The sequence below is a fragment of the Natrix helvetica genome, assembly GCF_964273705.1.
Source record: "Natrix helvetica genome assembly, contig: HAP1_SCAFFOLD_168, whole genome shotgun sequence".
Classification (NCBI taxonomy): domain Eukaryota; kingdom Metazoa; phylum Chordata; class Lepidosauria; order Squamata; family Natricidae; genus Natrix; species Natrix helvetica.
Window position 1 is genome coordinate 1 of NW_028113604.1, and position 72,089 is coordinate 72,089.

Consider the following 72,089-nt stretch of genomic DNA (forward strand, 5'->3'; position numbering starts at 1 on the left):
CAGAATAGCTCCCTGTAGCTTCCTGCCCATCCCGCTTTGTCAATGAGCCATTAAAGCCTAAGATAGTCCACTTTACATAATAAAGAGTTCTCCCCTTCAGCTCCAGAGTGATGGGATTAAAGCATGATAATATTGGCCCTTTATCCAACTCATGGCATCTGAGAACTCAACCAAACCTGGATTCAAAACGCAGCCTAGAGAGTTGCCTCTGCATGGCTCCATGGGACTCTGACAACCAATCAGAACAGAAGATCAAGATCAAAGGCCAGAGAGGGCATAAAACCAGGGACTCAGCTTCTCTTCCTTTCTTCTCTTCTTCTTCCCCCAACATTGAAGCATGTGATCACCTTTTCTGTTCAGGACTCAAGCCATGTGGTCCTGTCCACCATTAAACCATCTTTCCAAGCAGCCTCCATCTCTCCACTTTCTTTTTCCCCACTTGGAGCCGAACCCAGAAGGATATTTCTTTCAACATAGGAATAAATGAATATAAAAACAAAAAAAAAGGAGAGTGCAACTCCATCACCCTGAATGACTTACAAATCTTGGAAAACCAACTGAATAGAAGGAGCCACGTTGAAATGCAACTTTGTATGCAATATTTCCCCTCCAGTGATGACTATACCAATGAGATGGTCTCCTGGGCTGTAAAAGCTATGTGGTTGTTTTCCATCCTGGTGCTTCAAACTCTGTGGGCATTTCATTCTCAGCTTCCCAGAGACTGAATGGGACACCAGCAGCATCAGAAGCAGAAGCAGGAGGTCCATCATTCATGGGGTGAATCAATCAATCCCCTTCCTTTTTCTAAAGAAGAATTAGAAGAATTCAAAGGACTCTCACAAGGTGGAATATGATCCAGTGTCTTTCCTGATTGAAACACAGAGAAACAATCAGCTTCACCTGGAAAGGAGAGAGACAGACATTCAAGAGCACAGACCCTGCCTGTCCCAAAACTCCATATTTCTCTGCCCAAAGTCTCCCTTGGAGGATTCGGCCAAAGAGCAGAGCTGAAACTTTTATCACAATTCTCCCTCTCAGGAGGGATCCCTGGATAATTCAACTTGTTCTTGGACTCAAAGGTTGTTGGGAAATTCTCTGGAGGGAAATGAAATGAAAATAATCCCCATGTGATTCATAATAATAGAGGAAGAGTTGGAATTAAATTCATCATCTAGAATTGAGAGTTTGGGGGTCTCCATGCTGGAAACTGGCCCCAGAGGGAATACACGGCACTTGTGGCTGAAAATAAAAAGAAATGTGACTTTTGTTGGCATTGTGGTTAAAGAGAAAAATCCCAGAGGCCAGTTAATGCCAGAGTATGTCACAGATCTGAAAAATAGCTGCTGGCTGAGTTGAAACCAAAGTTTACTTTATTTTGAAAGTTATGCTCAAGGGCATCACACAAAAGGGCTGATGAAATAGTGCAGTCAGTTTCTAAAAACAAAATGAACTTTAGTGAAAAATTAGTTACCAGAAGTTTGCAGAGTTAAACAAAAATCAGAGAGAGGGGGGGAGGGGTTTAGAAAAAAACCAAGTGAAAAGAGATGGAGAAATCAAGGCTGCAAAGGCTAGGAAGGAAGGAAGGAAGGAAGGAAGGAAGGAAGGAAGGAAGGAGGGAGGGAGGGAGGGAGGGAGGGAGGGAGGGAGGGAAGGAGGGAGGGAGGGAGGGAGGAATGGGGAAAGGGGAAAGGGGAGCTCAGGATCCTTGTGTTGCAGATGAAAAGGCTGATCTGCAAAATCCAACTTCCATCTTCAGAGACCCAGGAATGCAGAAGCCCAAATCCCATATTCCCCTGCCACCCTTTCCCATGCAGAGGCCAGGCAAGGGGGCTCTTGCAGGGATGCCAGACAGGACTCTGCCCAGCTGAATGGGGAGCCCCTCTTGGGAGGAGGAAGCTGGGGAGCCTCATATTGGGGAAGGGAAGCAGATCTGCAAAATCCCCCTCCAGGTTCCATCTTCCGAGTCCTGGGAAGGGTTGAGATCATATCTCATGTTGCACTGCCACCTCTTTCCATACATGGGGCATCCAGGGGAAAGCAAAGCCCAGACCCACAGAGAAGGCCCAGGAAGGCCAGGAAGGAGGAGGGGATCTGGGGCAATCCTGGGAAGAGACTATCCTGGTTTATGGGTCCCAGGGTTGAGTGTTGGGGGGACGCAGCCCCTGCGGTTTCTCCAGCCTCGCTTGGGCTCCGTGACTTTCCAGGAGAGGCTCCTGTGGGGGAGAAGCCATGCAGGACTGGGTCTTCCAAGGGGGATCGAGCATTGCCTGGGAGGAAAAGGTGGACGGCCTCACCCTGGAGGGGAGCCTCCATGACTCTGAGGAAGATGGGGGTCCCCCACGGACCCTCCAGAATGGTCTGAAGATGGTAACTTCATTCTGAGAACAAGAAACGGACTTGAGGAGATCATTGGTTATTGACTGATTTTGTGTAATGCACAAACCATGATTTCTTAGGGCCATCAGAAGTGAAATATCCCATGCTTAATTGGACTGACATATAACCCCAAAGACACTGATCCTGGTTTGGAAGCCATCCTGGTTGGTTCTCATTACTCTCTAAGTGTTGTGGCCCACCAGCGGTCAGCAGAGCTGGCAGCAGATTCGGACAGTGAGGAGGTTGGGGAGGAACATGGGCCACTCCTGGAGTCTGGGGAAGGCTTGGACGAGGGCTGTGTATCAGAGGCAGAGAGGGGGCCAAGGCCATCTGGTAGTTATTTGCTGCCTCCGAAGCCTCCAGAGTCTGACATCAGCAAGGCAGAAGAACAACGGGAGCCTGTTCCCATTGTGTGCATGTGCAGAGCTGCTGATGCTGCACACTACTGGCTCATATTTAACTGGTTGCCCACCAAGATTCCCCCTCACAGTCACTGCTATGAAGCCTGGTTTCACCCAGTTTATATGTGTACTTTTGGTTTTTCTTACCTAAGTGTAGGACTTTACTTTTCTCTACATTGAATTTCATTTTGTCAGATAGGACCCCGTCTTCAAGTCTGTCAAGACCCATCTGGATCTTGAGCCTATCTTCTAGGGTGTTGGCTATTCCTGCCAGCTTAGTATCATCTCCACATTTGGTAAGTTCCCCTTGTATTCCCTCATCCAAGTCATTTATGAAGACATTGAAGAGCCTAAGACAGAACCTCGTGGTGCCCCACTGCTTACATCCCTCCATGTAGATGTAGACCCATTATTGGTCTACAGTTGGAAACAAATAACTTGTTGGACTGTCGTTCAAGTGTGCAAAGGTAGACCAAAGTTTGAGAAAGCACAACTGTTTATTTCTTCTCTCAGAAAGTGTTTTCACAGACCCCTGGGGTGGTTGTGGTCGTTGAACCTTCTCCATTTCTACGGAAAGAAAAAACTGGGAATTCTGGAGTGAGTCGCCTCTTCTCCTAGATGTTGTCATGTTGGAAGGGTTGAGGGAGTTTGCGATACTCCCAATCTCCTGCTTGCCACTATTCACATGGTGCAGCCACAGGCAGTCCATTCTGGTCAAGATGTAGTGTGACTCATTCCCCAGGTTTTCTCCACCCACGTCTCCTGGACTCCAGGCTCATGCCAGCCCAATGTGTTGGGCAAAGAACCGGTTGCAAAATAACCAATAAGGGGATGGAGAGAAGATAGCGGATCTCATAGAAAATCCCATTTTACAGGACAGGAGCAACTGGTTCTGACCGAGGCTTCCTTAGAAAGCAAGAAGCAAAGTCTTGGTCCCTGCAAAACCTCTTTTCTTTACACGACTGTGAATTCCTGTGAAAAGGCGTTTTTGGAAAGAGAAGCGCGGAACTAATGCTTGCGAAACTGGCGCTCAACAAAGAAACTACCCTCAAATGCATGATCTTTTGGGCTTTTTTTCAACTCTTGAAGAAAGCTCCAAATACTATGGAAATGTAGGTAAATAATGTGCTTTTCCATTTCACATATTCCCAGGAGTGACATTCCTGACTTTAGGGGGCGGTGCTCATCTCCGTTTCAAAGCCAAAGAGCCAGTGCTGTCCGAAGACGTCTCCATGGTCATGTGGCCGGCATGACTCAATGCCGAAGGCGCACGGGACTCTGTTCCCTTCCCACAAAAGGTGGTTCCTATTTTTCTACTGCATGTTTTACGTGCTTTCAAACTGCTAGGTGGGCAGAAGCTGGGACAAGTCACGGGAGCTCACTCTGTTATGTGGCGCTAGGGATTTGAACCGCCGAACTGCCAAACTTTCTGATCGACAAACTCAGTATCTTAGCCACTGAGCCACTGTGTCCTGTACAGATGTAGAACATGCAACATCTAGATGGAGGGTTTAAATTATTCGAAAGAAATGTATCTGTTAGGGATGTAACCCTAGGCTTGGCTTGGCAATGTATATAAGCTATGATTACTTTACTGTTACTTTAAATGCTTAAGAGATGTAATTGGTTTGTTACCTCAATGCAGCCATAAGAGGGAGCCAGAATGGCTGTTAGCTCTCTGTTTGTTAGACGCTGGTCGGTGTATACTGAGGTATTGTGGTTTGCTACTGTTAGCTACTTTGAGTGTTAGACTGATTATTTTGATAACTGAATTACTCAACCGTGTATGACTTGGACTGTTAACCGGACTCTGAATACCTCTATATTTCTACATAGTAAACTACTATAATTTTATACTATTCAGTGTCTCTGTATGCTGGTTTGTGCGTGTTATTCCATATCACTCTCATTACGTTTCTCTGCATACTCGCTCTCCTAACGGGGAGCTCAATCATTTAACAGTATGTAATCAAAGAGGTGGCAGATTTGCGTTTTATAGAAGAAGTAGCTACACTTCATTAGAAATGCAGGAAAACAGGGATGAAGGCTTCCTTGAATCCCTTTGGGTTAATATAAAAGGGGAAAGGAATGACATTGCCATAGGTGTATTCTACAGACCCTCCTCTCCAAACAGAGGAAACATCAATGCTGATTTGGATTCTATCCCTGCCTGCAATTTTCCTCGCAGCTTGACAACAGAATCGGAAGGGAGGGGGTGGAAGCCCAGGGGGGAAGGACTCAAGGGAGCCAGCCACACCCTGTGGAAGTTCATTCACTTCAAGGTTCTGTTACGGGTCCTCTTTAAACGGCACAGGCTGTTTTCCAAAACACAAAGATTGTGTTGGATTGGCAAACAATGGACAGCGGGAAAAGGAGAACTTCACCTACGCAGCTGCCTGCGGCAACCTTCAGAATTGGCTTCACTTCATCTGTACCAGGGGTGGGTTCCGGCAGGCTCAACTGCTGGGTCGCTCGTGCACGTCTCATGCACGCCTCTCTCGCGTATGCTTTATGCATGCTGCACAGGCATGTGCAATGCAAGAAAAATGCTTCTGCGCATGTGCAAAAGTGGAAAAAAAAGATGGTGGAGCCTATGGCACCACCAGGAGAACCAGTTCAAGGGCGTGGCAGGCCTGAGTCGCTGCTGGTTCCAGCGACCCAGGCCGCCAAACCGCTACCTCTATGGCCGAACCAGTCTGAACCAGAAGGAATCCACCACTGGTCTGTAACTATATGGATCTAAGTAAAATTATACAGTACTTTTGGTAAAATTATGTCACAGGAGGTCCCCCCCCCCCTCCACATATGCTACTTGCTAGTGGGATGGTTGACGGGATATAAATGACTGTTTTGCTAATTGGTTAATTAAGATATACAGCAGAAAGCACACTCTAATAGTAATGGGGGACTTTAACTATCTTGACAAGAACTGGGACAGACACATTTGTCTCCTAGATGTAGCGGAGGGAAGTAGAGCATCAGCTACACAGGACTAAATTCTCATTCACGTTTTCATTTAATTTGAGGTCTATTTCACCCTGTTTTTGCCTCTAAAGAGATGGGGGCTCACATTAAGATCCTACGTCGGATTTCGCCCGATTTGCACCCTTATTTTATTTATATTAACTTTTGGAATTACACCTTGCCATCTGCAATATGCAAAATGGCCACGAGATGGCAGGCTATTATTGCCAATGCAATTTCCCATAGACTTTACAAACTGATTTTTCATTTAATTTGAGGTCTATTTCTCCCCGTTTTAACCTCAAGAGAGATTGGGGACTCAGAGTAGGAACCCATGTCGGATTTTGCCCGATCCCCACCCTGATTATTTTTATTTTTATTACCTTTTGCGATTTCTTGTCTCCACCTGCCATACGCAAAATGGCCATGAGATGGCAGGCTATTATAGCTAATGCAGTTTCCCGTAGACTTTAAAAACCAATGTTTTGATTTAATTTGAGCTCTATTTCACACCGTTTTCACCTCAAGAGAGATTGGGGACTCAAACTAAGATCCCTCGTAGGATTTAGCCCGATCCCCACCCTGATTATTTTTATTTATATTACCTTTTGCGATTTCTTGTCTCCACCTGCCATATGCAAAATGGCCACGAGATGGCAGGCTATTATTGCTAATGCAATTTCCCATAGACTTTGAAAACCGCTGTTTTCATTTAATTTGAGGTCTATTTCTCCCCGCTCTTCTGCAGAGGCCCCTTGGAGCAAGGACAGGAAGGCTGAAGGAGGCCGAAGGGCAGGCAGCCCTCCATGGAAAACCAGACCTTTGTCGACTCTTCACAATTACAGGGGCACTGAAAAAGGTCCTCACAGTTACGGCCTTCGCAACGTTCTCACAGTCCCATGATCAACCTTTGGCAGCCAGCAAATGTGGAGATGATACTAAGCTGGCCACTTTCCCAGCCGGCTCCCAACAAACGGAGTCGATGGGAGAAGCCGGTTTCCCTTAAGGATCTCGGGGTTCCTTCCGCAACTGCAGTGGTTTCTTTACCATCTGGGGCACAAGAGGTCGAGAAATTGGCTGTGACTCACTGAAGGACAGTCCTTTGGATGGAATCGTCTGGGGTCTCCTGCTTGAGAAGGGGGTTGGACTAGATGACCTTCAAGGTCCCTTCCAGCTCTATTCTGATTGAATCTTAAGGGCAGGAGCCTCGTTATCAAAAACTGCCCTAAGGACAACAGGTCGTCCTCGACTTACAGTGATTTATTTAGTGACGGAAGTTACAACAACACTGAGAAAAATGACTCAGGACCAATTTTCACACCTACGACCGCTGCAGCACCCCCTGGTCACATGATCAAAACTCACTTGGGAACTGGCGTGTATTTATGACACTTGTCGTACCTTAGGGTCATGGGATCATTATAAGATTTGCTTAACGACCGCTTGATTTACTTAATGACTGCACTAATTTGCTTAGCAACAGTGGCAGAAAGGTTGTAAAATGAGACAGAACTTACTTAGCAACAGAAATTGTGGTCATAAGTGGAGGACTATCTTATTGCCTCATAGTCCATTCTAATTTATATTTACAGACGTTCAGGATCCCATAATTAGAACTTCCCTTTTTTCTCCCCTTCTGCTCGCTTCCTGGGAGCCGGGAGCAAAGTCCTTCTGAAGCGCTTAATTCTGGGGCTTCTGGGGCTGGAAGCAGTCTGAGATGACTGAAGGGAACCACAAGATCAGGCCTCCAAGAGTTGCACTGCTGGGCTTCCCACATTGGAGAGAGAGAGAGAGAGAGAGAGAGAGAGAGAGACCCTCTTTCTTTCCTCTGATGGAGTTTGAGACACAGCCGACCGCCTGCTTGCAACTATTCACCTGGTGCAGCTACAAGGAGCCCAATTTCCTCAGGATGCAGTCTGACTCTCCTGTGGGGTTTCTCCACCCACATCTTCTGGACTCCAGTCTCAACCTGGCCCATGCATTGGGGGGGGAAATTGGCTGTTTGTGATGTCCTTATAACCCAAAAAACAGGATGGAGACAGGATGGTGGATCTCATAGAAAAGCCTCTTTCACAGGGCAGGAGCAGCTATGGAAAAGGTGAACTAAGTAGGTCTCCTTGGATGAGAACATCTAAGCAAGAGGACCTGGAGGCCCTCACCTTCTCTGGCTTGGTGGGATGGCCAATGGTTCTCATGGAGATTATCAAATAACATGGTAGTTGGAGCTTGGCTCCCATAGAATCTATCTTACCACTTTTCCTATTCATTCTCTCACACATACACTTTTAGTGCTGTCCATAGGAACCATTTTTTAAAAAAACATTTTTTAAAAGGTGTCAAATTCATTGGCAGTTGGTGAACAACAAATTCCTCTCAATGACTTGACAGAGTTCTCTTTAGCAAGATTTATTGAGGTGAAAAGGAAGGCAGTTATAAGAATTAAAATCCTTCAACAATTTCCCATTTGGAAACATGTAGATATGTCCTTTGATTCCTGCATACTATCTAAGTGGAAATCAGGTATTCATTCAAATAAATGGACATTATACCATTCTTAAATATCATGGTGTTTTTTCTCATGTTTTTACATTTGTTCTGGCTGTGAGATGCTCCTTTGTGTTCAGGTCTGGTCTCAGAAGGATAATGTAGCACTTGGGGATGAAGATGCAGACCAGCAGACCAGCACTGGAGGCCAGGATGGAGAAGACCTGAACAGCCACCATGTATTTCCCTTTGGTGCTCAGGTAGGTGGGCACAAAAGTCACCCAGACACTGCAGAAGACCAGCATGCTGAAGGTGATCAGCTTGGCTTCGTTGAAGGCCCCAGGCAGATTCCTGGCCAGGAAAGCCACCGTGAAGCAGATGGCAGCCAGGAAGCCCATGTAGCTGAGGGTGACGTAGAACATGACACCAGCCCCTTCGTTGCATTGTAGGATGATCTCTCCATGCTGGGAGTTGAGGTCAGAGTCAGGGAAGGGGGGAGAAACTCCCAGCCAGATGGAGCAGATGATAACTTGGATAGCAGAAGAAGAAAGGATGATGGAGTTGGCCAAGCTCTTCCCCAACCATCTCTTCACTTGGTTTCCTGGTTTTGTGGCCAGGAAAGCCAGCACCACCGTGATGGTTTTGGCCAAGAGAGAAGAAATAGCAACTGAGAAGATGATGCTGAAGACCGTTTGTCGGAGAAGGCAGGTGGCTTTCCTTGGTTGACCAATGAAGAGAAGAGGAGACAAGAAGCAAAGCAGGAGGGAGACCAGGAGGATGTAGGAGAGGTCCCGGTTGTTGGCTTTGACAAGGGGAGTTTCTCTGTATTTAGTGAAGATGATTAAAACAAGGCCTGTAGTTAGGAACAAGAGTAGGGCAAAAGAGACCAGGATGATGCCCAGATGTTCTTCATAAGACAGGAAGGCTATAACTTTGGGGATACATTGGATTCTGTCCTCATTTGGATATTTGTCATCCGGACACTTGGTGCATTTCCCTGCATCTAAGAAAAAAAACCATATTCCCTTACTATTCTCTCCTTTTACCTTTCAGGAAATACCTTATTTGGACAACAAGTGATACCAGGAGATATTGTCTACAACACATTTATTAGTACCTCTAGTGAGAGACGGTAAGAAGTATAAGACTTTTTTTAAAAATCAATTTTTGTTTAATCGTCTATGACAGTGAGAGAAGAATTGGGACCCAAATAATTTCCTGTGTGATGTTCAGTACCAAACTTTATTATTTCATGTATGTAATGAATCAGTTCCACTTCCTTTCCTCCAGTCTCACCCACCTTCCTGAGTGGAGAAGGTCCCCTCCGGACAAGGAATGCAGTCGTAGCAGCAAATTGGCTCTCCTTCTCGAGCCCTCATGACAAATCCAGGATGACAACTTTCCATACATTTGGACTGAGGCAGGGACTGAGCAGAAAATCAAGGAATGCCAAAGAAAAGATGTTAAGACTCTCCGTCCATGGAAAATGGAGGTAGAAATGGATGGAGACAAGTAGCCTCTGGTCTTCACTGAGGTAAATATGAAATCTCTGACTACTTCTAAACAGATGCAGGAGGTAGAACAACTGGCAGATTCTTCATTAATTCCTCCCTTTTGCTTTTGGAATTTAACATTGCAATAAGGTACTTTTCTACTTAATAATCTAGAGGGATGATATTGGAAAAAAGATTTAAGTATGATGATATATTCATCTTAAAACTGAGAATAAAGTTTACTATAAAAAATTTAGGAAACTTTTATTCCATTAGATTTTTTAAAGATAGAATAAAATTGTGATGAAGAAAGAAACCTCTGACCAGTACGATCTTGAAAGGTTTCCATAAAACATGGCAAAGACCCTTCACTTAGGTCCTATCTGTTGAAAAACTTCCATTAGATGACACCAACTAGCATGGAAGGTCAACCACTCTGGAGACTATAAGCTTTGCCCACTTGAAATGGGACCTCAGGCTTTGGAAAATAGACAAAACACAGCAAAATGTCTCCTACCTTATTGAGCAACTCTAGCCCTGAAAGAGCATCTTGATTGATAGAAAGTCTCTGTCTTCTAAAATACGCCAGAATTTCTCTCCTTGGACTCTCCTTGGGGAGAACCAAGAAGCTGTCAATGGTCAGATCTGCTGTTATCTCTCCATTTTGGTCCAAGTACAGTTTAAACTCAGAAATATTCCAAAATTCATTCTTCTCCAGAAAGGGATGAAACTAGAATGGGAACATCCAGGAATATGAAAAACAGAAAACTTTGTTTCTTATCCCACATTGAATCTTTCTTCTGCAATTGTCTCATCTCCAAATATGGTTAAATAGGATACAAATACTGCCATAATCTTCATAAGTGAAGGAGAAAGTCTGAGAAAAATTTATCAAACTACAGAGAAAATATAATAGACATAGTTGGTCAATTATATGGAACATTTTAGAGCAGATAACAAATTAAATTAACAGAGAAAAAAAGATTATTCATAAACTCTTTGAAAACAACAGATTGATTCCCAGAAATCATGGGTTGATCAAGAAGAAATCTGTCAGGCTAATCTTCTCCCTTGTAATCCTGATGGAAAACACCTCCAGATCAGAGGTGGGTTCCTACCTGTTTGGACCAGTTCGGCTGAAACGGTAGTAACCTGGTGGCCTGGGTGGCTGGAACCAGCAGCAACCCAGCCTGGCCACGCCACTGAACCGGTTCTCTCGGCCATATTGTTTTTGGCTTCTGTGCATGCGTAGAGCAACCGGCAGTAGCGGTATCCAGAACCGACCCCTGGCTCAATCCCACTTAGGAACCTCAGTTTACTCGTTTGCCCCATTGGCCTTTCCCCCTGCCTCTCCTGGCCAATGTTGCTCACGAGTAAACTGCAGCTAGGATCTCCCGCGTGTTGCACACCCAAAAACGGCATGGAGGCATGGGCGAAAGCTGGGAGGGGGATGCAACACACGGGGTGGGACCTGGCCAGCCCTGCTGTTGCAGTAGCTGCCTGGGTGAGCCACTCCCCACCTCCCCAGACCAGGCCCTCAGCTCGTGTCAGACTGAGGCCGCAGTCGCCACCTGCTCCTTTGTCCACCCAGCCAGCGGGAGCCACAGCAGTGCCGGTCATGGCTGAGAGCTTTCTTTGCCAGCTGGCAGCTGAAAAGTTCTCCCTCTTAAAAGCCTCCAGTGATGGAGCTTTCGGATCCAAGCGCACTTTAACCAACCAACCAACCAACCAACCAAACAATCAACCAACCAACCAACCAACCGGGGCTTAGTTTGGAAACAAAAGAAAAAAGAACGGCTGAGTGGCTGTGCCCAGGCGTGGGGGATGTTGGGGGGAGGCTGGGGGGGAGGCTGGGGGGGAGTCAGAGGATAGGGGCTCTCTGAGCAAGTGCTGGACAAGAAGGCGGTGGATGACCTCGCTTTCCAGTCGCCGGTGAGTGGCTGCGTCCAACCGGGGGATCAGAGGGGGCAGCTGAGTGAGCGCTGGGCAAGCAGGCAGGAGGGAGACCTCGGAGGCTCATTGTCAACCCAGCTTTGCGCCCAGTTGGCTCCGGTTGCATAACCATCGGTTGGTTTAACGGTCGGGCATGGGGAGTTGGGGGAAGCCGCTTGGCAGGAGCGGTTTGGCTCAGTTGTTCACCGGGCGGCAAAGCGGAGCGACTCAAAAAGGATGAAGGAGATCTTCGGTGGAGCCGGTCGAGGGAGCAACCCCTGGCTTATTGAGTCTTATTGAGTTGATGGGCCTTGCCTTGGGGTGGGGGGTGGGCCCAAATTGCACCCCACTGCAGGTGTCTCTCAGCCGTTGTGTGCAGGGAAAAACCTTGCACAGTAAAGAAAACCTTCTCGTGAGGGTGAGGTAATTAACAATTTCTCGAACTCTTGGGAAGTTTTTCTTTACTGTGCAAGGTTTTTCCCTGCACACAATGGCTGAGAGATGCTCACAATGAGGTGCAATTTGGATGTGGCGGGTGGGGCAGGGGATGGGCTGGGCCAGGCCACAAGATGCACATCTTACTGGAGACTGGCAGCTCCGGATCTTGTGGCTTTTGGGGGTTTTTTGTTTAAAAAAATGCCTCTGCAGAGGAGCTGAAAACCTCTGAGGTTGCTTTGGGAGAGGGAAGATGGACAGGATCCCCAACCCCCCCTCCCTGGGTGCCTGCAGCCTTGGAGGAACTCTGGGCCCTTCCACAGTAAAGAAAGTCTTCTGGCGAGTGAGAAGTTGTTCATTGCCTTTGTTGTGCAAGGGCCGGGAGTTGCTGCAGGCTCCGAGGCTGCAGGCACCCAGGGAGGGGGGAATGCTGCCCATCTGCCTGCCCCCTCCAGAAGCAACCTGCGGTTTTTTGGGACGGGGATCCCCAGAGCACCCTGGGAAAGGACTTTGGCAATCGGCCTGCCACTAAAAGCAAACAATGAGGCGAGGCGCAGAGCTGGTTGGAAGAGGGAGGGAGGGAGAGAGAGAGAGAGAGAGAGAGAAAGAGAGAGAGAGAGAATGTAATGGCCAGTTTCATCCAAATGAATTTTTGTTTCAGGTGGATCTTCTAGCTTTGGAAGAACGAAAGGAAGAGATACAAAGAGAAAGAAAGAAAGAAAGAAAGAGGGTGAAAGGGAGAGAAAGAAAAAGAAGGGAGAAACAAGAAAGAAAAGAAAAAAGAAATAAAAGGGAAAGAAAGAAATAAAGAAAGAAAGAAAGAAAGAAGGAAAGAAAGAAAGAAAGAAAGAAAGAAAGAAAGAAAGAAAGAAAGAAAGAAAGAAAGAAAGAAAGAAAGCGGGCGGGAGGGAAAAGAAAGTGAATAAGATATAGATGGGTGGATGGATGTACATATACATACACGGAGGGAAGGAGGGGAGAAAAAAGAAGAGAGTAAGGAAGGTTCCAGAAGACTCTTTGAAACAGCACAGCAATCTAGGATTGGAAGGGATCTCGGAGGTCATCTAGTGAAACCTCCTGCTCCAGCTGGAGGCCTGATATCCTCTGGATTATTTTGGTGCCTCTAAGAGAGAGGAAAATTGCCAGAAAAGGGAAGGAGTTTACTAGGACAAGGCTGCCATGCAGAGGAAGGCAGAGATAGACTTTGACTTATGACAATTGAGCCCAACATTTTTGTTGCTAAGCAAGAGCATTGTTAAGTGAATTTTGCCAGTGTAATGTTCTAATGTGCAGAAGTTAAAGTTAAATGTGTGGCAGAAAGTGGACTCTGGGGGTGTTTAAACGCAGTAAGTGAGGTTGAAGGTTTACAGTTTTAGAAGAGCTGTGTGTGTGTGTGTGTGTGTTTGTGTGTGTACATACACATACAGTATATATAGCAGATTATGTATCTTTTTGTGTGCCTATACACACACTAAACTATGTAATGTGTATGTACACATATGGCATATATACATAGGATTAAATTGTGTATTTTGGATATTCATTAGTAGTAAATAAATAGACAGGGAAATTGTATCTTGTTGATGCAAGGAGAGGCCAGGCAAGGTACCCCTTGTCATGAGTGATGTCACGTTGGCCATGCCCACCCAATCACATGACCACTAAGCCACACCCACCCAGTCACATGACCACCAAGCCATGCCCACAGAACCGGTAGTAAAACTTTTTTAATGCCACCACTGGATAGAACCCTCTTCCAATAACTGAGTCATGTTACACACGAGTGTAAGATCAGCTCACTCTTATTCCAGAGTGTCAGACATGGAAAAAGTGAATTCAGTTACAAGAGAGGAGATTTTAGCTGAATGAGAGAGAAAAATATCATAAAAGAATGAGTTGTTTTTTAGAGCTGAGCCAGTAAAGCAGAGAAGTTCAGTCTCCTCTTCATGGATCGTCTGAGAGCAAAGACTGAGCAGCCATCAGTCAGAGAAGCTTGAACTGGGATTCCTGCAGAGAGGAGGGGGTTGGGCTAGATGGTCTCAGGGTCTCCTCCTAATTTATAAAGGTTGTCATGCCACAACATGTACCATATTTTTCGGAGTATAAGATGCACCAGAGTATAAGACGCACCAAGGTTTTGAACAGGCAATTTTTTTAAAAAAAGTAGATAGGTAGATAGAGGGAGAGAAAGAGAGAAATACAGTAGGTAAGTAGGGAGGTATTGAGGTAGATAAAGGTTTAAAGAGAGAGAGAAATGGAGAGAGATATAGAGATAGAGAAATACAGTAGGTAGGTAGGTATATATATAGAGAGAGGGTAGGTATTTATTATTTATTTATTTATTTTATTCAATTTATAAGTCGCTCCCTCTCCACGAAGGACTCGGGGCGGCGTACAATTAAATATATAAACATATGGCATGGAGGAGGTATATACATAAAACATTTTTACAATTCATAAATAAAATAGCCATAAAGTTAAAAAAACAGTACAATAAAATTAAAACAATTAAAATACCCGAAATTTACCATTTAAAATTGCCAGGGGGATTAGAGAATATAGTTCTAATTTAAGCCAGGCCGGCTAGTTGGAACAGGTGGGTCTTGAGTTTCTTGCGGAAGGAGCGGAGATCGGTAGTTGTCCTAATGTCGGGGGGGAGGTCATTCCAGAGGGCTGGGCCCATCACAGAGAAGGCCCTTCCCCTAGGCGTCGTCCGCTGGCACTGCTTAGTGGACGGCACCCAGAGGAGTCCCTCTCTGTGAGAGCGAATTGGTCGCAGGGATGTATGGGGCTGGATGCGATCCCGCAGGTAACTAGGTCAGAGGGATAGAGAGAGAGAAATAAAAAGAGAGACAGAGAAATACAGTAGGTAGGTAGGGGGGGAGAGAGTAGTTAGGTAGGGAGGTAGGGAGATAGATAAAGAGATAGAGAGAGAAATAGAGAAAGATAGAGAGATAGAGAAATACAGTAGGTAGGGAGGGATAGAGAGAGAGAAATAAAAAGAGAGAAAAGAGAGAAATACAGTAGGTAGATAGGGATAGAGAGAGGGGGGGGAAGGTTTTTTTTTTTAAAAAGAGAGAGAGAGAAATACAGTAGGGAGGGAGGGAGGGAGAAAGAGAGAGTAGGTAGATAGGTAGATGATTTCAGGTGTATTTATACATGTGCTGGAGAAGGAAATCGCTGACAATCTGCAGCACCTAAGACTTTGTTTCTGCTGGCAAAGCACTTGATCAATGAAATTCTCATCAACCAGTTAAAGAGCTTTCCAAGAGGGAAAAAAAGTTTTTATACTCTGCAAACCTCCACAAAACAGCCTGTTTTCGTGAAAATGCCCCCCCCCCTTTTAAAAAAAGTCATGAATAGCCTTGGTGGGACTTGCAGAGTGCTCCTTGGTGTGGGGGGCAAAAATGAGCAAAAAATGGCCCGTTTTTTGTCAAAAAATTGCATGCATAGCCTTATGGAGGCTTATAGAGTGCTGCTGGGAGTTGGGGGGGCACAAATGGTCCATTTTCTGCTCATTACAGCCCTCCCCAGCCCCCAGGAGCACTCTGAAAGCCTCCATAAGGCTATACACGGCCATTTTGGTGAAGGGGGCACGGCTTCAGGAGGCAAAAAATGCTGTATTCGATGTATAAGATGCACCCAGAATTTCAGCCTCTTTTTTGAGGTGCGTCTAATATTCCGAAAAATCCGGTAACTGTTGTGCTGTTGTTGCTCTAGCCCCCACACCTAGTGGCCGGGGGCAGATAAGCCTCACTATAAGGTCTGAAGCCAGACTCCATTTTCTGTCAGTCTTTGGAGAAGACGGAAGCAGCCGTTGTGACCGAGACCCCTGGTCATCCGGAGACACCTCCGTCTCTCACACGGAGCATCGCTGGAGAGGTTCCAGCTGCTTCTTTGCTGGCTGTTAGTTACTGCTGCCTATCTCGTCTTTCTATTTGATTTCCACCATTTGCATCTCCTCAGTTTCACCTGCTCTCTTCTCCCAATAAAGCATCCAGATCCACGCCAGGCTCCCTTTCATTGGAGGAGAATAGGGGGGCTTAGCTGCCTCTCCAGCTGCACACAGACCCACCTGCAATGGGGATGGAAGGAAGGTGGAATTCCACCAGGCTAATCACAAACCCACAAATACAGGTATTTATTGTAAAAAGAATACAGCATTTTCCAATTAGCAGTGCTAAATATAAAAATGCCATGGTATCTACTCTTTGGAACCATTAATTCCCTGAATAATGAAATTGGCCAGATCTGTTGAGATGGTTCCCTTCCTTCTCCTCTGGATTTCTCCTCCAAAGGATCTAAGATTAAGGGATCCATATTGGAACCTCCATACCTGCCATGGCTGCAGCCTTGGAGACCCCAAGATCTTTTCTCCCTCCTTCCTTCCCTTCCTCGATCTTGAGGAATATGCAGCATTAAGGGCCTGGGCCAGAGTCTTCATGAGACTATAATAGTGGTAGTAATTTGGGGCCCTTTTTCTGTCCCTTTTCTCCTGGGACTCCAGTGGGGCTTTCTGGGTGCATCTTCTGCGGCCTTTGACAGAAAAGACATTCTTTGAAAGAGAACAATGAAAATAATGATCTTGAAACTTTCCTTCCACAAAGAAATAGGGTTCAAAGGCATCATCCATTGGCCTTACTTTTGGCAGAAAACCAAAGTGCCAAAGACTATGGATGTATTTGAGAAGTCTGCGCTTGTTTATTGGATGCCCTCCAAAACTTGTGAGGATCCAGACTTTCCCCTCAATGGGTCCTGGGAGACGCATAAGTGTTTCATGGAAAGGAAGAACTCTGGCAGAAAGGGAATCATATTCCATGAAGTGAACAAAGACATTGACTTGTCTCCACTTAGAGAGGGAATCCCTAAGAGCTGCTGTATGTCCATTCTTTGAGAACAGTTGTGATATAACCACACAAATTCCATTCCTGACAAGCAAAGGAGGGAAAATCCTCATGAAATTCTCTCCCTTTTCTGTGTCTGAAGCAAAGAGGCCAATCAGGGTCCATCTGAAGTGGAGGAGCAGCTGGAAAATTGCTGGGTAGTGGAATCCTTCTTTGGGGACCATCTGGTGGAAAAAGGGGAATCGACTTTTATCACTCAGAGACTCTGAAGCTGTTACATAATTGATCTGGAAAAGGAATTGAAAGGATTAGAGCCGTGATGGGGAACCTGTGGCATGCAGAGCGTCCTCTCCCGGCACGCCAGCCACCCCAGCCCAGCTCCACTAGCATCCACATGCAGGCGCCCCTCCTGCCGGCCAGCTGGTTTTCGGGCCTTTGTGGAGGGCCAGGGCGGGGGACGCGTGAGTATGCATGGGGAGGGGGCGCTCACATTGCGCAGGAAACTCTCGCGGGCTGGAAGTGAGTGTGAATGGCCCTCCCCCCCCAGTGCTTCCTGGCTCAGTTGGAGGCTTCCTTCAGCCTTCAAACAGTTGCAGAGTTTTGGGTTTTTTTTTGTTTTTGCTTCCAGGTTGGTGCAGGAATAATAATAATAATAATAATAATAATAATAATAATAATAATAATAATAATAATAATAATAATAATAATAATAATAATAATAATAATAATAATAATAATTTATTTCTTAGCCGCACCCTCTCCCGAAGGACTCGGGGCGGCGTACAATAAAACACATAAAAACAATAAGGACAATACACACACAGAATAAATGAACACGTGTACATGGAGGAGGTATGAAGATAAGAAAAGACAATTAAAACATAGTTTAAAATCCCCTTATAAAAGTCTAAAAGTCACAAAAATTAAAAAACCCGTCAGGAGCAGTGTGAACGAACTATGGTTGAGCCAGGCCAGCTACTTGAAATAGGTGCGTCTTGAGCTTTATCCGGAAGGCGCGGAGGTCAGAGGTAGTCCTAATATCCGGGGGAAGGTCATTCCACAGGGCTGGGCCCGCAACAGAGAAGGCTCTACTCCTAGACGCCGCCCCCCGACATTGTCTGGTGGACAGCACCTGGAGGAGTCCCTCTCTGTGCGAGCGAATTGGTCGCAGGGATGTATGGGGCAGGATACGATCCCGCAAGTAGCTAGGTCCTGAGCCATGGAGCGCTTTAAAGATCGTTATCAAGACCTTGAAACGCACCCGGTAGGAGGCTTTCCAGGGACAAAATGGGGTGCAGAAAGCACAGGGTTTTTTTTTTCTCCTTCTCCATTTTGGCCCTGGAAAGCCTCCTGCACCAACCTGGAAGCAAAACCCCCAAAAAAAGCCCTGCAACTGTTTGAAGGCTGAAGGAAGCCTCCAACTGAGCCAGGAAGCACTGGAGAGCCAGGCCATTCACACTCACTTCCAGCCCACCAGAGTTTTCTGCCCCAGGGCAGAAATGAGAACCTGTCCTGTGGAGCCCACTGCTCTTGGGCGGAGGAGGAGGACGACGACACAAAGAAGAAGAGGAGGAGAATGGCGAGGCTTTGCAGGAACCGGCAGGGAGCAGGTCAGGTGGGGCTGGCTGGCTGGCTGGGGAGGGGGCAATCCTGGTACTTAGGTGGCAGCAGCCTTCATGCCCCAACTGTGCTGGGGAGGAAATAAGAGGCCCTGCTTGAATGGGGATGGAAGTACACACACACCCTGCCTCCCTGCTCAGGTGTTGGTCACACCAGGTTGGGTGCCCTGGCTGAAGCACGCTTTCTCTGACATACACAAACAGACACACACACAGACAGACAGACAGACACACACAGACACTTAGATTACTCTCTTACCCTCCCTGTCTCTGTCTGGCCCCATTTGCATGCTCAGCTGTCGCCCACACCATTGGCAGCAGTTTGGGTGCCTTGGCTGAAGTATGCTTTCTCTGCCAAACACACTTGGATTGCCTGTCTCTGACTGGCAATCCATTTGCTGCTCCTTGAGACAAAGAAGCCTCATTAAGTAGCTAAGTGGAAAGTAGTTGGGGGCAGGGGAGGAGCAGGAGACCTGCAGGTAACCATTTTCCCTACCTACCCACCCACCCACCCCCGAGAACCACCCACCCACCCCCGAGAACCACCCACCCACCCCCGAGATTGAAAGTTTCTGGATCCCTAACTCTGCAAAAGAAGATGGATGCCTGAATCTGCACAATATTATAGCACCCAGGAGTGTCCATTCTCGGCACAAAAAGCATTTCCCAGCCAACTGTCCTCTCCCTTCTTCAAAGGCAAAGAAGCCGAGAAACAAGAGAGGAGACAGAGGTTTGGAAAGTAAGTGAGTCCTTGTTGCAGGAAGGGAGGGAGAATCAGGAGGTATCTCAGTGGGTTGGGGAGGCCTTGAGGGTCTCTTCTATCACTAGGACCCCCATGGCCTTCCCCACCCTGAGATACAATGCAATAGCAGAGTTGGAAGGGACCTTGGAGGTCTTCTAATCCAACCCCCTGCCCAGGCAGGAAACCCTATACCATTTCAGGCAAATGGCTATCCAACAACTTCTTAAAGACTTCCAGTGTTGGGGCATTCACAGCTTCTGGAGGCAAGCTGTTCCACTGATTAATTGTTCTGTCAGGAAGTTTCTCCTCAGTTGTAAGTTGCTTCTCTCCTTGATTAGTTTCCACCCATTGCTTCTTGTTCTACCCTCAGGTGCCTTGGAAAATAGTTTGACTCCCTCTTCTTTGTGGCAACCCCTGAGATATTGGAACACTGCTATCATGTCTCCCCTAGTCCTTCTTTCTATTAAACTAGAAATACCCAGTTCCTGCAACCGTTCTTCATATGTTTTAGTCTCCAGTCCCCTAATCATCATTGTTGCTCTTCTCTGCACTCTTTCTAGAGTCTCCACATCTTTTTTCCATCGTGGCGACCAAAACTGAAAGCAATATTCCAAGTGTGGCCTTAACAAGGCATTATAAAATGGTATTAACACTTCACGTGATCTTGATTCTATCCCTCTGTTGATGCAGCCTAGAACTGTGTTGGCTTTTTTGGCAGCTGCTGCACACTGCTGGCTCATATTTAAATGATTGTCCACTAGGACTCCAAGATCCCTTTCACAGTTAGTACTGTTGAGCAAGGTACCACCTATACTGTACCTGTGCATTTCTTTTTTGTTGCCTAAATGTAGAACCTTACACTTTTCACCATTGAATTTCATTTTATTAGATAGTGCCCAATGTTCAAGTTTGTCAAGATCCTTCTGTATCATTAGCCTATCTTCTGGAGTGTTGGCTATTCCTGCCAGCTTGGTGTCATCTGCAAATTTGATGAGTTCCCCATTTATTCCCTCATCCAAATCATTGGTGAAGATGTTGAAGAGCACTGGGCCCAAAACAGAGCCTTGGGGTACTCCACTACATGCCTCCCTCCATGTAGATGCAGTTCCATTGAGGACTACACGTTGAGTGCAGTTGGTCAGCCAGTTACGAATCCATCTGGTGGTAGTCATGGCCAAATTGGTATCCTTGAATTCTGAGCTCTTAGGAAAGTATCCCCTCCTTATGGGTTGCAAACAGCTGTTTCCAGTGGGGAAAAAAGGACAAAGCAATTGGGGAAATAGTTTCCTTTGCTATATTTCCAGTCTGAATTAGACCATGGCAGGGTCCCTACAGAAGAGTTTTTTCAAGGATCATTATGTATTCATAGAAAAGCAACTAACTTAGCTCTGCACTTAAATGCTGTTGTACATAAAAAACAAAGGAGCTCTGATCAACTACCAGAGCCATCATTTTGACACTTTTGCTGTCCTGTAGTCTGTCCCAATGAAATGCAAGCATGGAATAAACTGAGCCTGGTTTGTTCTCGGTCTTTTCAGTGGCCACAAACTACTAGCAAAAGTGGCATTTGATCACAAGGCAAGGAATGTTTCCCCTTTTGCATTGGAGCATCCAAGAAGGGACAGGAAAGACCAAAAAAAAGATGGAAAGTGGAGAAGAGAGCAAGGAAGCAAAAAGAAGGAAAGAGGGGAAGAAAGAATGAAGAGGGAAGGAAAAAGAAGGGAAGGAAGGAGATTATAAGGAGAGAGAGTGAGGGTGTGAGGTAAATCCTGCCTTAGCACTTGATCACAAACAGCCCTGTTGCCTTTTACCATCTCCTTGTCCCATCCTCCTGACCTCTCCTGGTGGTCTCCATCCTATCATTGAGTATGCTTTGGTTACAAAGCTAGGTCTCGTAAGGAGAGAGAGTGGGCCTCCCTCTGACCCACATACTTTGACCTCCTGCACACACCATGGGCAATCAAGGAGAGTGAGCGCTGCAGCAGTGGGAGCTGGCCATGCCCACCATGCCCTCCGAAGTCAACCACAATGGGGCCCTCATTGAAATTGAGTTTGACACCCCTGGACTAACAGATGACCTGAGTGCTGCATGTGTTGCTCTCAAACTTACAAAGTATGAGTCAAGGTTAGAAAAATTATCAGCTTGCATTCAACAGCAAAGGTCACATTAATCAAAAGCATGCCAAATGCAAACGTTTACCTTTCAATAAAAAAGTTTGTATCATTGAAAGCGCTATTATTGGGGGAGGGGGCTGTTTTCAGAGAAAAGACATTAATTATGTATGAATTGTTTTTCTAAACTAAAACCTCATTATTCAGGTTAAATTGCCGTGTTGGCATTCCGAGATAAATAAGTGGGTTTTGGGTTGCAGTTTGGGCATTTGGTCTCTAAAAGGTTTGCCATCACTGCATTAGAGCATACACAGAGTGTAACCTAATTCAGCTTTTGTTAAATTGCTGTTGAGAGAAGCTCCATTGTAACCTAACGTGCCAACTACATAGATAAAACTTCTAGGCAAATTGCCAAGCTTAACCTAGCAAAGTAACTTCTTGTGAAAAGTGGAATATGGAACCTGCCAAGTAGCCTTGCTTGTACCTTAAAATGTGTGTTCAGCATTCCCTAACAAAGCTATGAGTTATACTCCAAAAATGTATTTCTTTTCCCTTCTACAGTCTATGGTTTTCAGAGCGGTGACAAAAATCATGAAATTTGTGTGATATCAAATTATGTTTCTATAGCAATAGCATTCTGTGCAAGCTATAAAATGTTTGGAAAAGTTTTTGGCACATGCCTGTTTTTCTTTTTCTGCCTGCTCTGTTAAAGTGGGAGACAAAAAGGTCATCCAGTCTTTTGCTTTCTGCAGAAATGAAAGCTGATAATCCATAGCTTCGTCTTCAGAGTTTCACTGGATTTATCAGATTCTGAGCTGCATTCAAAAACCTTGCACAATGAAGAATGCTGTGTTATATTTGGGGTCAGATCAAGTGCAAAATATTAGATTTTAATAAATCCAATCTTGTTCTCATGAAAGCATTAGAATCATTTGTTAATTAGAAATTGTTTAAAATATTAAAGACAGAATATTAGCAAGATTGTATTATAAAAGTGGAAAATAATAAATAAATTAAAAAACTATAAACAATGTAAGTCATATTACTGTATCTCACCCCTACAATTTATTGCAATTAGATTAACATGTGGAAATGCCAACTGAAGTATTCTATTCCAATAAACGGCCTACTATAATTTTGAGGATTGCTGCACATTTTAATGCTTCTATGGCCCAGATTCTTTGTGCAGGAATCTTTTAACTTCTTCTCCAGTTGTACAAGAAACAGGGAGACCTCAGTTCCTAATACAATTTGTCAGTAATACAATCTAAAATGGGTCTTTAATTGAAATTTTGTCTGTTCTAACAGCCACAATTTTCAGAGTCTGTCAGTTTCCATAGATTAAATTTAATGCCAATATCCATATTTTCTGATTTTAGACAAAGCAGAAATTGTGTAAATTCCCAAATCAGCTCTGAGGGGCAGCAGCTGGAGTCCTTTTGTCCACCCCAAGGTTCTCCTCGGAGGCTGTGATTGGGTTGGTTCTGCTGGTGGTTTCTCTCTGAAGCCCCAAATATCAGATTGATGTAAGAACATGGGGGAAACCTTGGCCTCATATACTTCAATAATTGGGGCTGAGGAAGCTGGAGAGCTATGAGGTTTTCTTTTAAGCACCACTTTCACTCATGTCTTTGATCTAACTGAGCTCCTTTGATGATGAGGGAGCCAAGATTCAGTCTCAGAGAAAACAACCCCAGGTAAGGAAAGGTCTTACTTGCTCTATTGGCTGACCATCTATCGTTAGGATGTCATTTCTCAAACACCATAACTTTTGAACTTGATTCATTAATTATCTGATAATTATTATGAGAAAAGAACCCAAGTCTTCCTCACAGGGTATATAATCCAATGTGTAATTATGATAATATCACAGTGTAAATCAACATGTTCCAATAGGTATTTAGCATACTAAACGTGTACCTATAACAGAACTTATAACAAAATAAAAGGGTTGGAAAGGATCTTTGAAGTCTTCTAGTCCAGCCCTCTGCTCAAGAAGGAGACCCTATACCAGGGGTCCTCAAACTACGTCCCACGGGCTGGATACAGGCCACTGAAGCCATTAATCCAGCCCACGTGGGACCATAAGGCTGCCCTGCCCAAATCACCCCGCCCACTTGCCAGACCCCACCCACCGGCTGAGTGCAGGCCTTCCCTTCGCAAGCCCCATGGACTGAAACTGCAAAGTAAGACCAAAGCTTTTGGCCGGCACAGTACTTCTGGGGGCTGGGGAGGCCAAAATTGGGATGCATGGAGGCCCCAGGAGGGGAAATGGTGCCCTCTGCTTCAGATTTTTAGCTTGGGCTGAGTGGAACCCTAAGCCATGCCTGTTGCTCCTCTGGGTTTCTTGTGTGCATGTGAGCATGACGATCAGCTGGCCTTTGTGTGCATCGCAGTGCCAGGAACTGGAAGAGCTGGTCTTCCAGTTTCCACGATCACTTGGATGCCATCTAGCTGATCGTGGCATATGTGCGAGCCAGAAACCGGAAGAGGAGCTGCCTGGTGCACATATGTGCAGTGGCATGCACACAGGGCAATTCTCTTCCAGATTGCATCCCTGACAAGAGCATTCAGTGCCGAAAAGGTTCTCCATCCATGTACTATTCCAAGGGTGGTTTTACCAAGGCATTATAAAGCGGTACCAGTATTTCACGTGATTTTGATTCTATCCTTCTGTCGATGCAGCCTAGGATTCCAATGGCTTTTTTTGGCTGCTGCCACACATTGTTGGCTCACATTTGAGAGATTGTCCTCTAAGATTCCAAGATCCCTCTCACCGTTACTACTATTGAGCCAGGTTTCGCCTAATGTGTACCTGTACATTTGGTATTTCTAGCCTCAGTGTAAGACTTTATTTTTCTCTACACTGACTTTCATTTTGTTAGATAGGCCCGGGGTTCAAGTCTATCAGGATCCATCTGGATCTTGAGCCTATCTTCTGGGCTGTTGGCTATTCCTGGTAGTTTAGTGTCATCTGTAAAGTTCCCCATCTATCCCTCATCCAAACCATTGATGAAGATGTTAAAGAGTACTGGGCCTAAAATGGAACCTTGGGGTCCCCCACTGCTTGTTTCCCTCATGTAGATGTAGTTCCACTGAGGACCACAGTCTGAGTCCATCTGGGGCTGGTGCTGTCTATCCCATAAATTTTTAGTTTACCAAGAAGTAGATGGTGGTTTACTTTCTAAAATCCAAGTACTTTATAATATGTGCACTGCATTTCGCTGGTTCACTAATTTAACCATTTTTGAGAAAGAATGAAATAACATTTATTTATGATCTGTTTTGGGATCCTTTATTACTTGAAGTAAATTGTCAATATGAAGAGAGAATAACAAGGTTTCAAATATGCATCCTTCCCTTTCTCCTTGGTAAGTATCAGTCCTTCTTCTCATTGCTCCATTGAGCCCAAACCTCCCTCTCAAACAAGGACCTGGAGAACGAGCCAGGAATGCATTTTTCTTAAGTTTAACTAAAAGGATCATGGCATACATTTTACCCACAATATCTGCTAATCTATTTGGCCTATAATTGCTAGACTCCTTTTTATTCCACTTTTTAGATAGATAAAATGCTACTATTGCCAACTTCAATCTGAGTGGATAGGGCTCGCATTATTTATATGTGAAAAAAAATGTGTCAATAGAGGCCCCAACAACCAGGGATGTTTTTTGATGAGTCAAATAGTTGGTAGAATGTCTTTTCCAGGGAATGTATTGCTTGCATTTCAGGCCTTTTATGATTAATCTCAATATGAACATAAAGGGGTAAAATATTGACATTTTTGCTAATATAGAGAAAAGCAGCTCTTGCATCCAATACAATACAATACAATAGTAGAGTTGGAAGGGACCTTGGAGGTCTTCTAGTCCAACCCCCTGCCTAGGCAGGAAACCCTATACCGTTTCAGACAAATAGCTATCCAACATCTTCTTAAAGACTTCCAGTGTTGGGGCATTCACAACTTCTGGAGGCAAGCTGTTCCAGATGCTACTATCCCATGGAGAAGACATGATTGCATTATTGCTCACCCACCACCACCCACTACTCACTTTACCAGATGGAGAAAAACACACACATACCTGTGGGACTTTGTAGGTGCCTCCTAATGTTGACATCTGGATGGAGATGTCCCTGTCAGCTGCATCAAGAAAAACCATGAGGTTGTCCTTCCTTCCACAGCCATAGTTGGGGACATTGGCTTCTCCAGTGGAGAGAATGTCCAGCAAGGCATCAGAAGTCCGGATGGTGCTCAAGTAGTTGTCATGGACATTGTAGCCAAGTGTGAGATTGTGCAGGAGCTGGGAATTCTTGTTGACTATTTCAATGTTGAAAATGAATAGTAAGCCGTTTGAAAAACCATCAACATTCCTATTGTAAAAAAGAGTGTTATTATAATCAACAGCAACAACAAATACTGTTTTTAATGTATAATCCTCCAGAAGCCTACTGAACCTTCAGCCAACATTGATCCAAAAGCAATGATCAGTTACACAAATATGGGAATTGGCAGAGGTACAGCAACTACAATTGGTTCAACCACTACCTTAAATACAATTCATTATTCAAGTGATAAATTAAGGATTGAAGTGAGAGAGAAAAATAATCTGGAGTCCTTTCACCTTTTTTTCAGACCCCTTTTTGAGTCTCTTTCACAAAATCAGACAAAAGAGAGAAGCCGTGGAAATCAAAACCATTCAGGAAATTAGACATAATCTCCAATATAGGAATAAATGAAAAATTAAAAAAACAGAAAAGAAGGAAAGTGTTAGAATGGAGGGGGTGCAACTCCATCACCCTGAATGACTTACAAATCATTGAACACAAACTGAAGAGAAGGAGCCACATTGAAAAGCAAGTTTACATGCAATTTTTCCTCTCCACTGATGACTATACCGATGAGATGGTCTCCTGGGCTGTAAAAGCTCTGTGGTTGTTTTCCATCCTGGTTCTCCAAACTCTGTGGGCATTTCATTCTCAGCTTCCCAGAACCTGGATGAAACAAAAGCAGCATCAGAAGCAGAAGCAGGAGGTCCATTGTTCATGGGGCGAATCAATGAATCCCTTTTCTTTTTCTAAAGAAGTATTAGAAGAATCAAAGGATTTTCACAAGGTGGAATATGATCCAGTTGCTTTTTCTCAACACAGAGAAACACTCAGCTTCACCTGGAAAGAAGAGAGACAGACATTCAAGAGCACAGACCTTGCCTGTCCCTAAACTCCATATTTCTCTGCCCAAAGTCTCCTCTGGAGGATTCCGCCAAAGAGCAGAGCTGAAACTTTTATCATAATTCTCCCTCTCAGGAGGAATCCCTGGATAATTCAACCAGTTCTTGGACTCAAAGGTTTTTGGGAAATTCTCTGGAGGGAAATGAAAGGGAAATAATCCTCATGTGATTCATAATAACAGGGGAAGAGATTAGATTAAATCCGTCATCTAGAATTGAGAGGTTTGGGAGCTCCATGCTTGAAACTGGCCCCAGAGGGAATACATGGTACCTGTGGCTGAAGATAAAAAGAAATGTGACATTTGTTGGCATCATGGTTAGAGAGAAAACCCCGGGAGACAGTTAATGTCCCAGCATGCCACAGATCTGAAGTAGCTGCCTGCTGAGTCTATGCCAACATTTGCTGTATTTTGAAAGTCAATGCCCAATGGCGCCCCTACAAAAGGGCTGATACAATAGTGTGGCCAGACTTCAAGAATAAAATCAACTTTAATGAAAAAGTAGTTAGCAGAACTTTGCCCAGTTGAAAAAAATTCACACCCACAAATAAACACACTGAGAGGCAGAAGTCAGAAGAAACCAAATGAAAAGAGATGGAGAAATTAGGGCTGCCCCTCACCCCAAGGGAGGAATTGATGGTCAGTGAATCCTGGGAGATGCATTGTTGGGTGTGGAATTCTGGGGGTTGAAGTCCATTCATCTTAACGTTTGAAAAACATGGATGCAGACCAACAACTCTCCACACGTGACCTCCATTTTGGAAAATAACAAACACACCTGAAGAGACCATCAGTCATTGGCCAGGTTGCATAAGGCAGAAACCATGGATTTTTATGGCCATCAGATGTGAAACATGCCACAATTAGCTGGACTGACATATAACCTCAAGATCCTGATCGTGGTTTGAAAGCTATCCTGGTTGGTTCTTAGAAGTCTCTCAGCCAGGAATGGTGAACCTTTTCTGCATTGAGTGCCAAAAAGGTGCAGAAACGTCGCAAGCCTGCTCATTGCGTGTGGGTGTGCTTGTTGTGAATCCGAACTTCCGGATTCTGGGGCACATGTATGTCCAAAGATCAGCTGGCTGGTTCACATGCGCACCCTGGTTTTCGGCACTGCCAGGTGCGTGAAGTACAACTGATTGTCGCACACACATGCATGCCAGAGACCTGGAAAATGAACAGGCAAGGCCGCACGTGTCGTGTGACATGGTTACACATGACACTTAGGGCATGCGTGCCATAGGTTCACCATCATGGTCCTGTACTAATCCTAAACTCGACATGATTTTAAAACTCCTTGTGCCTGATAGTCAAATCTGCCTTGGTTCACCTTCCCAATAAGCAATCGAGTTGGAAGATCACTTAGAAGCCATTTATGAGGGTGCCCTGATAAAGTGGGATCTTCCTATGAAAAGGGAGAACACAGAGATCCCTCTTACATTCCTTTTTATAGTTGGCACAGCAAAGAAAAATGAAAGAGGAAAGTTGATTGGACAGGATAAAAGCAACCTTTGCATAGGAAATCAGTTACATGTACTCAAACGTGTTACATATTTGCGTCCCATAATGTCACACGTTCATTAAATTGAGGTCTGACATCAGAAGGGGCATAAATTGTAAGGAATACAGTTGCTTATAGTTCAAGAAAGAGATAAAGCAGACCCTGATTTGTGTGAACAAACTTTTTTCTTATCCGGAGCTAGTCTCCAGCCAGTTTATCTTCCCAGGTTAGCAATGTTGACGGCTATTCCTACATTCCAGTCTGTAATGAGCCTGAACATCATTGTAAGAGAGAGAAAATAAGTCAAATTAAAATACAATCTAACTATGTTGGTTAACAAGTTACAAAATCCATGCCCTGTGCCCCTCTGCCTGAAGTGAAACTTCGTTTCCCATCTGTTGTGGAAAGGAGAATGGTGGGATGAGAGCTGACTAGGAGTCAGGAAGGGCCTTTCAGCCACGTTGCTGTGTAAGGAGGAAGAAAGTTACATAGCGAATAGGAAGTTTTATTTCTTCCCCTTTACAGTGCGGGTGTTGTCTTTTAATTAAGCAGCGGATGGAGTCTCTTCCCTTCACCCTGTGTTGTTTTCATGCAGGACTCTGAGGTCTTTTCTGCTTCCTCAGTTCCTGGAGTAAGCAGAGGGCTGAGAGGCTGCAGCTGAGATCCTGGAGGTGCCCACAGAATGGGAGATGGCACAGCCTGAATTCTTGCCACATCTACCTAGAGGCCCATGTAGGAGGGCACGGTGGCCCCTCTTAGGGTTGTGTGGGTGTTATTTGGTGGGATGGGACCCCTCTGACCTCCCCATCTCCCAGGCCTTGAGTGAACCCCCACAAAAGACCTCCAAGTTGTAGGAAGGCCCCATTGGGACTCCCGGTTTATGTGGGCCTGTGGTTGAGGGATTGTGTTCCTTTCCTGGAGGGGGACATTGATGTGTCCACCTTGGCCCAGGAGGGGGAACTGGGGGAGGGGAGAGGGGAAGGGAGGGGAGGGGAGAGGAAGCTCCATCCTTGGGAATGAGCTGATTCCCTCAAAAGAACCAGTCATCAACCAGACCCTTTGAGCCCTTTCCCAGGTGGCCAGCTGGACCAGCCCAGGTGCCCCTTGGAGGGAGTTATGGACTTTAATGAAAAATGATGGCTGTTAAGATAAAATCAAATTAAATGACACAGTAATATAAAATATTAAATCTTATGGTGGGGAATAAACTGAAAAAAGCTCCCATAGTTTACTTTATTGTCATTGCATCTCGTACAACAAAATTAAATGCCATCTTCAGTGTACACCATACATAAGAAAACTATTAGAATAAAACAAAAACACACATCCTTCACATTCTATACAATTGAATTGAAAACCCCTGATACTGCATTAATATTGCACTAGAGGCTAGAATTCAACAGTTACTGTTCTGGGATAGAAGCTGTTTTTTCAGCCTATTTGTCCTTGCTTTTATTGTCCTGTACCACCTGCCAGACGGTAATAGTTCAAAAAAAAGGATGCCCAGGATGAGATAGATCTTTAAGGATGTTTTGACCTTTCTTGAGGCAGCGAGAGCTATAAAGTTCTTCCAAAGAGGGGAGAGGACAACCAATGACCCTCTGGGCAATGACGTTGACCCTCTGGAGTGCTGTCCTATCTGCCACTGTGCAATTGGCAAATCAAACACAGATGCAGTAAGTTAAAATACTCTCTATAGTGCAGCAGTAGAAGGTCAACAGCAGTTTTCCATTCAGCTGTTGTTTCCTGAGACGTCTCAAATAGCATAATCTCTGCTGGGCCCTTTTGACCAGGGATGCAATTTTAGTGCCCCAGGTCAGGTCCTCTTTTATGACAAAACCCAGAAACTTAAAACTGGCCACTTGCTCCACTCGGTCTCCATTGATAAGCAAGGGCTGGATGTCTGATCAATTCCTTCTGTAGTCCACTATAAGCTCCTGGGTCTTATTGCTGTTAAGGGCTAAGTTATTGTCTCCATACCACGAAAGCAACCGTTCCACCTCATCTCAATAGGCAGACTCACCCCCCCCCCCCCCCCGGAGATGTCCCACCACTGTTGTATCATCTGCAAGTTTAGTAATAGTATTACTGGTGTGAGTGGAAATGCAGTCATGCACATAAAGAGTATAGAGCAGTGATGGTGAACCTATGGCACGCGGAGCCATTTGTCAGGGCACGAGAGGCGCTGCCCTGTCAGCTGGCCAGCGCTCATGTGCGCGCTGGCCAGCTGAGTTCACTCTTTATAAAGCCATTTTTCGCCCTCCCCAGGCTCCAGAGTCTTTATAGGAGCCTGGGGAGGGCGAAAAGAGCCTCCCCCGCTCCCCCCAGAGGCCTCCGGAGGCTTCATGAGCTTCCTTGATGCCTTCAGAACGCTTAAAACGACCCTCCGAGCAAACTGGAAGTGACTATCCGCCCGATTACAATGGAAGGGGGTTGGCCACAATCCAAGGCCACTAGGGGCAGACCAGAGGTCGTTAGAAGGTGATTACATATCCCAACTCTGAATAACCTTCCTATATGTTTGCACACTTCTGAGTTCCCGGGCCCAATTTCCATGCACATTATGGACACCTGCAAATCGAATCCTCTGGGGTCATCACATGGCTGGGGCCATCTCTCTTCTCAATATGCTGGGTCTAACCTAAGTACTTTGTTAGTTTCACTGTCCACCCTCCCTATTGGTTCACTGAGAGCAATTCTATGGCTAGGACCCATTCCCCTAAGTTTTCAATATACACGTCACCATATCCCAACTGTAGTTTACATTCTAATACCATAATTAATAATATAAATCTTGGCTCCATTCTTTAGCCTTGTGTAAAGGATCAGCTTCCGGAGTGATCCAGCAGGGCGTCTTCGACACTGTGCGCAGGGAACCTATTGCTGGTAAGGTTCAGCAGAGTGTCCTTTCAGGCGCAAACAAGAAAATCTACTACAGTTTTTCTTCTTCTTTTCTACTGCTACTGAAAGGCAAAGTCACTTGCGCTTAAGCCGGAGCACCAAGGGTTTGTCAGTGGATTGTGTTTCCCACTGGACTGGGTCACTTTGAGCTGCTCCTTTCAATCTGGTCCAATGGAGCCACGATTTGGATTCCAGAGTTTTTACTGCCAAGGGAGAACACATGACTACAGTATATGGCCCTTTCCATTTAGCTTTTAGAGGTTCAGTTTTCCAATGCTTTACCCATACTCTGTCCCCTGGCTTAAAGGGATGGCATTTGGTGGCAAGTAAAGGGGGTGTTTGTTCTCCTACATATTTCTTTATGACCTCTAGTTGTGTATTCAACCCCTGCAATTGTTTGATTAATTCCCTATTACCTATTTCCCCCTTAGGGGATAATTCCGGAATATATAGGAACTGGTGTTTCAGAACAGTATTCCCTAATTGACATATCGTGGGCTTAAGAATTGTTCTCCCTAAAAACCCTTCCTGAGACCCCTTGGATTTGAATTTGTCTGCCCGTTGGCAGTGCAATTGGCTTATTCACCAGTGAACGGCTAGTCCCTGTATCTAAAAGGAAGGTTGTTTCTGTATTCCCCACCTGTATCTTAACCAAGGGCTTAGGACCCGTTGGCAGTGCAATTGGCTTATTCACCACTGAACGGCTAGTCCCTGTATCTAAAAGGAAGGTTGTTTCTGTATTCCCCACCTGTATCTTAACCAAGGGCTTAGGGGGTGGGTCCTCTGAGCCCTCTCCCCTTCAGTCAGACCAATTCATCTCCGCTAATCCTATCATCTCTCCTGCCTCCTGCGGTAGCATTCCTCTTCTGTCTGTCTCATATCATCCCCTTCCTCTGAATCCATGTCCTCTAAATCCTTGTCCCCTAGAGCTGGGGGGAGGCAATGCCCTGCCTATTCCCCTGAACGTCCCACAATTCTGGGATCCCAAATGCCATGGGCATTCCCGTTGCCAATGTCCCTCTTCTTTACAGAGAGCACATTGATTGGATCCAAGTGTGACCCCTCCTATGGCTGCCACTAAAGGTTCCACTTTTTTTTTTCATGGAAAGGCATTGAGAGAGACAGCAGAAGGATTCCTTCAGTGGCTGCCAGAGAGCTTTCAACCATGAAGGTCTAGCAACCAGGGCACAATTTCTGGAAAGAAATTTACAGTATCCAATTTTCCATGCCAATTAATATCAGATATCACTTTCTGTGAGCTTCCAGACAGGTTTCAAGAAAGCAGAAGTCCCAAAATTCTTCACAGCCATGCTTTTCCTTTAAGTTACAGGCTGCCCATTTCGAAGGGATGGTTCTTGAACCTGCCCTAGCTCTTATTTTAGTGAGGCCAAATTGAGATTAGCTAGTGTGCAATCCAGGCTGTTTAGTTTTTTAAAAAAATTACACACAATGAGCACCACTACTGTTCGTTCTCTCTCTCTCTCTCTCTCTCTCTCTCTCTCTCTCTCGTCAGTGAGGCTTGGTAGAGTCTGTCCCATGCTTGGCTAAGTTTTTTCCTCATGTCAGGTTTTATCAGGATGCAATCGCCAGCAGCCAATTGGAGAGTTATGGTTTGAGCTAGCAATCCTTTGTTTCTGAGGTAAAAAAAAGAGAGGCCAAGAATACAGTTCTTTATAGACATATCTTTAGTCTCATGTTGTGGAATCTCACCCATTCTGTCCAAGTGTGGAAATCCAAACATTATTTCAGAAGGCAGACAATGTAAATTTCATGGAACATGACATTCCCACTGCCTCTATGATTGAAACACTTTTGCAGTAAGATGAGTAAATTTCCAAAAGGGACAACAACTTGTGTTGCAAACAAACAAACAAACAAAATATCATAGGGTAGAGCACCTTGACTCATAAGCATTTAAAAATGCACTCAGGCGTAAAAGAGGGAGGGAAGAACAGCTTTTTTAAAAATTGCAATTAAAAAAAGAGGTACTTTGAGTCAACACTCCAAAATATCAGATTCCATTCAGATGGAAGCAAATTCTCATTAAGTATTAAAAATGTAAGCAAAATATCTCAAAATCATTTCTTTTAATAGGTTTAATTAAGCATTTTAAATCTCAAAAATTTCCAGAAGAAAAAAAATCAAAATTGTATTCAGAGAAGGCAAAGAAATGTAACTGCATAACTTTTATATGCAGATGAAAGATCACAACAGTGAAAGGTAAAGGTGCAGGAGCAGATCACCCATTTACTTTAAATTTCTCAGAAGAGAGAGAGAAAAAAATGGTTAAAGTGAGCAGAAAAACCCGCAGCAGCCTTTAATGATCCAAAAGGAAGGAGGGAAAGGAGGAGGGGATGCAGAGAGGCATTCACAAGTATCATTGGGGGCATCTCATACACACACTCATGGTAAAAATGAGCAGACACTTACACTCCCCCCCTTCCTGCTTCCCTCCAAAGAATGACCCAGAAGGAAGAGGGGGAGGGGAAACATTCACGTAGGCAATCACAGGTCTCTGGATCCCTTCACTTATCACTCCCTGGGGCATCGGGGACATATACTCACATTCATACTGCAATCAGATCTTCATGCTTGCTCATGCTAACCAATCATAATAAGTATTTCAGGAAGCTTTTTTTCACAAGCCACCAAGCTTCATTTTCTTTTAATAGAGGATCTCACCCTCACTTCAGTTTTGGAAAAGATAACACACATGCACACACACACATACCATTAAACAACCTTACAACTTACGGTTTCTTTATATGAAAGGGAATCAAATTACATTCATACCAACTTTTACCATCAAATACTCACATTTGCACTGCAATCAGACTGCTTGTGTAAATTAATTTCACATACAAATATCCCATTTTATTCTTTCTTCATGCAAAGCAATTATTACAATTATTTCAGGGAGCTGTACATAAGCCAATGAGCTCCATTTCCTATTATTAAAGGATCTCAACTTCCCTCCAGGTCTGGAAATGATTACACACACACACACTCACACACATACTTGCACAAATACCATGGAACAACACTTTCAGGCCTGGAGGAGGTCCTGTCCCTTTAAATCTTCAATTTTCTTTTATTGGGAAAGCATGGGAAAACTCAGAGAGCAGTTTAAATCCTAACTACGCTCCCCTTCCCCTTTTTTGGGCCCAACAAACTGAGCAAAGGCAATTTCTACCAGTTTACTCTTTTCTTTCTTTGAACAATTTAAAATTCTTGTCTTTTTTGGATTGGAGACATTTTAGTTACAATTACCTTGAGGGTGCACAAAGACTTAGACACACATTTACACAAGGACAAGGAGAAAATAAGAGAGGGGGGAGAAAAGTCTCAGGTTTGCACATCCTAGTCATTCCCAGCACATATTTGTTAAATTAGGGAAGGCACAAATCTTAACAAACAAACCACATGGTTGCATAGAAGACAGAGAAAGAGACAGACAAGAGAAAAAAAAAGAAACCCCAATATTTTCCCTTTTCTTTTAAGTACCTTTATTTAGCCAAATTAGTTCTCCTGTATTATCTTTCAGCAAAGCCCATTTCTCTACATATCTGTTTTGCTTTCCTTTTTTTTTTCATTCCAGCCAGGACGGGCATCTGCTTTTCATCCCAGGCCCCCAACAGCTCCCCTAGGAGGGTTTCCGTGGCCGCCCATGAGCTACCACTTCCCATGATCCCGCTCAGATGTGGGGCTCACTTCGTCCTAGCCGGGCTTGCCGCTTCGTATTCCCTACTTCAAATTTGCGTCCTTAGAGGATCTTTTTGCGCCCTTTTAAAATTCTTCAACATACACTGGAGAGGTGTCCTTGGGACACTCCCTCCCCCACCCATGTTCTAAAAACTCTACCACTGACCTGTGGTGTAGGACACTCGACGGCCACTCAACAGGAACTGCAGTGATTTAACCTCTCACACAACCTAACATGGACTTCTTTAGGATCAACGTCCCGAGTGCAGGGCGGTGATCAGGCACCCTCTTCTACTCTCAAATGGAGCAGGTACACAACTCTATATTATACTTGCCTGCCGGCAGGTTTTCCTCCCCCTCTTGTCCTGGCCAGGATTCGTTCAGATTCTCTCCTTTCCCTTCACACAAAGGATCCTTGGATTGACTGGAGGTGCCCTTGGCGGCAGAAGGCATCCTTTCCCCATTCCTCCGAAGCAAAAGAGCCTCGTGGCGCCTGAGGTACTCGGGGCTCGGATTCCTTCGCTGCCGTGGGGTCCTAGTTGTCCAGAGCAAAAGATCGCCTGGCAGTCCCTTTGTGTGTCACCAGAAATGTTGCAGAAATAAGACCAAACCAGCTCTTTGTCGAAGGGAAAAGTTTATTGTGCAAGGTTCAGCAGCGATAGCTCAAGCAGAATCTGAACCCCGAAGGGCAGTTTGTTACAGAGTTTTATACTTTATCAGGCAGGATATTGATCCTTCTCCTAAATACACATTTTTCCCATGTCACGTATGCCTTGTACACATTAACCCTAGTGACAGGATATCTTGATTGCCTTATGAGGATAGAATAATACCAATTTCCTAGCTAGACCTAGTCAGGTAGATAAGGTATTTAATCCCCTGTGGAATGGATAAGGCTTGTGGCATTCTTGTCCAGCTTAACTTTACATCTTATGTTAACCCTTTACTTTACACTCACTCCAGTTAAATGTGCATAGGGTGATAGGGCTAGTTTTGAATGGATAGTCAGGCTTCTTTGCCAGCCACCCAGCTGGCAAAACAGAATTTTTTGCCAACTGGAAGGGATATTTGTGGTGTGAGAGAGAGGGAGGGGGTAGAGAGAGAGAAAGAAAGAGAAAGAGTAAGAGAGAAAGAAAGAGAAAGCAGGGAAGGAAGGGAGGGAGGGAGAGAGAGAAAAGATAGAGACAAAGATAGAAAGAGAAAGAGAGAGAAAGAAAGAAAGAAACAGAAACAGAAAGAAGGAAAGAGAAAGAAAGAAAGAGAAAGAAAGGAAGGAAGAAAGTTGTAGAGACACAGGAAAGAAGGAAGGAAGGAAGGAAGAAAAAGAAAGAGGAAGATAAAGAGAAAAGAAGAAAAGAAAGAAAGAGGGAGAGACACAAGAAAGAAAGAAAGAAAGAAAGAAAGAAAGAAAGAAAGAAAGAAAGAAAGAAAGAAAGAAAGAAAGAAAGAAAGAAAGAGGAAGAAAGTAAGGAAAGAAAAAGAGGGAGATAGACACAAGAAAAAAAGAAAGAAAAAGAAAGGAAGCAAAGAAAGAAAGAAAAAAAGAAAAAAGAGGGAGAGAGACACACAAGAATGAACAAAGGAAGGAAGAAAGGAAGGAAAGAAAGAAAGAAAGAAAGAAAGAAAGAAAGAAAGAAAGAAAGAAAGAAAGAAAGAGAACTTATGATCACAATTGAGGCCAAAAGTTTGGTTGCTAAGCAAGAGCATTGTTAAATGAGTTTCACCACATTTTACAAGGTAGCCACTCTCACCTGGTCACATGACTGCCAAGCCACTCCTACCCGGTCACATGACCATCAAGCCATCACACAAAAGAGGCTACACCTACAGAATAGGTTGTAAAAATATTTGAAACCCACCACTGAACTAGACATAAGGACATTTTTTTCTGTCACCATCACTCTGCTAAACAAAGAATTCCCTCACCACTGTCAAGCCATTCACTAAGGCTGCCTTACTATTACTATTAGTCTTCTCATCATTCCTATCACCCATCTCTTCCCACTTATGAGTGCAGAACTGTAACTTTGTTGCTTGTATCCTTACGATTTATATTGATTTTTCCTGATTGCTTATTTGTACCTTTTGACTATCATTAAATGTTGTACCTTATGATTCTTGATGAATGTATATTGTCTTTTTATGTACAATGAGAGCATGTGCACCAAAGACAAATTCCTTGTGTGTCCAATCACACTTGAGCAATAAAAAATTCTGTTCTGTTCTATATATCTATATCTATATCTATATCTATATCTATATCTATATCTATATCTATATCTATATCTATATCTATATCTATATCTATATCTATATCTATATCTATATCTATATCTATATCTATATCTATATCTATATCTATATCTATATCTATCATCTATCATCTATCATCTATCATCTATCATCTATCATCTATCATCTATATCATCTATACATCTACATCTACATCTACATCTACATCTACATCTACATCATGTACATCTACATCTACATCATCTACATCTACATCATCTACATCTACACCATCTACATCTACATCTACATCATCTACATCTACATCTATATCATCTACATCTACATCTACATCTACAACTACATCATCTACATCATCTACATCTATATCTACATCTACATCATCTTCATCTACATCTACATCTACATCTGTATACATATATGTTCTGACCCCCCTTCCTCCGTTGCCCACACAGAACACACACTCCAGAACAGTACAAGGGAACAAGGTTTATTGCACAAACAGACAAGAGGTTCCATGGCAGCAAGCCACCAAGACAAAACTCACAGGAACAGAACACAAAAGCAGTGTTTATGGGCGCGGCTGTAATGGGCGTCCAGAAACTCCCTGCTGAGTCCTGAGTCACTGTCACGTGACTCTTCCCCGCTGCTCCAAGGCATGGCATCGGGAGCCCCCCTCATCTGGCTCTCACCGCTGTTCCATGCCTCAGGCGCCTCCTGGTGGCCGACCAGACTCTCGGATCCCTGCTCAGCATCCGAATCCAGTCCAGGGTCCCCCATCTCCTCTGGAGCTGACTCGTAGGGACCCTCACTCTCGGAGTCTGGTGGCAATGGCAACGGCAACGGCTGGGCCACAACACATATACATATACATATACATATACATATACATATACATATACATATACATATACATATACATATACATATACATATACATATACATATACATATACATATACATATACATATACATATACATATACATATACATATACATATACATATACATATACATATACATATACATATACATATACATATACATATACATATACATCAGTGGTGAATTGCAGGCGATACGCCCCGGGCGTACCGGAGCCAGCCCGGAGCACCGGATACTGATCTGGTATGGTGCTCTGGAGGGCCCATCCACCATCACGAGCTCCTTACTGGTCTTTTAAGTCTTCTGTGCTTCCGCACATATGCATGGCGCATACAGCACCTGCGCGAAGCTCCGCTGAGCAGCTGGAGCGTCGCAGAGGCTTGCGGAAGCGTTAAGATGCATGCCCGTGCTGTGCGTGTGTGCACGCGCACTGCACGTGTCTATGTGGATGCCGCTGGGCCCATTCCAACCGTACCGGTTGGAAAGGGATACGGAACCCACCAGTGATATACATATACATATACACACATATAAAGCAGATGACCAGAATGAGCCTGGTTTGACCTGTCTTCAGTCTCAGCCTGGTCATCTCCTACATTGGACTAGAACATAGAGCATAGAACATCATCAGAGTTGGAAGGGACCTTCGAGGTCTTTTAGTTCAACTCTCTGTTGAAGCAAAAGATCCAGTGCCATTTTAGACAGATGACTGTCCAATCTCTTCTTAAAAACTTCCAATGTTGGAGCACCTTCTATCTCTGAAGACAAGCCATTCTCAAGTGTGTGTAATTCTCTTTATCTGCCACTTTCAGATACAGTGGGATCTATCTAGTTACAAAACTGTCCCCTTGGTGATGGCGAGTGACTAAAGTTTAAAAGCTTGGTTTGAAAGTGTCATCAGTTATCATATTTGTTTCCATCTCATAACATGAGTGTTTTGGTTCTGTCTGTCAGGGGAAAAAACACCCTGTTAGAGATCGATGAACCGTGGCTGATTCCCTTCTGCATATCTTTTGAGATATTGAGAAAAATAAGTCTTTAAAAGTATTCTAATTAATAAACAAACTTTAATAATAAAATAAAACAGAAAATAACTAATTGGTTACATTTTGATAATGAAAAGCTTCGTTAGCCAAAGTTGGCTGCCGAACAAAGAAGAGAGGAATTTTGGAATGTGTAACGCGTGCGCAATAAATCACTTTCAGATAAGAACCCTTTTTTTGTTTTATGACCTGCGCAATAAAGCTTTCTTAGTTTAACTCTTGAGTGTCAATTCAGGCAGTTCAGGCCTAGCAAACCTTTTTAACATCGTGACACCCCTTCTTTTGCTAGTCTGGGCTGACGTCATCAAATCATCAATTAAGGCACATCTTCTTTCGCAGATACTCGTGTTGATTTGCGGCGAGTGGTTTGTTAAGCATGTCTGCGATCTGATCATGTGTAGAAACATATTGCAATTTAACAAAACCTTGCTTAACTAATTGCTTTGTGTTTTGATAACGAATGTCAATGTGTCTGGACCTAGAACCTGTGAAATGTGACTCAGAAATATAAACAACAGATACATTATCTTCCATCACGGTGATTGGTCGAATCGGACGTGTCCAGATATCTGTGATCAAAGCATCAAACCACGTTAGAGAATTACAAGCATCTGAAACACAAGCATATTCAGCTTCAGTAGATGAACATGAAACAAAACTCTGTTTTCTCACTTGCCAGTAAACAGGACAACCATTTAGGAACATCATGTAACCAGAAGTGCTTTTGCGCGACTTCTTGTCGCTCGCCCAGTCGGCGTCGGCAAAACAAATCAACTTTGGTTGATCAGTGTGTGTTGGTTCTAGCAATAACTTCATGTGTTTAGTGTGTTTTAGGTATTTCAATAACTTCTTAATGCATGACCAATGAAATTGTGTTGCCTTACCTACGTGTCGTGATAAAAGATTAACACTAAGTGCGATGTCAGGTCTGGTCCAACTACTAATGTATAATAGTGAACCAATGACTGAACGATAAAGTGTTTGATCCTCGAACTCAGGACTTGGTTCATGTGTTAAGTTGTGAAAATCTGTTTGCATGGGTGTCTTTGTTGTGCTAGCATCTTTCATGTTGCAATGATGTAGAATGTGGTCAATTTTCTCCTCTTGTGAAAGACTAAACCCCTTCTGTGTCTTTTCAATTTGAACACCTAAATAAGTGCTAATATGTCCTAAAGATTTTAGTGTGAAGTATCTCTGCAAACTTTTAGCAAAAATCTCACTCATTTTCTTATTTGGACCAATATAAACAATATCATCAACATAAACAAGAATTATCTCATATGCATTGTTAGATCTTTTTGTGAACACGCATTCATCAGTTTCGGACTTAATAAAGCCCATTGAATTTAGTTTGTCAGTAAGACATAAATACCACATTAAACCTGACTGTTTCAGACCATAAAGACTTTTGTTCAGGAACCAGGTATCCCCTTCTTGCTTTCGGAATCCTGGAGGGCTTCTCACGTAGATCTCTTCATCTAGGTCTGCATGTAGATAAGCTGTGTCCACATCAAATTGAAAAACTTCTAAACCAAGAATAGTTGCAGTGGTTAAAGCAATTTTTACACTTTCAGTTCTGACTGTTGGTGAGTAAGTGTTTGTGTAGTCCTCAGGATAACGTTGAGCGAAACCCTGAGCTACCAGTCTGGCTTTGTATAAAGACTCACCATTTGGTTTCTTCTTGATTCTGTAGACCCATCGGGTGCCAATGACTTTCTTGTTTGCTGGAGGTTTTGCAGGTGTGAATACATTAAGTTTCTTTAAACTGTCCATTTCATCCTGCATTGCATCATACCACTTGTCTTGTTCTGAATCAGGAAGCTGTTTGATTTGTGTGAATGTCTCTGGAGGAAGAGTAACGTTGCAAATCAAAGGTAATGGTGATTTTGTCAGTTGCCATGAATAACGTTGTGGAGGGATTCCTTTTGTGGCCCTCTTGGAGCGTCTAGGAACAACAGACCAGTCTTCTTCTTCTTCATCATCATCATCCTCGTCCTCACGTTCGTCGCTAGCATCAGCATCCGCGGCTTGAGAAGACGGAACATCAGGTTGTGAAGAACTGGTAGAAGGAACATCTGCCTGCGAATTATCATCAGGCTGCGTGGCATCTGGAACACCATCTCTAGGAAAATAAACTTCAGGATCATTGGAATGAATCCTGGACCAGTCAATATCTTCCTCAAAATTAGCAGATTGTGAAATGACAATCACATGTTTAGTATCAATGAATTTGTACCATTTTGAATTATCATCAATACCCATAAATCTCAGTCTCTTTGCTACTGTACCTCCCTTTCTTCTTTGACTTAAGGGAGTGTTCACCATAGCATATGAACCAAAAATGTGGAGGTTCTTGAGATTAGGCTTGTAGCCATACAGCATGTAGAAAGGAGTTTGATTGATTACACTGCTCCAAGTACGGTTGACAATGTAATTTGCATATTTGATTGCTTCACCCCAGTATGCGTTACTGAGATTGGCATCTTCTAGAAGACAACGCATCATGGTTTGTAGAACCCCTTGTCTTCTTTCTACGACTCCGTTATGAGCCGGTGTATATGGAGCAGATGTCTGATGAAGAATTCCATTCTTACGGATCCAGTCCTGGAAACGCTGAGACATGAATTCTGCACCACGGTCACTCTGGATTCTGGCGATGCGAACTTGGTATTGTGTAGAAACAAATGCTGCAAAGTCTTTAAAGATCTGAAAGGTCTCAGATTTCTCTCTCATAGGATATACAAATCCATATCTAGAATGATTATCTACAATTGTTAAAAAATACTTTCTGCCACCAAGGGTTGGTGGGAAAGGACCCACTATGTCAGTGTGTACCAAATCAAAAATGCGTGTTGACCGGCGTGTAGCGTGTTTTGGAACCGGAGCCGCCTTGGATTTAGCCTTTTTGCAAACGGCACAATCCAAAAACACCTTACACCCCTTTAGATCCAAACCTTTTGCGAACTCCGGCATCTTTCTAAGAACACGGAAACTGGCATGCCCCAATCTTCTGTGCCACTTGTGAATACACCTGGAATGCAAAGGTTTACCAGTTAGTGAATTCTCAACATTAACAGTTTCATGAGGACCCTCAGGCTTGCTCTGAGCAATCTGTTTCTGTTTTCTTTGTTTGTTGGCTTTAGGAGCCTTTGGCACAGTAACGCTTTCTCTCTCTGGGACAACTCTCTCTGGGTCTGTGTTGTGCCTTTTTGGAGTTTGCATACTTGCCTGTGCTTGCCCTTTAGGCTTTGGCTTTAAGTAATAAACACCACCAATCAGCATGGTTTCAGCAACAATATCACCATCTTTAACTAAGTAACTTGCTTTTTCGAGGTGGTGAACCTGGAACTTTAAATCTCTAGACAAGTGACTTTGACTAAGCAAATTACTGGTTGCTGAAGGTATGTAATAAACATCAGGGATGTGTGTATCGAGCTCTTCAATGTAAACAGTTCCTTTTCCCATAACCTTGCAAGTGTGGTTGGTGAAGGAATACAGTTCTCGATACTCGGGCTCTGGTTCGCCCATCTCTGTGAAAAGTTCCCTTCTATGGGTAACGTGCACAGCTGCTCCACTATCTAAAGTCCACAAAAGACGTCTGTCGAACTTTGGATCAGGTTGTGGAACGTTGGTTATGGCCAGTGTTGCAAGCGGAGCTTGTGGATCACGCCTTGGACCACGACGACCTTGTCTTCCGCCTCTACCTCTGCCTCTGGAATCTGTTCCTCTGGGCTGGTACGTGACGGGAGCTGGAACTCGTTGGGGACAATCCCGGGTGTCATGTCCCACACGGTTGCAGGTGTAGCATTTTGGCATCCTTGGAGCGTAGCCTCTTCCTCGGAAGGGACGTCTGGCTGGAGCCTTTGACGTTGGAGGTCGTTGCAGATGTGGGGTAGCTAACCTGATAGCTTCGTCTTCCACTAAAAGTCTGCAAACGTGGTTAACTGTGCGTTGAGCAATAGGCACGTAGTTAATCTTTGCAACAGCATCTTTCCATTCATAATTCAATGAGTTAATGATGATGCTAATCATTTGGATATCATCGATTACATGGCCATTTTGTCTCAATTCACTTCTCATTCTTTTCAGTTTGGTCAAATGTCCACCAATTCGTTCACCAGGTTTCAACTTCGAACCATGGAACTCAGACATGAGCAAACATGAGGATTCAATTGAAACAGGCCTGTAGCAATCTTCCAAAATAGCCCATATTTCTTGGGCAGTTGCATCAGGTGGAAAGATACCTTGGATCTCAATTTCCATTGACATGAGTAAAGTCGTGATAGCTCTGTTTTCGAGGTTTCTTATTGCAGGTGTCCAGGGTTGACGGGGAGGATCAAAAACCATGGAATGTGTGCCTTCTCTTCGAAGCAAGAGCGCAATTTCACTGACCCAGGCTTTATAATTCTCTCCTGACTCCTTTAATTTGGACTCACCAGTCAAGGGGGTGACTGTGAATACCTGCTGAGGAACAATTTGTTGCTCTGGTTGCAAATCTGGTTGTTGAACCAGGGGATGCTGGGGTTGCATCATTGGCCTTTGCGTGGCAACATCAAATTGGCTTCCTCGAATTCGCCTTTGGCTTTGCCTTATTCCATCTAGGGAGAATTCCACACCGCCAGGGGGTATTGAAGACTTAACCTCTGGAGACAAAGTTTTGGCTTCTAAAGGACTCATAGACATATCTCTGAAAATCTGGTCCAATTGCTTAATCTTTTGCTGTAATAATTTTTCTCCGCCAGCAGATGGCAGTGCAGCTTCACTTCTTGGCTGCCTCTCCTTTCTATACGTATGCGGGAGTTCAGTTGACTCAAAGGGACCACGTGACCTCGGTGACGTGTACATGTCTCTTTGTTCTAATTGACCAATGAACTCTGTGGGGTGTGTCTTAGGCTGTTGTTTTGAAGAAGACAAGATGGCGTCCTCAGACATTTTGGGAGTGGGGGAGCTTCTTCTACTTCGCCTTATCTCTTCAAAACACACTCTCGCCTCCCTAGCATATTTTTCAAACAGTTCTATTTGATCTAGATAGCTTTGCATTTCTTGCTCACCATCTGGGGGAATTTCATAAACTTTGCTTTCTGCGTGGGAGGAATTTTCCTCTGCCGGCAGTTGCCGTTTAGACTTTTGCCGTTCATTAATTGTATCTTGATAATGAGGGACATTTACTGACCTCAGTCCGTAGATCTTGCCTTCTGTAACTCTTTCCCCCATTTCTGGCTCGGCACCTGAAGAATCTTGCTCCTCTGTATCCGAGGGAGCCTCTTTGTCAGAGGAAGCTGATCCATCTGTGTTCGCCCCATCTTTCTTTTTCTTTCTCTTCTTCGACATGGCTAATTAGGCTTAGTCGGTTATCTTAAGATAGCGCGAAGAGAAAATACAGCCATAAATTGTAGTCATCTCAGCTTGTATCATCAAAAGCCAAAACACTGCTACCAAGGTGTCAACCAAACCTCTGCTACCAAGTTGTCAGGGGAAAAAACACCCTGTTAGAGATCGATGAACCGTGGCTGATTCCCTTCTGCATATCTTTTGAGATATTGAGAAAAATAAGTCTTTAAAAGTATTCTAATTAATAAACAAACTTTAATAATAAAATAAAACAGAAAATAACTAATTGGTTACATTTTGATAATGAAAAGCTTCGTTAGCCAAAGTTGGCTGCCGAACAAAGAAGAGAGGAATTTTGGAATGTGTAACGCGTGCGCAATAAATCACTTTCAGATAAGAACCCTTTTTTTGTTTTATGACCTGCGCAATAAAGCTTTCTTAGTTTAACTCTTGAGTGTCAATTCAGGCAGTTCAGGCCTAGCAAACCTTTTTAACATCGTGACACTGTCCAGGGGCACCATTGTTGGACTGTGTTTAAGACAGCAGTTGGCCTTGATTCAGCCCTGTCTAGAATATTAGGGTAGTATAAAAACTAACAGGGATGCAGTGGTTCAGTGGCTAGGAGGCTGAGCTTGTCGATCAGAAATGTCGGCAGTTGACCTGAATCCCTAGTGCTGCGTAACTGAGTAAGCTCCTGTTACTTGTCCCAGCTTCTGCCAACCTAGTAGAAAAATAGGGACCACCTTTGGTGGGAAGGTAACAGCATTCCGTGTGCCTTTGGCATTTAATCATGCTGGTCACATAACCATGGAGACGTCTTCGGACAGCACTGGCTCTTCAGCTTTGAAACGAAGATGAACACCACCCCCTAGAGTCAGTAACAACTAGCACATATGTACGAGGGGGACCTTTACCTTTATAGACACCAATTATCCCTTTGGGAGAAGCATGTTCTATAAAGTAGAGTCCACTATTCTTTTGCAATGGAATGTGGGAATGATCTTGGGAAATAAGGATAAGAAGTGCTGTCCATATGAGAGGTCCCCAACTTGTTAGCCATGGCTCACTACCAGACCATGGCCTATTGGCCGGTGTGCACATGTGTCTGGATGCGCACAGTCCCACTTGTGTGAGAGTTGCCATGAGCATCATGGATGCTTGCGACCCCACTCGTGTGGGTACTCATGGACCCACTCATGGGAACATCGCTGTGAGCATTGCTGGCACTCGCACAAGCAATGGGTGTTCATGCATGCACATGAGAATGCATGCATGTGGTCCTCCCGCTAAACCACCCTTTCTTTCCCCCCTCCCCTCACTCCAGGCTGCCCACCCAGAAAGATTGGGGAACTCTGGTCTAGATCACTTCCAAAGACCCTTCCAATTTAGGGTTTTTTTTTTGTTCTGTTCTAGGGAATGATCAGGTAAGAGGGGACCTAGCTCTAAATTGCATAATGGGTAGAGGAAAAACTCAGAAACGAATTTATCTAATATATCCCTAATTTAATTGTTGGTTAAGAAGAGTTTCTGTTAACATTGCTATATAATGAAGCAGAATCAGCTTGGCTGGTTGTGTTCTTGTCCCATATGTTTGAAGTTGATATCATTCAGTCATGAAATGGGTTAACCATCTATGAGTGGGGAGAGGAACAGATTCTGTTTCAATGGAAGAAATGTCAAATAACACTGGGTGAGGGATACATCCTTGTGCCAATGTTTATAGAGTTTTACGGATGACAACCAGCGCTTTGAATTGAACCAAGAAACCCATTGGAAATTTGGTGTAGTGATGACATAGTACTGTTGTTGTATTGTGTTGGATCTATCCAAGAAGTAGCTTGCTATCAAATTCTATACCAGCTGCAACTTCCAAGGGCACCTTCAAGATAGACCATGTTGCAGTAGTCAAGACACAAATTCCTGGGACATGAATCACAATCACCAGGGCATCCTATGTCAAAATATGAGAACAAGTAGAAACTTCTCAAGTAGCCGAGGCAAGCTAGAGGTGAGGCTAGAAATATTGCATTGAAAATTCTGAAGAGCACCTGGTCCAGATGAGGTTCACTGCCAAAACCTCTGAGTCAAGATCAGTGAGGATTGCAGATTTGGAGAATGGATGAATTGCATTGCACACATGAATTGCGCATTGCATTCATGCAATCCCAGCCTGGGATTAAACTCACAGACCTTTGCACTGGTGGTGGGATTCAGATTTTTTTACTACCAGTTCTGTGGGTGTGGCTTGGTGGGCATGGCATGGCTTGGTGGGCATGGCAGGGGAAGGATACTGTAAAATCTCCATTTCCTTCCAATTAGCTAGGACTCGGGAGGCAGAGAATAGATGGTGGGCGGAGCCAGTCAGAGATGCTATTTACCTGTTCTCCAAACTACTCAAAACTTTCGCTACCGGTTCTCCAGAATTGGTCAGAACCTGCTGAATACCAGCTCTGCTTTGCACCAGTGATGATCACATACAATACTTGAACTTTAGGCCAACCCAATGCTTGACAGTCAGTGGAGTTGCAGGAAAGGGTATATATAATTAATTAGAATGTAAAATCCTCCATACGGGGCCATAATATACTGCAACTTCTCCATCTGAGAACTTAAAGGAAGGTAGACTGTAGATACTATTCTGATATCAATACTGCTGAATGCCAGTTTTAGGATAGCTCCTAAAATTAACACATTGGATTCTTGCAATATTATTCAAACACCATATCTCTAAAGTGTGAAAGTTCAAAGTTCAATTCCCTGTAAAGGATTTGAGTTCCATAAAATACCATGTGACCACATAGCCCTGTTTTTCTTAACCATGATGCAATTTATCATGCACTGCCTTCTGATGGTCAATGCAACTGCAAATACCACACAGGACATATACAGGATGTAGACGTTAAAGGGGTAAAGGTCTCGTGCATGGGGACATCATGTAATGTGATGTGCATTTCTTTCTGCTCTGACAGTTTAAGGGGAGATGAACAGTATAAATAATTTAGGCAGATCTTGACTGTGTGATTAGTGACTGTGTAACCATAAGGAAGCTGTAGGGGTGAGCTAATAAGGTCAGCCAAAGCTGCACAGGGCTACTAGCTACTGCAATCTCCCCAAAATATGACTCAGGGAATGTGTAACATGAATCAAATTCAGTCCATAGACTCTGAAATTACACTTGTAAGCAAAGTTTGAGAAGTTAGCAGAGTGATGATGTAAGGTGATGATGTAAGGGCTTTGGGATCCCTACTATGGCTCTGCCTGAAGGAAGTAGATCTTTGTTAATGTAGAATAGACTGGCTCAGGCCTTAATGGTCCATTGACAATGGTGGTGGGGGGATGAGTTTCTGCCTCCCTTTTTGGGGAAATATTCTATCCTTTTAATATTTTCTAAAATATTTCATTTTCTAGAAGAGGGGTGGGTATTAACTTCCTACAGTTGTAAGGGTGAAAAATGGTTAGAAGTCATTTTTTTTCAAGACTGTTGTAATTTTGAATGGACACTAAATGAACTGTTGTAAATCAAGGACTACCTGTACATAAACCATTCAGGTAGATCTTGACATTATGTGATGAACCTTCAAGAGGGCTGTAGGGGGTTGGCTTTCAAGGTCAGCCAAAACTGCACAGGGCCTATCAGTGCCGCAATCTCCCCAAAATATGACTCTGGGAATGTGTAACATGAATCAATGTCAAGCCATAGACTCTGAGTTCCACATGAAGTTACACTTGTAGGTAAAGTTTGAGAAGTTAGCAGAGTTTCACTCTCATCTCAGCTCCCCAGTTGCTCCAAGTCCCAGCTCAGGGCCTCAGAGGTCCAGAAGACACTTTGGTAATAACTTTGCACCAACTTCTTCAAGTTTCATTCAAAACATTTTCTGCAGCTGTCGCTTCCTACTGTTGATAGGCCTCAATTATAGGCCTCGTGAGTCAGCAGTAGAAACCAGCTTGACCTTTGGAAACAAGCAAAGCAAATTGGCTTTAATTGGATAATTATAATTATTCCCTAAAGGGGTTTAATAACTTAGCAACAGGTCGGCAAAGAGCCAGTTGAGTTCTGCCTGCCTGTTTTGCAAGAAGTCAGAGTCACAAGAAGAGTCAAAAGTTTTGCCGTGTCATAAAGAGCAATCAAATGATTCTTTTAATGTCTCAGCCGTCCCATTGGTTTTGTTGCTATGGAGGAACCTGGGAATTAACTTCTAAATACATTGCTTCTCTACTCTTTCTTGGAAGCTTGCCAGATTCAGAGTTTTGTAGGACTTTGTATGCTGAGACTGTCATTCTCTGTACTCCTAATAAAAAAAAAATCCCCTGAAAATATTGGGAAACTATTATAAAAGTGTTGCAGTATTTCTTGAGTGAACCCCAAATGCCTTGAACCATAAAGTAAGCATATTAAGCTGAGTTCCCTTACTCCAAACAAAATTTAGCCAACCAGAATACTAGTTACTATGTCCTATGTCCTGATTTTCACAATAAAACAAACATGGACAAGATGGCGAGAGAGTAGTATGATACAAGCCCATCCCTTTTGAAAGTGTATGTTGATGCACATTCAAAGGGGTTGCAGCTTGCATCATATCACTGTCTGCCATCTTGTACAACCCCCTCCTCCACACATGGATGCCACTGTTCTGTGACCCCATCCACAGCTAAACATATCACAAAGCCATGGCATACGTGTAACCAATGGTCCCATCAAACGATGATTATATGAGCCACAATTGGTTGACTTCATGCAGGAGATGATGCTCTTAGCCATGGTTTCCAAAGCACCATAGCCAATGGTGGGATGCAACTGGTTTTACAACCCGTTCATAAATGCTCCATGCTCCACCCCATCCCCCCCCCTGCACTCAACCACCGTGCCACACACATCCTGCACCCCGTTCTGGGCCTAATAGGCCTCCTGCAGCCTCCTGGGCACAAAAATGGGCCACGGAGGGGAGCACCACACTGCCCCTCCCACTTCAGCCCGTTTTGGGCCTAGGAGGCCTCCCTGCACTTACTTGGGAGCCAGAACAGGCAGGGTGCACGGGGACCTCTTGGAGGGGCAGGGCGGGGCCGGCTGGTTGTCAGAACTACCAGTTTTCTGAACCGGATTTAAAATTAACATCCAGTTTGTCTAGACTGGCCCGAACCAGCTGAATCTCACCCCTTACCCTAGCTGAATGCAGTATAGTAGAAACAACTACTATACTGCATTCTGTGTGAGGCTGGTTTGGAAGACTACCCAGAAGCTGTAATTGGTCCAAATTCACAGTTATGTGAAGGGGACCTCAGAGATCAACTAGTCTAAACTTTAGTTTAATATAGGATCTAAAAAAAGTTTCAGAAGTCAATTATCCATGCCCAATAAATGGGAACATACTGGAAATAAATACATTCAGGGTAATGATGTATCAAGAACCTATTCCAAACTCTGAAATACAGGAACTACAGAGTATGTGCTATTTAATCCAACACTCGAAGCTGTTTAGAACAGAAGAAGATATTACAACATTGAAATGAAACCCAACAGAGACTCCTTGAAGACTTATCCACAGCATTGAAATCTGAAGGAAAGGATTCCTCTCCCCATCTATTTGCTCCAAAGTCCTCAGAAGAACCAGGCGTCATTATTGGCTCTCCAAATAACCGGCGTAGCTGCAACCAACTAAAATAAATGCAACCATTGTAATAATAGGAATGCTTATTCTGATTTATAAAAGGTTTATTGTAGTTACAGACCAGGAACATAAAATGAATAGACATGGATTCTGTATATACACACAGAAAATAAAAATATGAAAATGAAATAAATATCCATGGATAAAGTTAAGCAGCTTCAGTTCTTCCAAACCATGGGAGAACGAGAGCTGAACAAGCAAAAGTGTTACTCTATACCCACTATATTAGAGGTGTCACTGCATGTTTGGCCCAGGGTGAAACTCAACTGGTTCTGACAGGTTCTGGAGAACCGGTAGCAGAAATTTTGAGTAGTTCAGAGAACCTGCAAATATCACCCCTGGTTGGCCCCAGAGTGGGGTGGGAATGGAGATTTTGCACCATCCTTCTCCTGCCATCCCCACCAAGCCACACCCACAGAACCAGTAGTAAAACCTTTGGAATTTCATCGCTGGTTTGGCCTTTAAAAACAATAGCACTTCTTTATAACTTAACATAAATATGTGTATTATTAGTAGAACTATATAAGCTTGTGAAATGTAACAAATATGATTACCAACATTCTGTTTGTAGTAAAAGGAATGATATGCAGAATTTGATTGGCATAAAAATAACATATTGAAATTTTGAACAAGATTATAATGAACAATTATAATTTAACAAAAACATGTGCATTATTATCATTAGAATTATATAACTTGTCAAACGTAAATGTGATTAATATTATTTTAATTGTATTAAAATGGGATTAGAAAGCGGATAAACAATGGAAGATTAAAATTTAAGACAAATCTGTGTATTACTATTAGAACTAGATAAGTTTGTTAAACACAACAAACATGATTATTAATATTTTATTTGTAGTAAAAAAAAGTTCTGTTTAGAATATGGAGATTGGCATAAAATAATATACTGAAATATTGAATAATCAAAGAATGAAAGATTGTAATTCAACAAAATATGTGTATTATTACTAAAAAATATAAGATTGTAAACTATATTAAATATGAATAATATTATTTTATTTGTACTAAAATATAAGACACTCCGGTGCCACACTGTTCACACAACGATATGTTTGTAAAAAAAATAAAATAAAACACTTTGGGGGAAAAACACAAGAGCACTTCTTATCTCACATCCCTTACAGAGGTGGGTTGTTCCTGGATCAGCCCGGATCGGCCAAACCGGTAGTAGCGGTGGTGGGAGGCTCCGCCCACCCACTTGCCCGCTTCTGCGCATGCACAAAAGCGTCACATGTGCCCAAACGGTAGTAAAAAAATTGGCAACCCACCACTGATCCCAGAGCAATATACTGTAGGGCAGCGATGGCGAACCTTTTTTGGCTCGCGTGCCACAAGTGGGGGGAGCGCAGGGAGGTCGTGTGCGGGCGTGCCGCACCTATAATGCAATGTGCGATCCCCCAGTGCGCATGCACGCACAACGCCCCCCCATTTTTACATGCTTTTTTCGCCCTCCCCAGGCTCCAGAGGCTTTATAGGAGCCTGGGGAGGGCAAAAAGAGCCTCCCCCGCCCCCCCCCGAGGCCCTCCGGAGGCTTCAGGGACCGTCCGGAGGCTTCCCTGAAGCCTTCGGAATGCTTAAAACCACCCTCCGAGCAAACCGGAACTTCCGGGTTGCTTGGAGGGTCGTTTTAAGCGCTCCAAAGGCTTCAGGGAAGCCTCCGGACGGTCCCTGAAGCCTTCAGAGCGCTCAAAACAACCCTCCGAGCCACCCAGAAGTCACTCGCGTGCCCTGACAAATGGCTCCGCGTGCCATTTGTGGCACGCGTGCCATAGGTTCGCCATCACTGCTGTAGGGCCTCTGGTCATGATCATAATTCATTCCATTACTTCAAAACCTGATTTGACCAGAATCTAACCAAAATTAATGCAGCGGCCACACCAGTGGTGGGTTCCGGATCCCATTGCAACCGGTACAGTTGCGACAGGGCCCACTGTCCATCACATGAACACGTGCAGTGTGCACGCACACGTGCGCAGTGCGCTCATGTATCCTTACCTCTTGCGATGCCTCCACGAGCCTCCGCCACACTCCAACTGCTCAGTGGAGCATTGCGCAGGCGGTATGCGCTCCGTGTGCGTGCGCGGAAGCACCGAAGAGCTCAAATACAGGTAAGGAGCTCGGGCAGGGGGGGTGGGCCCTCTGGAGCCCCATACCGGAACAGTCCCGTACCTGGGCGTACCACCTGCAACCCACCACTGGACCACACCTGGGAATTTGGCCCTTAGAAAAGAACCCCGGTTTGGTCCTGGTCAGAAGCGTTTGTGACCAGAGGTTCTACTGTGTTTGTGCTTCGCTCATTCTGCTACCATCACACATTTATTCTGGTTTTCTACAACTCTACCCATCTTTTTGCATATTTACACAAGCTTCCTTTTTTGAGTGTCATACAATTCACTCCACATTTTGTACTTAGACTTCCAAAGAACGTTCTCCCATCTTGAGGTCCTTTTCCAAGGAATTGTTCCTAGCCTGGAATTTTCTCTCTCTTGGAAAAGTTCTCCAGGATCCCCACCTTATTTATGGAGAATGGCCCCCCTTTACTCTGATGGGATTGCTTGTGTTTCAAAGCCATGGTTGTTATATCATCTGTCTGTCTGTCTCTGCCTCCTCCCTCCCTCCCTCTATCCAACCATCTAACTATCTATCATCTATCTATCTTCCACCTAGCAATCTATTCATTCAATTTCTATCATCACCCATCTCAAATATATGACTCTAGGCAGTGAACAATAAAAAAAATCAATTACAGTCACAACATGAACAGAAAAATAAATACATATAGCAGCCAATAATTATTATAAATATTTATTTATTCAATTCCTATGGCCAGGCCTCTCTCTCTCTCTCTAAACCTATGGTTGAAGCTGAAGTAGTCGTTGATAGGTAGGACATTATAGCAGACAATTTTGTGTACTATGCTTAGGTCGGATTGTAGGTGGCGCAGTTCCAGATTGTCCAAGCCCACAATTTTGAACCTGATGGCATAAGGAATTCTATTGTGAGTAGAGGAGTGGAGTACTCTTCTCGTGAAGTACCTCTGGACCCACTCAATCGTATTAAAGTCCGATATACAGTGTGGATTCCAGGCAGATGAGCTTTATTCGAGAATTGGTCTGGCAAAGGTTTTGTATGCCCTAGTTAGCAGTACAATATTATAGGAGAAGTAACGAGTGGATTTCTGGGAGTTGAAGTCCAGACATCTTAAAGTTGTTAAGGTTGAGAAACACTGTTCTAGACATTCCTTGTTCCTTTTTAGCTTCCTGAACTCCTCCATTAACCTTGGGAATGCCAGGAGTGATGGGCCAAGAGAGGTTGCGTAGGCATGATCCTGTCCAAAGCTCTTACGACCACAGTTTTTTAGTTGGAGTATGAATAATCTGAGATAAACCTATAGCCAACATGATGGGTATGAACTCCTGAGCTGCTTCTGAGGCCAGACCCCGGGATGGCAAATTGAAGTTCCCCAAGACCATAAGGGAACTCCACAGCCAAACCTGAGTTAGCCTCCAGCATCTCAGGCTGGGAAGTTGCTAGGCAGCTGAAAGACTGCTACAGTAGCAACAGTCTCAGCTGATCTTACATATCTAACTTCAGATACAGGTCCCACAAACAGCAATTTGTGTTTTAAAAAACCTTTTAAAGCATTTTTTTTACTACTGGTTCAGGTGAACCAATAGCATTTTTACTACAAGTTCTGGTGAACCAGTCTGAACCGGTAGCATTTCACCCCTGCCCTGTAGTCCTTCTCTTCATTAGACTAGACATATCCAGTCCCTCAAACGATTATCATATGGTTTAGCCTCCAGCCCCCTGATCATCTCTGTTGCTCTTCTCTGCACACTAAGCGAGTTGCCCTTAGGATTTGAGGCTCAGGGGTTTATATGTTGGGGTAGCTGACAGTGGACCTCCCTAAACTGTTCTGACAGTCCTCTAAAGCATGTTTTCAATTGAGAATCCATATTTGTTCTTTTAACAATAAAGGAAGATTTGCCAGATGAAGTTATGAAATGGACTAAGGTTAAATCCCAGTTATTGGTAGATAGCCAGCCATACTGGGGACTGTGGCATCCTACACTTTGGCAATTGTAACAAGACCACAGTTACCAACAGACCTCTTTAGCAAGATTTATTGAGACGAAAGGGAAGGGAGGTACAAGAATTACAGTCATTCAACCATTTTCCATTTGGAAAAATTTCCGCTGACTTCCACATATTATCTAAATGGAATTAATTAATGTCTTATTTCAAATAAAAGCAAATTTTACAATTCTTTAACTATCATACTGGTGTTGTACCTCATGTTTTTACATTTGTTCTCGCAGTAAGATGCTCCTTTGTGTTCAGGTCTGGCCTCAGAAGGATAATGTAGCACTTGGGGATGAAGATGCAGCCCAGCAGACCAGCACTGGAGGCCAGGATGGAGAAGACCTGAACAGCCACCATGTATTTCCCTTTGGTGCTCAGGTAGGTGGGCACAAAAGTCACCCAGACACTGCAGAAGACCAGCATGCTGAAGGTGATCAGCTTGGCTTCGTTGAAGGCCCCAGGCAGATTCCTGGCCAGGAAAGCCACCGTGTAGCAGAATGCAGCCAGGAAGCCCATGTAGCTGAGGGTGACGTAGAACATGACAACAGCCCCTTTGTTGCATTGCAGGATGATCTCTCCAGGCTGGGAGTGGAGATCAGAGTCAGGGAATGGGGGAGAAACTCCCAGCCTGATGGAGCAGATGATAATTTGGACTGTAGAACAAGAGAGGATGATGGAGTTGGCCAAACTCTTCCCCAACCATCTCTTCACTTGGTTTCCTGGTTTTGTGGCCAGGAAATCCAGCACCACCATGATGGTTTTGGCCAAGAGAGAAGAAATGGCAAATGAGAAGATGATGCTGAAAACCGTTTGTTGGAGAAGGCAGGTGGCTTTCCTTGGTTGACCAATGAAGAGAAAAGGAGACAAGAAGCAAAGCAGGAGGGAGACCAGGAGGATGTAGGAGAGGTCCCGGTTGTTGGCTTTGACAATGGGAGTTTCTCCGTATTTAATGAAGATGATTAAAACAAGGCCTGTGGTTAGGAACAAGACTAGAGCAAAAGAGATCAGGGTGATGGTCAGATGTTCTTCATAAGACAAGAATGTTATAACTTTGGGGATACATCCGACTCATTTGTCATTTGGATATTTATCATCTGGACACTTAGTGCATTTTTTTGTATCTGAAAAACCAAAAAGGGTTAAAGGCAATTAAAGGCAATATTCCTTTAATATTCTATCCTTTATTTTTCAAGAAAGATCTTATTGGGACAATTACTGATAACAGATCAATAACTGATAGCAGCATTTTCCAAGATGTGTTTCTTAAGGATTTCACAAAAATGATAAGAAGAATATGATTTTTTAATAATATGAGGCTAGGTCTATGAAATTGGAGGAAGTCTTGGGATGTTAATTATTTCTTATGTAGTGTGCAGAATCTTCATAGCAACCTACATTGTTAGAGATCAATATTTAATCAGATAATTTTTCTAGGTAAACACCCTGCTCAGACCTCAGAACTATTTGGAAATTCATCATCCAGAAACTTGGTGCATATTTCAGAAGATCTTTATGTTTATGGTGGTTGCTGATCTTGATAGAAATTGTTTAGCTGATATATATTTTTCTGCATCAATTTTGGGAGAGAACATAATGTAAGTCTGCTTCAGTTGAGGAAAAGAAATGGGCCTATGGCAATTCCTTAATTGACAAAGAATTGAGATGTTCCTTGAAAGGTACCGTATTTTCCAGAGTATAAGGCGCACCTTTTTCCCCTGTAAAAGAGAGTGAAAATTTGGGTGCATCTTATACACCGAATGTAGCTCTCTGGACGTCTCCATGGTCATGTGGCCAGCATGACTCAATGCCCAAGGTGCATGGAACGCTGTTACCTTCCCACCAAAGGTGGTTCCTGTTTTTCTACTTGCATTTTTACATGCTTTTGAACTGCTAGTTGGCAGAAGCTGGGACAAGTAATGGGAGCTCACTCCATTACGCGGCGCTAGGGATTCAAACTGCCAAACTGCCGACCTTTATGATTGACAAGCTCAGCGTCTTAGCCACTGAGACACCACGTCCCTTCATATATTCAACTGCCAGTAAAAGGGGAGAATCTGCAGGAAACGACATTTATAAACATAATCAGGAGAATACATGTCAGATAGTTGTCCGAGGCCCCATATGTCTTAGAGGTCCAAACCCCCCTGAAATTAAGCTAAAACCATCCTTGTAAAGGTCTGGAAAATTGCAAGGGGTGGGAAAACCTGCCCCTGGTGGCCACTTCTTACATTGCAGGTTGGGAAGAAAAATCACAATAAATAATATAAATAAAAATAATCAGGGAACAGAGCAAGATAAATCCGACGTGGGATTGTATTCTGAGACAGCTGATCCCATTAGTGACAAAAATGAGGTGCCAAGTCCCTTCAAATTAAATGAAAACAGAGGCCATCAAAGGATAATTGGATACCAATAACAGACTGCCACCCCGTGGTCATTGATGGTATGGCAGGTGAGGACCTGTAATCCCAAAAATTAATAGAAATAAAAATAATTACAGCACAGATCTTGCGATGTCCGAGGGGATGGTGCTCTGAAGCCCCCGGTCTCCCTCTTAAAATGAAAAAGGGGTGAAATAGTACTCAAATTAAATGAAAATATCGGTTTTCAAAGTATATAGGAAATTGCATTAGCAATAGTAGCCTGCCATCTCGTGGCCATTTTGCGTATGACAGACAGCAACCTATAATTCCAAAAAATAATATAAATAAAATAAGGATGCAAATCCGGCGAAATCCGACGTGAAATCTTACCCTGAGTCCCCCAGCTCTATTGAGGTGAAAGCGGGATAAAATAGACCTCAAATTAAATGATAGCAGCAGTTTTCAAAGTATATGGGAAATTGCATTAGCAATAGTAGCCTGCCATCTCGTGACCATTTTGCGTATGGCAGGTGGAGGCAAGAAATCGCAAAAGGTAATATAAATAAAAATAATCAGGGTGGGGATCGGGCTAAATCTGACGAGGGATCTAAGTTTGAGTCCCCAATCTCTCCTGAGGCGAAAACGGTGTGAAATAGAGCTCAAATTAAATTAAAACATTGTTTTTTAAAGCCTATGAGAAATTTCATTAGCAATAATAGCCTGCCATCTCGTGGTCATTTTGCGTATGGCAGGTGGAGACAAGAAATCACAAAAGGTAATATAAATAAAAATAATCAGGGTGGGGATCGGGCAAAATCCGACATGGGTTCCTAGTCTGAGTCCCCAATCTCTCTTGAGTTGAAAACGATGTGAAATAGAGCTCAAATTAAATTAAAACATTGGTTTTTAAAGTATATGGGAAACTGCATTAGCAATAATAGCCTGCCATCTCGTGACCATTTTGCGTATGGCAGGTGGAGAAAAGAAATCACAAAAGTTAATATAAATAAAAATATTCAGGGTGGGGATCGGCAAAATCCGACATGGGTTCCTAGTCTGGCGGTGGCGGTGGCGGTGGTGGCGGCAGAGGAAGAACGAGACGCCGCCACTAAACAAGACACCGTCACTAAAAACTCCTCTGCGGCAGCAGAGATGGGTTGGGACGCCGAACAGCCTGGTGTGAGCCGTCGAAGGGCAGAGCGGGGGCGGAGGGAGGCCCGAGACACCGGAGGCCAATGGAAGGCCTGTGAGAGGGCCATAAGTCGGCCGGAACGGCGCTCGGGCCAGGAGCAGCGGCTGAGGTTCGCTGAAGCACGGGGAGGCAGGCTACGGCCGGGACTAGTAGCTGGAAGTATGTGCTGGAGCCTGGCAGAAGGGGGAAGACCTGTGGCACCAGGGGCAGGGCAGGGCTTGCCCTGGAGACAGACAGAAGGCTCATTTCCTGGCAGGCAGAGGATCCATCGGCTTCTTGCCAGCTGCCTGCCATGGCTTGTGCCCAGGTGCCCCTCACAGACCACCTGCTATCATCTGCCCGTCTGACATCTGACATCCTGCTGACATCCTGCTACTTATAACTGCTCCCAGGTAACTATTGGCGTGCACCTGCCAGATTACCCCTACCATCTTTCTCCCTCTTACCCTCGCCACTTTACTCTGCGTCAACTATTCATCACAGACTATCAGCCCTTTACCGCCCACCATGGACCGCACCCTGGCCTCCATCCACCATCCATCTACCAACCGACCACCTGACCAGCATAATATTTTCTCCACCTAGATGCGACCGTGGACATTCCTTTCCTCCCACATGGAATCCTGGCTTATTGACTTTTTAACATCAACAGCACCCTGACCCTGTCACAGCTTTTATCACCATGTATTCGAGGTCAGACTTGCTCCTACTGCGGGAGTCCCCTCTCTCGCAGGCATGGCCCTTTGCCCTCTCAACCTTGATGACGGGTTTGTTAACCCAGAGAGGTGGAGGAAGCGCAGACTTAGGGGATTTTTAACGAAGTGTTTTTTATCTTTTTTAGGGGGCTCCAGGGTGAGTGGGTGGGTTAATCAGGCCAGGAGGGGGACCAGTGCCAGGCGAACAGGTGAGGTCAGGAGGGAAGTAAGCGGAGTAGGGGGGGAGGGAGAATGACACTCCAATAGAGGGTTGCTTTATTACAACGGTCGTGGGGAGGGGTGGGTGCGAGGATAGAAGAAGATCTCGTAGTCGGTTGGGAGACCGCGGCTGTTGGACACGCCTGGTCGCTTGTACCAACCCCCGCAGTCTAGGTGGCCAGGACCTACAGAGCCAGGGCCTGAGGCTGATGCTTTGCAATGCAAGGTCCGTTGTCAACAAGGCCCCCCTTATTAATGAGTTGATCTCGGAGGGGGAGCTGGACCTTGCAGGGATAACGGAGACCTGGTTGGGCCACGAGGGTGGTTTACCCCTCGTGGAAATGTGCCCACCAGGCTTCCGTGCATTCCATCAGCCCCGGGCCCTGGGTAAGGGTGGTGGGGTGGCGGTAGTTATGCGGGAGAGTCTGGAACTGAGGGAGTTCACTGTGCCACAGATATCCGGGTGTGAATCCCTCGGTGTGAAATGGGGCCCGGGGAGGCAGTGGGGCTTGCTGATTGTATACTTGGCTCCTCGCTATGCATCAGCAGCCCTGCCCAAGCTTCTCGAGCTGATCTCAGAGACGGCAGTTGAGACCCCCAAACTCTTGGTTATGGGGGACTTCAACTTGCCGTCGACGGGGGAAGCGTCCGAGGTGGCTCGGGAGTTCATGGTTTCCATGACAGCCATGGACCTGACCCAATTAATTCAGGGCCCCACACACGAGGGCGGTCACACGCTGGACCTTGTTTTTGTATCCTGGCAGTGGACGAGTGATCTGGGAATAGGGGATTTGGTTGTTACCCCCCTGTCATGGTCAGATCACTCATCTCTTCGGCTCGACTTCCCTGGTGCTACCCCCCGCCGCGAGGAGGCAGAACCTGACTGTCCAAGATGGTTCCGCCCCAGGCGCCTGATGGAACCGGATAGGTTCCAGACAGAGCTTGGGCCACTCCCTGTAGCCCTGACCCGCTCCCGGACGGAGGACCTAGTGGCCGCCTGGAATAGGGCGGCTGCTGGAGCCTTGGACCGGGTTGCGCCTTTGCGGCCTCTCCTGTGGCAATGAACCACCCTGGCTCCTTGGTTTACCGAGGACCTAAGGGTGATGAAACGCCACAGGAGACGCCTAGAGAGCAGGTGGAGGTCCTCGCGCTCTCCTGAGGCGAAAACGGTGTGAAATAGAGCTCAAATTAAATTAAAACATTGTTTTTTAAAGCCTATGTGGCCATTTTGCGTATGGCAGGTGGAGACATGAAATCACAAAAGGTAATATAAATAAAAATAATCAGGGTGGGGATCGGGCAAAATCCGACATGGGTTCCTAGTCTGAGTCCCCAATCTCTCTTGAGTTGAAAACGATGTGAAATAGAGCTCAAATTAAATTAAAACATTGGTTTTTAAAGTATATGGGAAACTGCATTAGCAATAATAGCCTGCCATCTCGTGACCATTTTGCGTATGGCAGGTGGAGAAAAGAAATCACCAAAGTTAATATAAATAAAAATATTCAGTGTGGGGATCGGGCAAAATTCGACATGGGTTCCTAGTCTGAGTCCCCAATTTCTCTTGAGTGAAAACGGGGTGAAATAGAGCTCAAATTAAATTAAAACATTGGTTTTTAAAGTCTATGGGAAATTGCATTAGCAATAATAGCCTGCCATCTTGTGGCCATTTTGCGTATGGCAGGTGGAGAAAAGAAATCACAAAATATATATAAATAAAAATATTCAGGGTGGGGATCGGCAAAATCCGACATGGGTTCCTAGTCTGGCGGTGGCGGTGGCGGTGGTGGCGGCAGAGGAAGAACGAGACGCCGCCACTAAACAAGACACCGTCACTAAAAACTCCTCTGCGGCAGCAGAGATGGGTTGGGACGCCGAACAGCCTGGTGTGAGCCGTCGAAGGGCAGAGCGGGGGCGGAGGGAGGCCCGAGACACCGGAGGCCAATGGAAGGCCTGTGAGAGGGCCATAAGTCGGCCGGAACGGCGCTCGGGCCAGGAGCAGCGGCTGAGGTTCGCTGAAGCACGGGGAGGCAGGCTACGGCCGGGACTAGTAGCTGGAAGTATGTGCTGGAGCCTGGCAGAAGGGGGAAGACCTGTGGCACCAGGGGCAGGGCAGGGCTTGCCCTGGAGACAGACAGAAGGCTCATTTCCTGGCAGGCAGAGGATCCATCGGCTTCTTGCCAGCTGCCTGCCATGGCTTGTGCCCAGGTGCCCCTCACAGACCACCTGCTATCATCTGCCCGTCTGACATCTGACATCCTGCTGACATCCTGCTACTTATAACTGCTCCCAGGTAACTATTGGCGTGCACCTGCCAGATTACCCCTACCATCTTTCTCCCTCTTACCCTCGCCACTTTACTCTGCGTCAACTATTCATCACAGACTATCAGCCCTTTACCGCCCACCATGGACCGCACCCTGGCCTCCATCCACCATCCATCTACCAACCGACCAACCCCCTTGTACCAACCCCCGCAGTCTAGGTGGCCAGGACCTACAGAGCCAGGGCCTGAGGCTGATGCTTTGCAATGCAAGGTCCGTTGTCAACAAGGCCCCCCTTATTAATGAGTTGATCTCGGAGGGGGAGCTGGACCTTGCAGGGATAACGGAGACCTGGTTGGGCCACGAGGGTGGTTTACCCCTCGTGGAAATGTGCCCACCAGGCTTCCGTGCATTCCATCAGCCCCGGGCCCTGGGTAAGGGTGGTGGGGTGGCGGTAGTTATGCAGGAGAGTCTGGAACTGAGGGAGTTCACTGTGCCACAGATATCCGGGTGTGAATCCCTCGGTGTGAAATGGGGCCCGGGGAGGCAGTGGGGCTTGCTGATTGTATACTTGGCTCCTCGCTATGCATCAGCAGCCCTGCCCAAGCTTCTCGAGCTGATCTCAGAGACGGCAGTTGAGACCCCCAAACTCTTGGTTATGGGGGACTTCAACTTGCCGTCGACAGGGGAAGCGTCCGAGGTGGCTCGGGAGTTCATGGCTTCCATGACAGCCATGGACCTGACCCAATTAATTCAGGGCCCCACACACGAGGGCGGTCACACGCTGGACCTTGTTTTTGTATCCTGGCAGTGGACGAGTGATCTGGGAATAGGGGATTTGGTTGTTACCCCCCTGTCATGGTCAGATCACTCATCTCTTCGGCTCGACTTCCCTGGTGCTACCCCCCGCCGCGAGGAGGCAGAACCTGACTGTCCAAGATGGTTCCGCCCCAGGCGCCTGATGGAACCGGATAGGTTCCAGACAGAGCTTGGGCCACTCCCTGTAGCCCTGACCCGCTCCCGGACGGAGGACCTAGTGGCCGCCTGGAATAGGGCGGCTGCTGGAGCCTTGGACCGGGTTGCGCCTTTGCGGCCTCTCCTGTGGCAATGAACCACCCTGGCTCCTTGGTTTACCGAGGACCTAAGGGTGATGAAACGCCACAGGAGATGCCTAGAGAGCAGGTGGAGGTCCTCGCGCACTGAATCTGACCGAACACAGGTAAGAGCCTATTCACGGACCTGCTGAGAAACACAACTTAGAAGCAGATCGTTAAAGTGTTCCTGCAGTCACGGGATCACAATCTAGGCGCTTGACAACTGGCTCACATTGACGATAGTTGCAGGGTCCCAGGGTTATGTGGTGACCATTTGCAATCTTCTCAGGGGCTTCCAACAGGCAAAGTCAACGGTGAAGCCAATGGGGAAGGTTGCACGTGAGGGTCAGGTGAGTTCTCATTGGACAACGAATTTCTCTGTCCCAATTGTGATTGAAAACCAAGGACTTCCTCTACTGTTTCCTTCTAAAAGGAGAAATCACTTTGTGGGACTCCCCAGAATATCAGTAATTCCTACTAAAACTGCTGTGGTTGGTTGATGTTTTTGGCAGGCAGTGAGACCCCTGGGTTGAAACCCCTCCTCAACCCCCACCCTGCCCCCCTGCAAATGTCTCCCTGGTTCCCCAGAGAATCTGGGGGGAGATTTTGGTGAAGCAGGAGAGAGTTTCAAGGATTCCCTGTTCCTGCCTGAACCGGATCAGAATGAGCGCATGACTTGCATAATGACCTCCATGAAAATGGTCATAAATTGGGTCTGTTTCAGCCTGATCACTGCAACGACTGAGGGGATCGAGTGGAAAAGGATCCCCAAAGGAAAGAGATTCCTGCTTGGGCTGTGATGGGGGCTTGGAGGGGACAGGAGACCCACATTCTGGGCAAGGAAGATGGATGGATGAGAGAGGAGGGAAGGGATCCATTTGTGCCAAAGCGGAGGCTCCTCCCCTCAATGGAGGCCTCAGACACAACCGGCCGTGTCCCCCCCTCCCATTTTCTGGGCTGCTCCCTAACCCCCCCCCCAGGTCAAGAATGACCCCTGAGGATTTCAGGAGATGGTACATTCCAATGACTCTCTACCTTCCCAGAATCCCCCTGTCCAAGTGGATCAGACCAAAAAAGCAGCAAAAACTCCCATCTAATAAAAATGAACCCTGTTGCCATGACTACATTTCCAGGCGTCCATCTTGAGGTTATCAAGGATGAATAGAATAGAATAGAATAGGAATTGGAATGGAATGGAATAAATTTTATTGTCACTTTAAATGTAGACTAATCGGCATACATTAAAATGAAATTTCATTGCATACAGCTCTCAAAGGGTCAACACATCCAAGGTTGTTAAGTGAATCACCACTGCCATTGAGCAAATCACAGTTATTAAGCATTTCAGGCTGTGATTAAGCAACTCCGGCTTCCCCAATGCCTGAAATTGACAAAACAGGTCAGAAATTGTGATCACATGACCACAGGGATCTTGCAGCGGCCGTATGTATGAGTACAGGTTGTCAGTCACTTTATCTGAGGCCATTGTAATGTTGAAAGAAATGTCCTCCTGGGTTTGGCTCCAAGTGGGGAAAAAGACACTGGAGACATGGAGGCTGCTTGGAAAGATGGTTTTAATGGTGGACAGGACCACATGGCTCAAGTCCTGAACAGAAAAGGTGATCACATGCTTCAATGTTGGTGGAGAAGAAGAGAAGGAAGGGCTGAGATGCTGAAAAGTCCCTGGTTTTATGTCCTCTCTGGCCTTTGATCTTGAGCTTGTATTCTGATTGGTTGTCAGAACCCCCTGGGGCCATGCAGGGGCAACTCTCTAGGCTGTGTTTTGAATCCAGGTTTGGTTGAGTTCTCAGATGCCATTTGGTGAGTTAGGTAAAGGGCCAATATTATCCTGCCTTAATCCCATCACTCTGGAGTTGGAGGCGAGAACTCTTTATTATGTAAAGTGGACTAGCTCAGGCTTTAATGGCTCATTGACAAAGGGGGATGGGCAGGAAGCTGCACGCAGCTATTCTGTTTTTTAAAACATGTTTCTTCCTTTTCCTCCAGAAGTTGCGAATGCCCCAACACTGGAAGTCTTTAAGAAGATGTTGGATAGCCATTTGCCTGAAATGGTATAGGGTTTCCTGCCTAGGCAAGAGATTGGACTAGAAGGCCTCCAAGGTCCCTTCCAACTCTACTATTGTATTGTATTGTATTTTCACATCCAGAGAAATATTTTGCTTTTTCAATATTTCCTAGGATATTTCATTTTTCTGGGAGAGGGCTGGGTGATAACTTCCTACAATCCCTCCTTTTTTTATTTCAAAACATGTGAGTGGAACGCACATGTTCTTGACAAAAGATCAAAATTGGTCAGATCAGGGAGGCTTAATTTTTCTGATGGAAAGGCATTGAGAGAGACAGCAAAGGATCCCTTCAGTGGCTTCCAGAGAGCTTTCAACCATGAAGGTCTAGCAACTAGGGCACAATTTCTGGAAAGAAATTTACAATATCCAATTTAGCATGCCAATTAATATTAAATATCACTTTCTGTGAGCTTCCAGACAGGTTTCAAGCAAGCAGAAATCCCAAAATTCTTCGCAGCCATGCTTTTCCTTTAAGTTACAGGCTGCCCATTTTAAAGGGATGGTTCTTGAACCTGCCCTAGCTCTTATTCAGGGCTCATGTTTTGAAGATCCTTTCTACTACTCTTCAAGTGGGAGAATTGCCTGAGGGGAATTGACCCTCACCCGTGGAATTAAAAGGGAGATATCACTGCTTAGGCTTTTTTTTTTTTTTGCTCAGGGAAAAAATCAACCTAGGAGAAGCTTTGTGTGGAGGAGTCAAGGAGATCGTTTCAGTCTAATTCTGAATGGGGCATATCTCTCTCTCTCTCTCTCTCTCTCTCTCTCTCTCTCTCTCTCCTCTCTCTTTCTGTGTCTGTGTCTGTGTGTGTGTGTGTGTGTAGCTGCTTCTACAATATAGAAAATACAGACATTTTGGACAGACTTTCTCTCCCACTAGACAGAAATCTAAAGTGTTCAGAACTTGCTGTGCTAGCCATTCTCAAATACAATTCTTACATGAATACATTCAACTGATTACAATATAAATGAGACAGGAAAGAAAACCTTACAATAAATTTCTGTGAAGGAGGCAAAGAAAGAAAACTTTACAATCAATTTCCACCCTCCCTCGTAGTCTTTACAGCTGTCTTCTGGGAATTGAAGAGTCTTTTGGTCTTTACTTCATCTCAGGGTCTTTTTTCATGTCTGCTGGATGGCATTAGGTTTGGCTTGCTGGTAAAAGTGGTCAGTCAGTCTTGGTAGTCTGCCCCAGGCTTGCTAAGTTTTTTCCTCATGTCAGGTTTTATCAGGGGGCAATCACCAGCAGCCAATTCGAGAGTTATGGTTTGAGCTAGCAGTCCTTTGTTTCTGAGGTAAAAAAAAAGGGAGGCCAAGAATACAGTTCTTTACAGACATGTCTTTAGTCTCATGTTGTGGAATCTCACCCATTCTGTTCAAGTGTGGAAATCCAAACATTATTGCAGAAGGCAGATGATGTAAATTTCATGGAACATGACATTCCCACTGCCTGTATGATTGAAACACTTTTGCAGTAAGATGAGTAAATTTCCAAAAGGGACAACAACTTGTGTTGCAAACAAACAAAATATCATAGGGTAGAGCACCTTGACTCATAAGCATTTAAAAATGCACTCAGGTGTAAAAGAGGGAGGTAAGAAGAACAGCTTTTTTTAAAAAAAATTGCCATTAAAAAAGAGGTACTTTGAGTCAACACTCCAAAATATCAGATTCCATTCAGATGGAAGCAAATTCTCATTAAATATGTTAAAACATTTACAAATGTAAGCAAAATATCTCAAAATCATTTCTTTTTATAGGTTTAATTAAGCATTTTAAACCTCAAAAATTTCCAGAAGAAAAAAAAATCAAAATTGTATTCAGAGCAAAGAAATGTAACTGCATAATTTTTATATGCAGATAAAAGATCACAATAGTGAAAGGTAAGCGGGAGCAGATCACCCATTTACTCCAAATTTCTCAGAAGAGAGAGAGAGGAAAAAAAGTGGTTAAAATGAGGAGAAAATTTTTAGCCTCCTTTAATGACTCAAAAGGAAGGAGGGAAAGAAGGAGGGGGGAATGCCCAGAGGCTTTCACAGGTATCACTGGTGGTTTCATACACACACTCCTTTCATGCTTCCCTCCAAAGAATGACCCAGAAGGAGGGGGGAGGGGGAAATTCACACAGGCAATCACGTGGATCTCTGGATCCCTTCACTTATCACTCCCTGGGGCATGGGGGACACATACTCACATTCATACTGCAATCAGGCCTTCATGCTTGCTCATGCCAACCAATCATAAGTTTTTCAGGAAGTTTTTTTTTCACAAGCCACCAAGCTTCATTTTCTTTTATTAGAGGATCTCACCCTCCCTTCAGGTTTGGAAATGATAACTCACATGCATACACATGCACAAATACCATGAAACAACACTTTTAGGCCTGGGGAGGTCCTCTCCCTTTAAATCTTGAATTTTCTTTCCTTGGGGAACATGTGGGTCATTCTCCAAGCATGGGAAAACTCAGAGAGTCAGAAATCCTAACTATCCTCCCCTTCCCCACAACTTCGAGCCCAAACTTACTTGTTTTGTCAGCTGGTCAAACATATCACAATCAATTCAATGCCATTGAATTCAACATGTTATTAGTAGAGATGCACACCTAAGATTTTTTTTAACAGACATTACATCAAATTAAGTCCAATTACCTAGGTCTTCCCATTCAGACAGGCTTTACCTTTTTGTTACCTGCTAAATTTCTTACTTTTTTGCTTGAAGTTACCCCATTGTTCTATCTCCTTAAGCACTAGATTGTTAATACCTGTCTCTGCCCTGGGGTGTTCGTTTCTAATTAAGTTGGATCTGCCAGCAGACGCTGGCTAATTTTTAAAGATCCAAATTCTATCTTGATATCCCAGTACGCGCTGGCATTTTTAAATATCAAGATGTATAGAAACAATGTACAGAGATGTTTGTCCACACATTGTTTGCATTCGGCTAGGGTTCCAGGTTGAACCTCCCAGCACACGCTGGCATATTTTTAAAGATCCAACTGTATGGAGACTTTCATTAACACATCGTTTGCATCTGGGTGGGGTTCTTGATTCATCTGATGGTGGCCAGAAAATCAGCAAATTTGTTGACAAAATCTAAATCAAAACTGCCTTCTGGAAGCCAGGTTTCTACCTTAGGACCAATAGAGTAGGTTGGCCAGATAAATGTGCATAGGGTTTTGTTTTTTTTACTCAGGTTGAAGGCAAACCTTTAGTAGGAATTTCCTTTATTTCATACATGCACACACAAGGCAACACTCTCCTCCTCCCCCCAAAAGGGGAAAAATCTATATTCACCTGAAGAGTACAATCTTCTAGGGCTGAAAGACAAGAAAACAAGGTTCCCTCTCCCACAGAAAAGGCATTGTTGGAGGATTAGAGGTAAAGGGGCATGGGGGGGGGGTAGATAGCTTGCAGGCAGAGTTTGGAAAATAAAACCATCAGGTACTAAACAGATAAAATGGTAACATTATGGGGATATCACAGATGAGAAATAGGGTCTGGATTCACATGCTTCAGGAAAGAAATGAACAGGTAAAATCATTTAAACACACAACAAATGCAATGCAAGGATGAAACTTTCCTTGCAAATGAGCTTAAAACATTTCCTGGGTTGTTACTTTAAGGTATAGGGAAGGAAGGAAGGAAAAAATTCTCTTTACTCTGTTTCTGCTGGCCAAACAGATGCAAAATAAAGACCCTCCCCAGCTTCAGTTAGTTTTCTAAGCCCAACAAACTGAGCGAAGGCAATTTCTGCCAGTTTACTCCTTTCTTTCTTTGAACACTTTAAAATTTTTGTCTTTTGGATTGGAGACATCTTAGTTACAATTACCTTGAGGGTGCACAAAGACTTAGACATACACACAGAGAGACAAAGAGGGGATAACAAAACTCATGAGTTTCACAAACAATCATTCCCACCATGAATCTCAGTTAAAATGGGGAAGGCACAAATCTTAACAAACAAACCACATGGTTACATAGAAGACAGAGAAAGAGACAGACAAGAGAAAAAAGAAACATTTCAACATTTTCCCTTTTCTTTTAAGTACCTTTATGTAGCCAAATTAATTTTCCTGTGTCATCTTTCAGCAAAGCCCTTTTCTCACACAATTTCCTTGCTCTCAGCCAAAATCTTGGCATCTAAGAAAATCTCCGAGGGCACTTCTGGCCACCCACGAGCTAACGCTTCCCATGACCCTTTACATGCAGGGCTCACTTTGGCCTAGCCGGGTGCCACCCACCGTAATTTTTCGGAAATAAAAAAAATTCCGGGAAGGACTTCGATTCCCTCAATGAAGTATTCAGCCCCTTTCCTCGCAGGGAATTCTGCTAAAGTTTTCCAGATCCAAAAAGGTGATCTGGGGAGGACCTCTGCCCCTCTGCAGTTAGTACTAGCACCTCCTTCTCTCTTTACACACAATGGGTCTTTGCTTTTTTTCACAGGACAAAAGCAACAACAACAGCAAAATTCATTCACTTTTCCATCCATTTTCACACACACTTTCCTTTCCCTAACAGAAGGTCCGTGCTCTGGCCTGACCCTAATACTTTCCAGGCTCTCTTGGTAAAACACACAGAGGAACCAGGATCCAGCTGTGATTGGGAGAAAGATTTCATCACTCACACACATGCAGGCATACACACATTTCCCATGCTTTGCCATGCTTTAAAATTAAATTTAGAGAATTAAAATTTAGAGGTACTCACCTTCTTTCCAGGCAGCCTTTGAGCTCAAACTCAAAACCCCTTTAAAACCATCCAAATGGTTAAGGCCAAGATAAAGTCCACCCACAGACTCAATGTGGTCTGTGCCAGCATGGGAAGCTTACCTGGGCCATATCCATTTGTTAGGCTAGCTTGGAGTCCCTTCGTGGTCGCCAATTGTTGGAAGAAATGTCCTTCTGGGTTCGGCTCCAAGTGGGGAAAAAGACATTGGAGACATGGAGGCTGCTTGGAAAGATGGTTTTAATGGTGGACAGGACCACATGGCTTGAGCCCTGAACAGAAAAGGTGATCACATGCTTCAATGTTGGTGGAGAAGAAGAGAAGGGAAGATGGAGTGGCTTGCTAGGCTTTTTATAACCTGTTCAGTCCCACCTCTCTGTTTCCTGTTCCTGTGTAAGAAATGTATTCTGATTGGTTGTCAGACTCACATGGGCCCATGCAAGGGCAACCCTCTAGGCTGAGTTTTGAATCCAGGTTTGATTGAGTTCAGATGCCATGTGGTCAGTTGAGTAAAGGCTTATATTATCATGCCTTCATTGTCACTGCCAGAACTCTACACCCATCCCCCTGGAGCTGAAGGGGAGAACTCATTATTATGTAAAGTGGACTAGCTTGGCCTTCTTAATGGCCCATTGATAAAGTGAGGATGGCAGGAAGCTGCAGGAATTTACTTAGTTTTTAAAATGTGTTTCTCCCTTTTTCACATCCAGGAAAATATAATATTCTGCCTTATCAATATTTCCTAGGATATTTCATTTTTCTGGGAGAGGGCTAGGTGATAACTTCCTACCCTTCCTTCCTTCCTTCCTTCCTTCCTTCCTTCCTTCCTTCCTTCCTTCCTTCCTTCCTTCCATGTGGTGAGAGGCAGACTTGATTTCACCATCTCTTTTAACTTGCTTTTTTCCTCACTTCTCTCTGTCTTTCTGTCTCTGTGGTTTTTTTTTTAACTCTGCAAAGTTCTGGTAACTAGTTTTTCACTAAAGTTGATTTTGTTCAACAGACTGGCTGCACTATTGCATCAGCCCTTTTCCAGTAATGCTCTTGAGCATTAGCTTTCAAAATAAAATATTTTTTTCTTTCAACTCAGCCGGCAGCTATTTTTTTAGATCTGTGACATGCTCAGGCATTAATGAGACTCAAAAAGGTTTAATGGTGGACAGGACCACCTGGAACTGAAGGGGAGAGATCTTTGTTATGTAAAATAGACTGGCCCAGGCCTTAATGACTCATTACCAAAAGTGGGGTGGGGGGATGAGTTTCTTCCTCCCTTTTAGGGGGAAATATTCTGCCCTTTAATATTTCCCAAAATATTTCATTTTCTAGGAGAGAGGTGGGTGCTAACTTCCTACAAGAGAAACTGCTGGTTGTTATAACAGAAATCACAAAATTGGGTTTCTAGACATATAGACACACACACACACAAATACATGAAGTTATATTTAATATTTGCAATTTAAGAAAGTGTTCCAAGTTTTTTAAAAAATGGAGTCTAATTGCTTTCTGTTCTCCATAACTGATAGGAACACAACAGAAAAATCTCCAACTAATTGCAGAGAAGGAAGAGCTCTGCATAGATTTGGAAGAGAGACGGAGAACTTTTAGATAGCAACCCCAGCTTTTCTTCCAGAATTTCATATTAAATTCTCGACAGCTTCCTTCCATAAACAAATATTCTCTAATGTTCTGAGTTGAACTCTGTTGCCTGGAACAAAGTTTGGGAAAATAAGAGGTGACTCTTTTCAACTTGTTCAAAACATAGGAAAACTACATTAATGAAAATGTAAGGCTATGTATAAACACAAACTATTGTTTAATTAGGTTTTATTTTAAACAAGCCTGATCATTCAAGTAAAAACCTAAGGGGGATAATTTTATTCTGGTCTGGATATTTTAGAGAAGAAATATTTCAAATGAAGCTTTGCGGATAGAAAATCTTAGAAGGGAGAACAAATGTCTCCTTTGCTTGGGTCTAAAGCAAGATGGGAGAAGGCAGAACTCCCAAAAGAAAATAAGTATCTGAAAGATGAACTTAACAGGTGAGAAATATTTAGACAGCAATCCTGACTTTCAAATTTCTTTATTAGAGCCCTGAGTCTAAATATAAACAAGCAATTGAATTCAAGATGTATTACAGTGTTTTATATATATGTACTGCATACGTGTATAAAGAAAACACAATAAGCATAATGTAAGTTTAGTCATCTTTGGGATCTCTGTGATGGTTGGCCTCTGTATTTTTCTGCACCAGGGAAGGGAAGTTGCTCCTGATCAAGGTTTAGTTACAGAGATCCATAGATAGTTACACAGATACATAGATAGTTGTATAGATAGGTATATAGATAGATACAGAGAGACACAGGGAGAAAATCCATTCTGTAGATAAGAAGGACTTGGTTTTTAGTCTCGGGTATTTTCCTTTCTTCCTTGGGAGTTTGGCCTTGGGATGGAGAGTCTTGGAGGGAACCACCAACCATCAAAACCAGAAATTGACTCTTCTTCCTCCATCCCTTTTCTCTTTCAGAAATGGATCAAAATGAGCTGATGTGGCCCTCCAGTGAGAGACCCCAGAACTTCCTTGGAGACCCCTGGAAAATGACATTGTTTGTCTTTGGGGTCTATTTATTCATTGGCCTCTGCATTTTTCTTCACCAGTGCAAGTAAGGTGGCCCTGATCAAGGGAGTGGTGTCATCACAACCTGGGAGCCCTAAGAGACTGAAAGCTCCGCAAAATGTTGGTGGAACTAATAGGAGAAAAGATAGAATACCTCAGGTCTGGAAGGGACATTGAAGGTCTTCTAGTCCAACCCCCAATCTTTTCTTGAAAACCTCCAGTAATGGAGCCTTCATTAAGAATAAGACTTATTACATTGTTACGAAAGCAATGTAGCAGTCAGTATTTTATATATAAATATATTTTTAAATATTCCTTCGTTTCCTCTGACCCTTCCCTCCCTCTGATTCTGGGCTGCATCTGAACAGAGTTTCCTAAAGGAAAGCAGATTTCACATTCAAATCCTCCAGTTCTATTTTTGCTCTTTAAACATTTTATCAATTACAAAATAAAATACAAAAATACAAAGTCAAATAGGAAGAAACTGGTAAGGGGGAGAAGGGGGAAGAAAAATAAGGGAGGTGGAAGGAGAATAGAAAAAAAATTGACTTCTGACTTCCTCTGTTGCAATAAAATAAAGCATTAAAATCAAACCTCAACTTTTTACTTTTCCATAATAATTTAAAGGATTTCTTAAAAGAAAGCAGATTTCGCATTCAAATCCTGAAGTTCTCAGGGAAGACAAAAATCCCGCCCCTCTTTCTCTCTTGTGGCTGCCTCTATTCCTGGCCCACCTCCTTTGTCATGACAACTCTGTAGCCAATCACACGGGGGGAAGAGACGGTTGCCTGGGAGCTTCCCTGCCCTCAGCCTGATGGAGAAGC

General features: G+C 44.3%; 1 protein-coding gene across 1 annotated transcript; it reads right to left on the minus strand.

Annotated features, from left to right (window-relative positions):
- Nucleotides 1-9,092: 9,092 nt before the first annotated feature.
- Nucleotides 9,093-35,186, minus strand: LOC309382318 (uncharacterized protein; the record flags this gene model as incomplete). The annotated part of the gene is made up of 6 exons (XM_081971828.1): nt 9,093-9,228; nt 9,526-9,652; nt 10,236-10,448; nt 25,485-25,773; nt 26,214-26,394; nt 35,069-35,186. Coding segments are annotated over 6 exons (1,064 nt in total), but the record flags the coding sequence as incomplete, so codon positions are not given.
- Nucleotides 35,187-72,089: the final 36,903 nt, after the last annotated feature.